A 72,089-nucleotide genomic window follows, 5' to 3' on the forward strand; every position below is an offset into this window, starting at 1 on the left:
GGCTGTTATATGAATAATGCTGCTTTAAACATTCTTGTAAGTTTTTTTGGTGGACATATGCTTTTCTCTTCTGTTCTGCTTAGGAATGGAATTGCTGGGTCTCTGGATACGTGTTCATTTTTAGTAGATATTGCTGAACAGTTTTCCAAAGTGGCTATACCAATACCAACTGACCTTTCTACCAGCAATGTATGAAAATCCAATTGGTCCACACTTTTGCCAATATTTGGTATTGCCTGTTCTTTTTTTTTAATTTTAGTTATTTCTGGTAGGTGTGCAATGTTATCTCATTAAGGCTTTAATTTATATCTCCCCAGTGACTAATGAAGTTAAGCAACTTTTCGTATGTTTATTGCCCATTTGCAAAGCATCCTGTGAAGTACCTATTCATGTCTTTCTGTCCATTTTTCTATTGGGTTGTTTGTTTTTTTCATGTTGATTTGTACCAGTTCTTTATATATCCTGGAGATGATTCCTTTGTTAGATATTTCAACCACTCTGTGGTTTGCTTTCCATTCTCTTAATGGTGTTTTTTGGATGAAAAGAACTGTTAATTTTAATGTAATCCAAATATTCATTTTCCCCCTTTCTTGTTAGCACTCCTTTTATCCTGTTCAAATGTCCTTTTATTCTTGACTTCTGTATTTCTAATAATCGTCTTTCCATTTTTCCAGTCAAGCAAGTTTGCCACTTTGGAGTCCCTTTGATTTGTTTCTCTCCTCTGGTCCAATTCAATTAGTCACTATATCAATTTGATGCTACCTTAAAATAAATTCTTACATACCTGTCATTCTTTCAGCCACCATCTCTGTTCAGGCCCCACTTAGCTCATCACAAAAGCTTCTAAGTCACTCTTCCCACCTCTCAGCTCTCCTTTGGCTATATTGCTGCCATAGTAATCCTGCTTACACACAACACGATATCACTCCTTGGCTCAAGACACACCAAAGTACCCTAATGTATTCAGAATGAAGTCCAAACTCCTTGCCTGCTATCCAAGACCTTCCAGGATCTGACCTTCCTTGCTCACACATGCTTTCACACAGCCTGTGCTCCACTAATGATGCACTATTTGCTGTTGTTCTCAATGCTCTTTCTTGCTTTCTCTGTGCTATTATGTCCAGAGTTTCTTTATCCGCAGCAGCTTTTCCTGGTGAGATGCCACCATCCTTCTAGGCTCAGCTTAAGCACTATTTTCTCTATGAGATTTTTCCACGACCCTCTCTTATAATACATATTTGCTTCTAGTTATTGCTATCTTGTGCTATAGTTATCTGTGTATATGTTTTGTTTCCAATTCTAGATTATAAGAATCTGGAGGATAGGGCCTCTGTCTTATTCATCTTTTTATCTCTCTACAGGGCATTCCACTGGGTCTTTCACATAATGAACGAAAAAAGGCAGTCACAAAATACATAAATATGATTCCATTTACGCTCAAAAACAGAAAAAACTGATCTATTGTGTTAAACATATATCAACATATATTGATTCATTTATTTATTATTAATAAGAAATTAGTAAGAAAGTAATAATAATGACTACAATTTATTGCATATAATGGTAAGTACTAAACGTGCATTATCTCAAATATGATGGAGTTTAGAGGATTAAATGAGATATTGAAAGTAAAGACCTTGAAACATAGTAAGAGCTCAGTAAGTGGTAGCAATTATTATTATTCTTATTCCTATTTAATGGGTGAGAAAACTAAAGCAGGTAGATATTAAGTCACTTGCTCAATGTTGCATAGCCAAGTGGAGTTGGGACTTGAGCCCAGGTGTCTATTTTTGCCTAGTTTGTTTTATTCAGCATAGTGATTTTGAGATTCAGCCATGTTGTTGTATGTATTGATAATTCATCCCTTTAATTGATGAGTAGTACTCCACTGTATGGATAGACTATAATTTACTAACCCGTTCACCTGTTGATAGATATTTGGAATGTTTCCAACTTTTCGCTTTTACAAATAAACCTGCTAAGAACATTCATGCATAATCTTTGTGTAAATATATGTTTTATTTCTTTTGGTTAAATACCTAGGAGTGAAATGGCTTTGTCACATGATAGGTGTATATTAAACTTTTAAGAAACTGCCAAATTGTTTTGGCAGTGCTTGTATCATTTTATATTCCTATCATCAGGGTATAAGAGTTTCAATTCCTCAACATATTCACTCATTTCATATTCATTCATTTGGTGATACATTCAGTCTTTTTAATCTTAGTCAAACTAATGGGTGTGTAGTGGTATCACACTGTGGTTTTAATTTGCATTGTTATACATATGTCACAACTGATGACTAACGATGTTGAACATCTTTTCATGTACTTATTGGCTATTTACATCTATTCTTTGGTGAGGAGTCAGTTCATATCATTTAAAAAAAAATAAATTTATTTATTTATTTATTTTTGGCTGCATTGGGTCTTCGTTGCTGCGCGCAGGCTTTCTCTAGTTGTGGCGAGCGGGGGCTACTCTTCGTTGCGGTGCATGGGCTTCTCATTGCGGTGGCTTCTCTTGTTGCAGAGCGTGGGTTCTAGGCGCGCAGGCTCAGTAGTTGCGGCGCATGGGCTCAATATTTGTGGCTCGTGGGGTTGTCAATTTTGGCAAAAATTTCTATAGGAATTTTGATGGGGATTATGTTGAATCTTGGGGAGAATTTGGGCAGCATTGTCATTCTAATACTATAGAGTTTTCTAATCCATGAACATGCTATGTTTCTCCATTTATTTAAGTCAGAGAAGTTGGGGTAGGAGACAAAATATTTTGCCATTAACGTTAAACCATCATGAATCTCACAGTTATTGTTTAACTGTTGGTGTGAAAAGTTGGAAAAAATTCTCTTCTTTCTCTTTCTCCTCCTCCTCCTTCTTCCTTTTCTTCTTCTACATCTTTTTCACTGAAAGCAAATTTATCACATGCTCAGGTTTTAATTCATATCCTATCTTTGTCCTCCTCAATTGTTCAATTTTTTACGTTGTTGTAGTTTCTAAATATCCATTATATTTAGAAACATGTTGACAAATGAAGCATGATAACACATTGTCCAATACAGGAACATAAAACTGGAACTAGCATAGTGGACAATAGCCATTTTTGGGGTCTGATATAACACCTTTTTCATTGGATTGCCATGAGAACCACATGAGCTAAAGTATGTGAGAAGCCATTCTATGACTGCAAAGTGCTGTTACTAATATTTTTATTTAAAAGAGGTGCCCAAGGGGAGTTCCCTGGCGGTCCAGTGTTTAGGACTTGGTACTTTCACTGCTGTGACCCCAGGTTCAATCCCTGGTCAGGGAAATAAGATCTCACAAGCCGCGCAACGTGGCCAAGAAAATTTAAAAAATAAATTTAAAAAAAGCAGCCCTCAAATAACCTTTTTGTTTTATTTAATTAATGCAAATCATTCTTTGATGTGAAAAGCAAACAAAAAATCAAACAAACTGTGGCAGAGACAGCTAGCTGATAATAATTCATGCTTCCTTTCCGCAGGGCAGAATACTGTTGGGAGGCGGCTGCCCAGCTAGAAATGACATTTACTCATCTCCGTTCATCCAGGTGGGGCTGTGCAACTCTTCCGGTCAGTAGAAAGTGAGCGTCCAGGCTGAGGTGGCTGAGTATGCATGTGCAGTCCCCATGCTTTATTACCTTTTATGGTGACCTTGAAAGTCTCATGTCGAAAGGTGACAACCCAAGAATGAAAGGAGCTTGGATCTCCAAGTCACCACTTGGAGAATAGGAGAGCTACTCCACCAGGGGTGTTCACATTGAACTTTGTGTGAGCAGAATTAAATTTTAATATGTAAATCACTGAGATTTTGGAGCTCTTTGTTATAGCAGGTAGTGTATTTTCATAAATAACCATTTTTTGTTTTTTATGATAAGGCCTTAGAGCCAAAGAAACAGTAATAGCTTAGGCTTGTTTACCTCATAAGCAAAGAGAAATAGCCTAAAATTTAAATGCTTGGCCTATGACCTTGAAACTGACTCATTCCAGTGAGCTATACAAACTTTCTTGGATTTTATTCCAAAGAGTGAAAAAATATACACTTTTGTATTTAATAGATCTGGGCTTGGATTCTGGCTCTTCAAAATTCTTGCTGGATTTACCAGTGACTTTTATTCTAGTCTTTCTACTATCCTCCCTCCCAGCATAGGATTATTTCCATTCTCAGCCCATCAGCTGAGCTAGTCCGGGTCCATATTGATACCTTCTTGTTGGACCTCTTTACATTTTCATGTACAAGTACCTCAAACCTAAATGACCAATACTAACCTTATTACCTTACCTAAATGTGCCTTTTTCTTGACTTCATGATTTCCATTAATTGTGCTGAGAACATTCTATTACTATTACAACTACATCACTAATTAGATAATCTTTACTTCAAATATTTCAATGAAAGGAGAGACTAATATGTGTTGATGGTTGTTTGGACCTAAGTTTTAGCTCTGTATAATATATGTGGATCTATTAAATGAACAATGTTAATAGTGTTTAAATTGTTACTTATAAATAAATAGCTCTTTTATTACTTTAAAAGATATACAGTAGACTCTTGGTATGTGTGAATTTAACATTTGTGACTCTGATTCTTCACATGTGATCCTGAAGACACACAACATAGAGTAGTTTTCCAGGAATTTGAGTCTTGAAGTTGTGGGTGAGGCCAGCTAACTACCTAGAATTCACCTATTAAATCTGTCCTAGGGTTCTCTACTCATTAATGTGCATTTAATAACTCCTATGAGGTAATGAAAATTCTATTTTTTTCCTTCTTTTTAAAAAAATTTATTTTATTGAAGTATAGTTGATTTACAGTGTTGTGTTAGTTTCTGGTATACAGCAAAGTGATTCAGTTATACATATATATGTATATTCTTTTCCATGTTCTTTTCCATTATTGTTGATTACAGGATATTGTATATAGTTCCCTGGGCTATACAGTAGGACCTTGTATATTCATTCTATATATCAACATAATAGTTTGCATTTGCTAATCCCAAACTCCCAATCCATCCCTCCCCCACCTCCCCTCACCTTTGGCAACCACAAGACTGTTCTCTACGTCTGTGAGTCTGTTTCTGTTTCATAGGCAAGTTCATTTGTGTTATAGAAAATTCTAATTTTTTGATGAAAAATCACCTAGAAAAGAAAACCAACTTCTAGTGTTGATGCTGGAAGTGAAATGAAACAAAAGCAGTCTAAGAAAATTCTGATTCTTATTCAGAAAATGGAATTAAATATAAATGAAAGGATGGAACATCTAATTTTGTGATAATACCAAACCAGATGAACAAGTCTACCACATATTTTTTTTTTTAGAGAGAGATAAGAAAAGTTGATTCTTTTAAACTGGTTCGTCAAGTGTTTGAATAAGAATTTATTTTATGAAATAAAATATTGATAAATTTTATAAATCAGTTTAGTTCTAATAAATATAGAACATATATAAACCTTGGCCACATTCGTACTCACAGGGACTCACTTTTCCTAAAAAGGTTTATCAAGTCTGTTTTCCTAAAGAGGTGGGTTTCTCCCTAAAATGGATTCTAGAATTAGCCACTTTAGATTTTCTCCATCTTGTTACTCTTGAATTCTCCATACCTGGCGCATTGGTGAATGATTGTAGACTATTCCATAGATATCTACTGAAAAAGGGAAACTCTGAAATTTTCTAGATGCTTTAGGTCAAAAATCCTGCTCTTGAGTCAAAAGATAGTAAGTTGTTTTACAAAAAAACCTTGTTTTTTAAGAATCTACCAAGATCAGCCTCTCTTGAATAATCTCTTAATTCATCTCTTCATTTTGGCCTTACAGGCATAATATATAAAAATATATTAGTTAGTATAAGAAAAAAAAGTTTTTGGTCAAATGGAGTATATTTTCCTCAGAAAATTTACCGTGGGGTTCTTTGCTTTTGTCTCTTTTGTGGAATTCCAATTGATTAGATCAACAACCATATTCTTCGTATCTTTTAATCAGGCTGGTAAACTTTTATTTTTTATTTTATGAATTTATTTATTTATTTTTGGCTGTGTTGGGTCTTCGTTGCTGTGAGTAGGCTTTCTCTAGTTGTGGCGAGTGGGGGCTACTCTTCGTTGTGGTGCGCGGGCTTCTCATTGCGGTGGCTTCTCTTGTTGCAGAGCATGGGCTCTAGGTGCGCAGGCTCAGTAGTTGTGGCTCATGGGCTCTAGAGCTCAGGCTCAGTAGTTGTGGTGCACGGGCTTAGTTGCTCCGTGGTATGTGGGATCTTCCCAGACCAGGGCTCGAACCCTTGTTCCCTGCATTGGCAGACAGATTCTCAACCACTGTGCCACCAGGGAAGCCCCAGGCTGGTATACTTTTAATATTTTAAATATCGAGGCAAGATGGTACCCAAAGATTCTTGCCTCCTGAGAGTCATACCCATAGGTAGTCACCTCCCACATCGAATTGGGCTGACCTGTGTAATCACTAAGATATTGTGGATATGATGGTACCTGACTTCTGAGGCTACGACATGAAAGTTCCATCTTTCTCTCTCTTGGATTATTGCCCTGGGGGAAGCTAGCTGCCATGTCCTGAAGACACTCACTCAGCTCTACGGAGAGGCTGAGCGGCAAGGAAATGTGGCCTCTGTAATACAGCAGGCACTAATTTCCCAGACACGTGAGTGAGCCAGCTTGAAAGTGAATCCTCCAGCCCCAGACAAGCCTTCACATGATATCACAGCCCTGGTCGTCATCTTGACTGCAACCTTATGAGGTTGCCCACAGAGACTATGTGGGATAATAAAAGTTAATTGTTGTTTGAGCCACTGTGCTTTGTGATAATTTGTTATGAGGCAATTGATAACTAGTACAACTAGTTAGGAAAGCTTGAGAAATTTTTTCCTAAATGTTATTATAAAAACCCTTGTATAATCTTATTTAACCCAGTGATAAGTTCTTTTTATGAGGCGATGTGACTATTTTTGCAAGACATGAGTGATTCTTGTCATTTTAAATGAGGTGGCAAATGAGCAGGTATTACTTCTGGTTTTGCTGGAGAAACAGTTGAGATGAACAGTCTGAGATGCGTCCTCATCCTCATCTCTAGTAGGAGATAGGGGCAGGGCATCCATAAAAGTGGTCTCTTTTCAAAGTCCCAGGCATTAAATGAAGACCCAGAGAACTTCAGGGTTTCTTCTGTGAAATGTCTCTGTGAATGTTTCTTCTGTGAAATGCTTTGTTGGACAAAGCAAACAAAAATCTGATTCCATTTCTCCATTGTTCCATGGAGGCGTTCTGATGTGGCAAAAAATCCTTCCTTTGTGCCACATATAAGCATTGAGAATGATTAAGGTGTAGACCCTTGTGAGACTTTCATTTAATTACACATGAAGCTCCATAGAATTTCACCCACAGAACAGTGGGGTTGTTTTGTCGAGTGTTCAAGACCTAAATTTGCCGTTGGCTCACCCCCAGCGCAGTCATGCGATTAGTCACGCAAGGAGTCACAAAACCCCTTGGCCATAAAGAAATCCTAGCTGACGGCCCCACCAGCGCTCTTTTCCCAAAACATGTCTCTGGAAACTAAACTCAAACATGCGTGTCAATTTGGACTTATTTTTCGTGTTTGTTTTGCCCAAAGCATGGACCATGTCGGAGAAGATGGAGACACCTTCACGGCCTGTTAGTCACATCTCACCAAAGCTTCTCAATGGGCTGTCAGACAAGAAAGGAGCCTCATGTAGCCACCTTAATCAGCATCCCCCATCTGTGAGGTCATTGGGATATTTCAAACAATTTTCAGCTCTCATTAGTTGAGCGTGTTCCACAGGCAAGTCCTTATCTTTTGTAACTTTTGCTGTCACATCCTGAGAAAGCCTCTCTGCTGAATGACACTTTCCCCATGGGTCAAACCCCAGTAATGAGTCACCAATTGATGTGCCCTTTGCACTCACTAGCAGTATATGTTGATATTAACCTTTTGTGTTGTGAGATGTCGCTTTTACCCTTGGCTTCTGCCATGTAAGTCTCATTATTTCTAATAGGCTGTGGCAATTAGGGTCTTGGGGCTGTTGATCGCAGCCATTCGGAGCAGGGAATGGGCACTCGGGGAGAACAGTTGCTTTTTCTTTACGTGAACAATGTGATGCATAGCTCAGCCCAAATCTGCACACAGCGAGGCAGTGGTGGACCTCCGGCCATGGATGGGAAACTCCTCATCGAGTCCCTTCACATGTTCTCTCCTCGAACTAGCTTCTGGCTATTTTCAAACCCCTTTTGTGCAGAATGACATGCTTGGCAGAAATTTCAGCGCGTTAGATTTGGTCTAATAGGGAATTCATTAAACAGAATTATTTGGGAAAGAAATGGGTGTGTTCAAAGAGGTCTGTTTTTTTTTCCCCTTTCTTTCAAAGACAGTTGGCTGGAAAAGGAAAAGGGTGTCACTGACAACCAGCCATCTTGGGTGGTTCTTGGGGCCTCTGGGGAGGCAGCATGGAGCCCAAGTCACCCAGGAAGGCCCCTCGGACTTGTGATTGGAAAATCTTGACTCCTGATAGAATTCCATGGTAGTGAGAATCTGGTGGGCCTCTCATGGCTGTAGGTAGGTTAAGAAGCTGTTCCTTCAAGGTCAGAACGATACGCAGGGGGTAAGGGGATGAATGGGGAAAAAGTCCACAGTAAAGTAAGGACAGAAGGAAACCAAAAATAACTAAAAACATAATATAGAGTCAGCATTCACATTCTCTCCAGTTCTTTGACCTGAAGTGCTTTCTACATTTTAAGGAAAACAAAACAAAATTAAGCCTGCATTTTATGCTTCAGACAAGATGAGACTGAAGTCTCAGGGGCAACAACTCAGAAGAAAGATTTTAGCTTCTTTGTAGGCAGTGGAGCTTGAATGTTCTACATCAGGATAAGATTTTTCCAGATGAATGCAAGAAAAAGCCCCTATATTAATCTGACTGTTTACGAAAATAACACTTGGGAAAGCCCCTCCAATAAATTAAGGCCATGCAATGTCAGAGACCCTAGGGCCTGCTGCTGAAATAATCACTCTTGGTGATGCAGCAGTATGGTCTGTTTCTGAGAGCCCCTTGCTGATTTATTCTTTGCTCTGAAAAATGACACATTTAAAATGTAAGTTTGTTTCAGTTGGATTGGTCCACAGTATAAACGTATGGCAGTTGTGAGGTGAAGAGTTCAAAATGTATGACCAATAATAACTGAAACTTAATTCTTCCTTGAATAAGTATAATAAGAAGTCTCCAGAAGAAAGCCAGAAGAAGCTCTCTTCCTCTTTTTTTCCTTTCTTCCTTCTTTCCTTCCACAAACATGTAACCTGCTTGTTCTATGAGTAGGTGTTGGGCTGGGAGCTGTTGACAATCACTAGTGAATGAAGCATAGCCTTATTCCCAGAGGGCTTCAAATGGGAAAGATGGACAGAGGGTGCCAACCTAAGGCAACACAGAAAGGATGATACAAAGAATGGACAGGACAATAAGATACCAGAAGAGAGGTAAGAGTACGAGTTATTGCCAGGCTCTGAGGTCCTGGGACATACCTTATTATCACACTCTTTACCAGAGCTAGAATGTAACTCCAACAGAAGGAGCGCCTAGAATAGTGCCTGGCACAGAGAAGCTCGCAATATTTGTTAATGAAAAACCATTGACATCTTGGTACTGAAGCCTATGACTTCTTTTATTGCCCATTTTTAAAGTCTTTATTGAATTTGTTACAATAGTGTTTCTTTTTTATGCTTTGGTTCCTTGGCTGCGAGGCATGTGGGATCCTAGCTCCCAGACCAGGGATTAAATCCGCACCCCCTGCGCTGGAAGGTGAAGTCCTGACCACTGGACCGCCAGGGAAGTCCCTGAAGCCTATGCCTTCTTATTTGCATTCATAAAGTGCTTTTTCCAGACTACTTTCTCTGTTCCCCATCCCCCCATCACAACTCCATTGTTGGGAAATTGGCGTGTGACCCACATCCAGGGACAGGATACAATTGGGGAGATTTTAGGGGAGTTTAAAGGCGCTTATATATTTATGTTGTTGACTCTTTGGTTTTTCTTTCTTGCATCGTTTCCCTCCCACTTGGAATCCTACTCCCCAGGCCTCTGGAGCAGTACAAAGGGCATGGAGCTGCCTCACATGGGGGAGCGTCTTGTTCTGGGAAGGCCAGGCAGGAATAGGTTAGGGCACAGGGAATGATGATTTGGAGCAGCTACTGTCAGCCTCAGGGAGAAGAGCTCTCGTTCCTCTCGTTTCCTGGGTTCATCCTTCCTTCCTTTTCCAAGTTGTTAAGACCATAGCGCACTGCCCCACCCCTGCCAAGGTGAGAGTGTGGGCCATAGGGAAGAGGCCAAGTTGGCTACTATGCTGCTGTTGGTCTGGGCTGTTCAAGCCTTCTGGGCAACAGAAGTCCTCCCTGTTTACATGTCTGGCCCACATCAGCACAGCTAGGGCTCAGGCCCTAGGTCCAGTTGGCAACAAGAAATTTACATCACTTTGGAGCCACCTGTTTTCATAATACCCCCATGAGCCTTTGGAAGCAGTTGATGGATTGAAAAAACTGGGGATTTGGAGTTCTCCTCTGACTCTCTAGCTCTTTACATTTTGAAAATGCAACCCAAGTCTTTGTAATTTATCGCACATCCACACAGAGACTGTTGACTCTCTCAGAACAGCATTACAAAAAGGGATGCTCCTTACTTGGGTTTGCTCACTTTGAACACCAGAATCTTAATTACGATCGTTCTATCTGGTCCAGATTATCTATCTATCTATCTATCTATCTATCTATCTATCTATCTATCTATCTACCTACTTACCTATCTATCATCTATCATCATCATCATCAATCTATCCATCATCTATCCTAGTTTGCTAGGGCTGCCATAGCAAATTACCATAGACCAAGTGGCCTAAACAACAGAAACTTACTTTCTCACAGTTCTGGAGGCCAGAAGTCTGAGATCAAGGTTGATTTCTTCTCAGGACTCTCTCCTTGGCTTGTAAGTGGCCGCTTTCTCTCTGTGTGTATCTGTGTCTCAACCTCTTATTCTTATAAGGACACTAGTCATTTTAGATTAGGGCTTGCCCAAAGGACCTCATTGTAAGCTAATTACCTCTTTAAAGACCCTATCTCCAAATGCAGTCATATTCTAAGGTACTGGGGTTAAGACTCCAACATATGAATATTGAGGGGACACAGTTCAGCTCATAATGCTTTCTATCCCTCCATCTACCTTCCCATCTCTTCCACCCATTATCTATCTATCTATCTATCTATCTATCTATCTATCTATCTATCTATTATCTATCTATCATCTATACAGTCATCTCTCTATCACAATAGCTAAAGGGGACTTGAGAAGATAATAAAAATGACTGCAAATGACTGAACTTATTGAACCATTAACAGATGAGAAAACTGAAGCTCAAAGAAGGCAAGTGACTTTCCCAGGGTAACACACCCAGTATCTGGTGGAAGCTGCACTCAATCCTATATTTTTAGTTTTAAATCCAGCATTTGTTCCCTACAATGTTGTAAGTCTTGGAATAGCTATTGAAAATTTCCCCTCTTATATCTCCCATTAGGATCCCATAAGTGACACTTATTAAGAAAAGTTTTCTAAGTTCAAGAAGAGAGGACATGTGGGAGTGGGTGAATTATGGAGCTGGAGCTGGGAGGAATTCAGTGGCGTGACTGTGCTACTCATACTGCTGTCAGCTATAATTCAACAAGAGCTCTTATAGAGAAATTTCTTAATTTATGACATAGAGAATTTAAAGTTTCCCCCCAGGTACTATGCCCATAAATGGCCAGATTATATGGGACCTTTTTCTTTGGTATGTTTATAGTTAGCTTGGGTCAATATACAAGGTTGAAATATTTTTTCAGAAAATAAAATTATGTATGTTATGGTAAACTACTATTTGGAAATAAACTCAGTGGTGAATGAGCTCTTCCAAGCCACACGGGGACCATGGATGGCAGCAAAGAGGTGATCAGCCCTCTGATCTTGGAAGAACTCTAAGGAAGAATGCTGGCACCTTACAGGAGGACATCATTTTCTCTGTAGCTCTTCCCACAATTAACATCTGTTCCTTAGAGACCATAAGACGTTTTTCAGTTTAATTTTAAACTACTACTGACAACTGAGAGAATTTCACAGTTTTAAAACCTGTTCAGCAGCCTAGGCTTTCAATTATTTGATGACTTGAGTATTTCATGAAGAAGTATTTTATTTTATTTTACTTTTTATTTTTTTTAAACCTACCCACTTAAAAAATTTTATTTATTTATTTGGCTGCATTGGGTCTTTGTTGCTGTGCGTGGCTTTTCTCTAGTTGCGGTGCGTGGGCTTCTCATTGCGGTGGCTTCTCTTGTTACAGAGCATGGGCTCTAGGTGCCCGGGCTTCAGTAGTTGTGGCACGCGGGCACTAGAGCGCAGGCTCACTAGTTGTGGCGCACGGGCTTAGTTGCTCCGCGGCATGTGAGATCTTCCCGGACGAGGGCTTGAACCCCTGTTGCCTGCATTGGCAGGCGGATTCTTAACCACTGCGCCACCAGGGAAGCCCTGAAGAAGTATTTTAGATAGAACGTTCACATTCACTTGTATTTCAACCAGATGGTTGCATGGGCAAACTTCAGTGGTGCAGCATCTCACAGTGAACAGATTCAACCTGACAGTGGGTAAACATTTGATCCCTGGGTTTCAAGTTTTAAAGTTTCAAAGTGAAAAATAAGCCTTGTATTGAAATGACTGATTGTGGAATCTAAAGGGCCTGTGAGCATGCAAAGGTGAGAGAAAGGAGGGTGTTTGGGGCAAGGAGGGAGGTTGTTTGGGGGTAAAGAAGATAACTTCTAAGGGACGGGCAGAGGAATGCAGGACACTAAGGCGTCTGGGCTAGATTTCTTTCTGAGTCAGCACTTGTTGGCTTCGTCTGAGTCCTGGGGCAGAGGTGCAGCTCACAGAACTGAATTCGTGGTTCTGCAAAATCTCTGAGACTTTGGGAGGACAGCGCAGCCCTGCTTAGGATTATTGGTTCAGAGAATGATCTAGGTGTTTGTGTGTGTGTAGAAGGTGTATGCTCTCTGTCTGCAGAGGTAGGTCAGTGACATGTGGTTTGGGTTCCCTGTGACTCCAGGCAGCCAACAGCAGGAAGCAAGTCCTGGAGTGACGGTGGCAGTAGTGGGGACCCCAACGTAAGGCAGCATATTCTTCTGACTCTCCTCACTTGATTGTGTGGGACAATCCAAATGTTTCCCCAGTTGTTTCTGGGAGTCCCAAAGAGGTATTTCCTGAGTCTTCTCAAATGATCTCAGTCCTACCTGGACCCACCTTCTGCCCTTTTCTCTACCTCTGAATCCATTTGGTAATGTTGTCCAAGAAGCCACATGAAGACTGCATTCCAATGGGTGGTGGCTGAGAGGACTTGTGTAAGAACACACCTAAGTTCCAGGGGAGACTCCTAGGGAGACTTGGGGAGGCTTTAGGGTCAGAGCCAGCAGAGAATCATGCTGTGTATCTGTTTGTGTAACACAGGCAATCTGTCACTTATTTCACATATTGTCACTTATTCTATACATCATTCAAGGCCCTGGAAGGATAAATCGGAAAACGACACTAACAACAAAACTAAAACAAAGAGACAAACAAAACAACAACTTTGATTTTGTAATAACCTATAAGGGAAAAGAATCTGAAAAAGAATATATATATATATATATATATATATATATATATATATATATATATATACACACGCATATATGACTGAATCACTATGCTGTACACCTGAAACTAACATGACATTGTAAATCAACTATATGTCAATAAAATAAAAAAAACAAACAAACCAGGGAGACCATCACTCCAGTCTCTGCCTCCATCTTTACATGGCCTTCTCTCTGTGTCTCTGTGTGTACTTTTCTGTCTCCTACAAGGATACGCTCATTGGATTTAAGGCTCATCCTAGTCAGTATGATCTTATCTCAATAGTTACCGTAATTACATCTGTTCCAAACAAGGTCACATTCTGAGATTCTGGTTAGACATGAATTCTGTGGGGACACTTCCAACCTACTACAGATGATGCGTGACTGGGGCTGAGCATAGAACTGCTTTTTTTTTTTTAATTAATTAATTAATTTATTTACTTTTGGCTGTGTTGGGTCTTTGTTTCTGTGCGAGGGCTTACTCTAGTTGCGGCAAGCGGGGGCCACTCTTCATCGCGGTGCGCAGGCCTCTCACTGTCGTGGCCTCTCTTGTTGAGGAGCACAGGCTCCAGACGCGCAGGCTCAGTAGTTGTGGCTCACGGGCCCAGTTGCTCCGTGGCATGTAGGATCTTCCCAGACCAGGGCTCGAACCCGTGTCCCCTGCATTGGCAGGCAGATTCTCAACCACTGCGCCACCAGGGAAGCCCTAGAACTGCTTTAATTGAGGCAACAAGAGAAGGCTTATTGGAGAAAGAGTATTTGAGTTGAGACCCAAAGATGAGGAGGAAGCCATCTGAAGCTCTGGGATAAACAAGCAGAAGGGACAGCAAGAGCAAAGATCCTAAGATGAGAATACGTGCAGTGTGTAGAAAGAATGGCAGCTTTTGTTTCTCTGTGATGTGAATTTCCTCACTAGGAATGGTGGTAAAGCAATTTCCTTTCATTTACGCCTAAAGAGCCCAAAGAGGAGATAATCGTGTAACTGAATCCACTCAATTTGCCTGATGTGTTTGCTAAGGTCAAGGCTGTACTGTTGATTAGCAAGAATACAGATGAAATTATTTGAATCTTATTGAAGCCCCATGTAATAGACCAAATGATTTCACAATTCTCTTCCTTTGGTAAAATGTGTTCTTCGGAGATTAGAAGTCCAGAAGAGTAGCTCTCTCTCAGTATTCAAACTCTCTTTGGTTCCTTTATCAGAATTATCTGACAGACGAGACACACATTTGGAGCAGCAGGAAGGCAGTGGGATTTATTTAGTGGAAAGAGTCAGGAAATTTGGATTCTAAATTCCAGCTTTAACAGTGGCCAACTATGTCTTTTGGGTAAGTCTCTTTACCTCTCTAGGCTTCAGTTTACTCATCTGTAAGGGGAGGTTGGACCAGGTTATCCCAGGGGTGGGAGAGGGTGGGGCTCTTCCAACTCAAGCTACCTGTGCTTCATACAAGGCCCCAGGAGCTGTCCTCTGGCCCTCTTAGGAGTTGCTCAGAGTTAATTAACACACTCAGCTCTTGGACAGGCCAAGGCTCTGAGTGCAGAGTTGTTTGTAAGACCAATATTCATGAGAGTACAGTGGAATATACCTTCACTTAAACTCTTGACCACTGATATGGGGTCCAATTTCAGAGTATGGACTTACAAAGGCTTTACTCTCTACACCTTTCCCCCCTTGAGAATCTGCTCTGTCCCACTGGTTTTTCACGCCTACCTTCTATAGGGCCCTCTGAGATAGGGAAGGAAAACCAGGCTCTGCAGCCCGAAGACTGGGGCTTTTTGAATAAGAAGATTGTTCACAGCTGTGTGTTTACTAGCTTAACCAGCTCAGCTTCTTCCAGTTTTTCATGTAATTATTTTGGCTGTATGTGCTGAAGAATACTGCAGCCTGACTCTTAAATTCGCATGAATATTGCCTTACATGTAAATCCTAAGCATGTTTTTATTCCATCCTTTAAGATTCTACTGAGCAGAGTTTGAAGCATCTTTTTCTCACTCTGTACAGAAGTAATGAGGTCCTTTGCCCACGGGCGATGGGAAGACCAACTCATCCTGGTTGGCCCCGGACTATCCTGGTTTGAAAACGGAAAGTCCTGCCTCCTGGAAACCCTCTCAGTCTTGAGCAAACCGGGCAGTTGGCACCGTATAGTGGTGCAGTGGGGCTGCTTGGAGTCAAAGAAAGAACTTGGAGGAGTAAAGAAGCAAATTGGAGATGAAGCGTTAATCCTGATAGAAAGAAACGCAGCTCTGGGAAGGAACCAGGTGGCCAGGCGGTGCCATCAAGGAAGCTGTGAGCCCCACGGCTCTCCTCTCCTGAGGACAAAGCTGTGTAACCTTGTCCTGAGGAGCCAGTGTCTCTGGGGGGGCCTCCGTCTCACTGCCCGGCTGGGAAACGACCTACCTTTAGGCTTTCCAGGAATATTCACTCTATTTTTCTAGAACAAGGAATAGCAACATAACACATTGTATCAGGAAAATCAGTTTGAATTCCTACCCTAACAAACATCTTATTTGGCTCTGTCACAAAACAGGCCCCGAGCAGCAATGGCCAAGGGCCTAGTACTTCTCCCCTCCACAATGCACCAGCGAGAAGCTTGGATTGTCATTTCTAATACTATTCTTTTCTGACTGCTCAAAGCAATCAGAATTTCTTGGAAGTTAGTTGATTCCAGTTTTGGGACAGGAAAAACAGTCAGGCTTGAAACATCTCATTGCTGTGGTCTAAAATCAAGGATCTTTCAAGACTATCAGAGCAATGCTTGAGGAGTGTCTATTAGCCCAGATGTGCAGATGTGAACATCAACTAATAAAACCAGTTATGGCAAATTGGTACAGGGTGAGTCTGTGAAAGGCTATGAGTTCATAATAATACTCCAAAATAATACATGCATAAAAATATAGTTATAAAAGAAAGGTGAATAGAAGAGTATATTAGACTATGTAGGTATTCTTTTTAAAAATATTAAATACATGTCTGTTTTAAAGTATTGACTTGTATTTGTTCCTGTCTGCCCAAGCAGGAGAGAATAAACACAGGGACCTGGGAGTCAGCAAGGTGTCCCTGAAAAAGTAGAACCTGTTCCAAGAACAGAAAGGACTCATCAGCCTCTGTGATCATGTTTAATGATGAGGTGGGAAGGGGTTTGTGAACAGAAGGAGGGCTCCAGGATGTGTTCCACACTGATGAATTATCCAATATCCTAGAGAGGGGAGGTGATCTTTCATTTTTTCAGAGATGGAATCTCAAGATGGGCCCACCAATGAGAATAAACTACTAATAAAGAAGACATTCATTTTTAATAAAGCTAACAGACAAGGGCGATATATCAAAGTCATAGAGGGACCCACTAATATATCCAGTCTTGCAAATTTAATGACTACCTTACTCCTGAGAAACAAGTCACACAAAAATGGAAATCTATCTGAAAGTGAGGGTCATAACAGTGCCATGTTGTGATAAGAGGAGTATGATAGTTATCTACAGGCACACCTCGTTTTATTGCACTTTGCTCTGCACTTTGCAAATGTTGCATTTTTTAATGAATTGAAAGTTTCTGGCAACCGGCATTGAGCAAGTCTATGGGCGCTATTTTTCTAACAGCATTTGCTCACTTCGTGTCTCTGTGTCACATTTTGGTAATTCTTGTAATATTTCAAACCCTTCACCAGCAAAAGGATTATGACCTATTGAAGGCTCAGACAGTGGTCAGCAGTTTTTAGCAATAAATCAAGGCGTGCACAATGTTGTTTTAGACATAATGCTATCGCATACTTAATAGACTACAGTATAAAGTAAACGTAACTTTTCTATGCACTGGGAAACCAAAAACCCCGTGAGATTCATTTGATTGCGATTGTCTGGAACCGAACCCACAATATCTCCGAGGTATGCTTCTATTGCTGTGTAACAAACCTCCCCAAAGCTTAGTGGAAAGGGAAGAATGAGAGGAGCTGGAGGGAGAAAACCACATGTCTGGTGTGGCAGCAGAAATATTACCTAACAAGAAATAAGAAGGTCCAACGCTTCGGATTGTTAAAGGTGGGACAGGAGAGTGGCTCCCAGACACAAGTACTTTGAAAGCTCCCCAGGTGATTGCATTGTGCACCAGGGCTTGAGAAGCACTGTTGTAGAGTGTGACTTGCCAATCTGAATCTACCTTAGTCACAGTAAATGTGGTTAGTGGTGGCGGGGGAGTGTTATTAACATTTATTGAACCCCGGTTATGAATCAGTTTCCAAGTGAGGAATTTCACATGTAATTTCTCTTACTCCTCACAACAGCTCCAGGAAGCAGACAGTGAGTCAGTATTATCACTATTTCACAGAGGAGAAAATAGAAGAAGATTCGGTAAATCAGACTGTCATAAACAAGGCTGGTCTCCTACACCGTATCAAGCAGTATTAACAAAGGCCCCAAAGAGAAAAGGATCTTAACGATAAAGCAGATAAAAGATAAAAGAAGAGCTGGTTTGATAGATTTAAACCTAAGCTTGAAATGGATTGAAAAAGATGAAGCACTACTCTTGATATTTCTAAACTGTGTAGAGTCTGTGTCGTGAAATTTGGCCAAGAGGAGAAATGGCACATGCTGGACTACAGAGAGCCGGCCAGCAAGGGTTGGTGCGAGGCAGGGGAGGGGGGAAGGTCTGCTTCCCAAGGCTGGGGATGCAAATGTGGAGCCCTTTCCCCTTCTTTGCCGCGTAACGGCAGTGCAGAGGGACCCAGACGCACAAAGGGAACATGGTGGGAACAGCCACTATTGGGCGTTGAGTAACTTTGCATGACAGGAGCAGGGAGGCGGGGAAGGAAGGCTCAGGACACGCAGACTTCAGAGACTGGGGAGGCCAGGCCAGTGAAGACAGTGGTGAGCCTGTGCAACACCTCAGCCGCTGCTCCAGGAGGCAAACAGGCCGCTTCCGAGTGGGGAGAAACAGGGGGTCTGGTTTTTTGGGATTGCTGTTGTCAGCAGTTAACAGAAAATATTTTAATTTAATATTAATAATTTATTTTAATTTTAAAATAATTTAATATTAATCATTTAAATATTTAATATTTTAAAGCAAATAAACTTATGGTTAACAAAGGGGAAGGCAGGGGAGGGATAAATTAGGAGTTTGGAATTAGCAGTTACCAACTACTATATATAAAATAGATAAACAACAAGGTCCTACTGTACAGCACAGGGAGCTACATTAAATACCCTGTAATAAACCATAATGGAAAAGAATAATATATATTATTTTAGATATTCAATATATGTGTATATACATATATATCTGAATCACTTTGCTGTACACCGGAAACTAACACAGCATTGCAAATCAACTATACTTCAATTAAAAACAAAAATAAAGCAAATATGCATGTGCCCACACATCCATGCACACACGTTCATTCCTAAATACACACTGAACTTCTTTCCTGCAAAAGTGAACTTTATTCACTCAGAGAGTAACATGGTAGGAGTCCCTTCTTGCAAGAGCTGCGTGTTCGCCTTGGAATACAAAGCAGTTGATCACGCTAGACCCATGCTAGCTTTCCCTTTTCTGAACATATGGCCTCATTCACACTTCATTTACAGGGAATCATGTGGCTGTGCCTCTCCTCATGGGGCTTCAAGACCATGTCCCTTGGGGCCATTTCTTCATTCTGCTAATTCACAAGGCAGTTTGAGCCATACTGGGAAATGGCATGAGAAAGACTTCAGAAACCACTGGTGCCCGGAGAATTGGTTGGAGTCAGGAGCCAAGACAAACGTGGAATGATGGCCATGGTGCCAGGTACCAGATGAAAATAAATGAAAGCAAACCAACCATAAAATCAACCTCCCATTCTTGAATGGTGCCTCAGAGGCCATGGAATAGTGGCTCTGGCTTCCCGAAAAAGAAACCCTTCACCAAGTAAGAACTGCCCGTGTCAGAGGCTGCAAGATGCTCTTCCCCACGTGGGGTCATTATCAGGAGTCTAAGCCTAGGACCAGAGCACCTCCTACCTCTATGATACTGGGCTTGGGAACCAAACGTAATACATAACATACATATTAATGTGTTTTGAATCTAAGACACTTGTGGTCAAATGTTTCTCAGAAGCATGTACCAGTGGTTGCTAAAGACTTCCTTGGGCAATGGTGTAGGAAAAACAACAACAACTGGGTAGTTTAGAGTCATTTTTAAGTAATTATCAAACCTATACCAAGCCTTGCCATACCACTCATCATTGATGTCAGAGTGACAAGAGGCTTCATATTGTAGGGTCACCAATCAACAAGCCAGCCCACAACTGAAGTGAGGGGAAAAGGCCCCGGCACACAGCAGCCTCAGACTTTACTTGGCTTTAGAGAATGCTGCCTAAAATATATCTCAGGGGAAAGACTTGGTTGCATTTGCCTAGAGTTTGAGCCTAATCACTCTGATTACTTTTCTTTCCCTTTAACATATTTGTTAAACCCCTGCTCCCTTTTCTCAATACTATGGTGAGTATGGAGATTCTGATTTCTGTATAATATATTTTTGAAACTTTGAGCAAACCACTTAATCATTGTATCTAACACAAAAGCTATAAACTTGATATGGAGAAAAAGAGAGAGATTTAGACAATCAATGTGTAATAGACATTTTTGGTTGGTCCTATATCGTCTATCATTTTCTTCTTTATAGCCCTCATTTCAGTTTGGGGATCCATTTGGCTCTATGAAATCTGATTCCAGGGGTGAAGCATGTGACCCAGATCAGCATAGTTGACTCCCTGGTCATTGTGATTGGTTCTGGGTGGACATGTGAGTAAGCAGATCCAATCGGAGTAAGTCTCAAGACTTTTACTTGGAATTCCAGAACAAATATCTTCTCTCCTTCCGGCTGGGTATGAATGAGTAAGCCCACAGCCCAGGGACCTGTTCACACCCATCTTGGAACCACCTAGGATGTTGAGCAGAGACCAGACAAAAAGAATCTAGGTACTTAGTGACATTGTTGAGTTGCTGAACCAAGTGTCACATGAAGCTTTTGGACTTTAAAGCTATATGAGCCTATAGATTTCTTTATTTGTGCAAGTCAAATTGGGTTGGGTTTTCTATCACTTGCAACTGAAAGATTTCTAGCTTTTGCACAGGACAATTGAACGATCACAGGGCAGAAAGAACCAAGAGACCAAAGAGTGGGTATTAGTGTGTATTTCATGCCAACTGGCTGTGAAACCTTCAATGAGTCTTTATGCTCTCCACTCTGGGCCTCAGTTTTGTCTCTGAAATATTGGAACATAGAGGAAGTAGAAAGTTGGGCTTGGTGTCTTCTTTAGGATCTGTCCCAGCTTTAAGATTCTTTGAGTTCAACCCTCTTCTTAATTCATTGCCAACTGGCTCCTACTCCTGGTTTGCTGTTTCTGTCAATGATTGCATCACACTGCTAGCTCTCTGGATAGAAACCTTGACGTCATCCCTGTATCCCATCCACCTCTCTTCTTTTTTATTTTTTAAAAAATATTTATTTATTTATTTGGTTGCACTGGGTCTTAGTTGCGGCAGAAGTGTTCCTTAGTTGCAGCTCGCGGGCTCCTTGGTTGCGGCTTGAGGGCTCCTTAGTTGTGGCACATGGGCTCCTTAGTTGTGACATGCGAACTCTTAGTTGTGGCATGCATGTGGGATCTAGTTCCCTGGCCAGGGATCGAACCTGGGCCCCCTGCATTGGGAGCGCAAAGTCTTAACCACTGAGCCACCAGGGAAGTCCTTCCACCTCTCTTCTTTATCCTCTATATCTGCTCAGTTATCAGCGCTTCTCAATTCTTCTTCCTAAGCATCCCTTCTGCCTTGATCTGCTCCCTACATCTCCCCAGAGCGTGTACTCCCTTGAATCCATCTTCCTACTCTTGCTGGATTAATAGCTTCAAACAGACTTTTAGAAATTTACTGGATGCCCCATTAATGGAAATATGAAGTCTATATCGCTTAGCATGGCGTTCCATGTGGTCCATTCACTGCAGCCATTTTAGCTCTTTAACTTGGATTACCTACAGGTTCAATTGAAACACAAGAATAGAAAGTCTTTTTGAGGGTGAAAACTTTATGCATGAACTGTGTTGATAGTCCCTTCCAAGGACTTTTTCAAGAAGTGTTGGCATCTGAGAGTAAATCTGTGGCTGGACCCAAGCTGTGGGGCGTATATGCTGGTGACTACCAGACCTATCACCCTTAGAGCTAACAACTCCGGGCCTTTATAAACTCGCTCAGAACTGTGTGTCCTAGGAAAATGCGAATCCCTTTCAGCTGTTAAATGTATTTATTAAGGCAATATGTATCTTGCACGTGGTCCACTCTGAAATGGTGGCTTTTTAAAACATGTGTGACTTTAGCATAACCAAGACAGATATTAGTTAATGTCTAACTGCTCTACTCTTTAAAACATATATTAATATATTAATATACTAAGTATGTACTTTGTTGAGACACTCTGTAGTAGGAAGCCATGGGAAAAGTGACTGTTGACTTATTGTAACCTTGGAATTAGTGCCGGATTGAGAGAAGAGAGTCTCTATTTGACTTTTTTCTTTTTTTAATAACAGAAACCCTGGCCCATGAAGGCCTGGGAATGTGCTGAGGTGGCCTTGTTTTTCTCCTATTTCCCGTGACAGGGCACTCCTCCCCACGAGTCCTTGCCAAGCCCTTATGAATGTTGAGTCAAAACATTTTGAATATGAGCTCATCACATATGAAAAGGTTTTAAACAACAGCTCAACATGTAAATGTACTATGGGCTTTTTTAGTCCATGTTTCAGTTCAAATTTCCTGAAGCTTGGAAAACTGCATGTAGTTTGTACAATATCTCAGCATTCCCCCTCTGAACTGAAGTGAGGCAGTTGACTTTCTGCTATAGACTAAACAAATGAATAAAGGTTCATTTGAAGGAGTCGTGTAGATAGTGTATCTATAGCTCTAGGCATTGTCTATTTAGCTGACTGACTTTGGGTGGATTTATATATACAATGGCCTGTTGTGCTGATTTGGTGGTCAAAATAAGAATTACCATTTCCTTAAAACCACCTCATCTGGCCAGTTTTAATTTCAGCTGGAAATCAAGTCAGTTTGAACATCTTAAAGAAGAACTAGATACAGTTATTGTCTCGTCCTTTATTTTCATGGAGGGAAGCAGGATCTGGAAGTGAATTAGGCTTCTTTTAGGACTTAGGGTCAGGGGAAACCAGGTGAGGGTGTATGAAGAAGACAAGAATGGCTTGGGAAGGGAGGATGGGGAGCTGAATTGTGAGTGGGTGAAAATGGAACTTAACTGCTTTGTCATGTCATAGACTGGATATCAGCACCTACTTGGCATTCTCTGCTATTGTTTTCTCTGAGGGGTGTTTAGTCCAGAAACTAACGACCATCCCAGTCAGAAGGTCATCTTGTTGTCATGTACTTGGTACTCAAATAACTGAATTTGATTTTCTTTTGAGCTGTCCTAACTGCAATCCCTGAGATATTGATGGTGGGATTGTGAAGTATCCCTGGAGGTGACACTTACTTCCAAGAGTAGTGAAAAGGAAAGGAAGAGGATGGTTAAAGATCGGAGCAAGTGATTCAATGACCAAGGACGTATAAACCATATTAATTTTTTTCAACTAAATTCAATTTAATTTGGTGACTATTCTACATGTATTCTGTGAAAAAGCATGTAAATCACTTAGTACATCTACTGGCACATAGTACCTATGCAGGAAATATTTGTTATCATTAGTTTCCTAGCACAGAAAATTAAGAGAGAGACAGGAATGAGAGGTCAGGAGGAGAGAGAGATTTAGAGAGAGGGAAAAAAAATTCTGGCCTTAGGAACACTTAAAAAATAATTGGGGGGAAAAGGAGAGCCATATGTACTAAAACAAAACTTACTGTATGATCTAGTATTAAAGAAGGCGTTATAGTAATTAGTGATACTAAGAAAGAGAAAAAGGGGAGAGGCTTGTGGGCAAGAGTTTGTGGGAAGGATTCACGAAGGAATTGAACTTGTAGTGGGACCTTAAATGAGAAACAGGGTGGAAATTCCAGGCAAAGAAATCAGCATGAACAGAGGCGCAGGGATAGGAATGAACATAAGATAATCTAGTAGGTTCTCATAACCTCTCCACTCTCCAAGAGCCAAGAACAGGCTGACACACTCAACACAGCCTGCAGCCTGTTTATTAAGCCACATTACTTTTAATAGTAGAAAATACACAGAGGCCAATTTCCTCCTCTGAATCAGGCACGTGTATCAGTTTTATGTAGATATTAATTGCCTTTGCCGTATCTAAAATTTTATGCTTTTATGGGACTTCTCTTAAAAATGTCTCTCAGTCAAAGTTGAACAAGTTACTGAGTTGAATTTAGGATATAGAGTGATAAGCCTTTCAGAAGGCAGACGTGACCTCAGTGGAATGTAGAGTCACAGATGAAGAGGCTCTAAAAATGTGCGACCCCTGGAATATACTATATGTCTTTCTTTTTATCTTTGCCTTCTCTTTCAGCTGTCCAGTTTGCAAAGCAGAGAAAAAAAAAAAAGCATATCTTTCTTTTGATGATTCTGAAACAATGCTTACCACCAAGGGTAGAGACAAGAGGTCTATCTCTCCTTGATAACTTGGGGTTCTCCCCAAAACCCTAAAGTGTAGGGCTCTTTGGGAGCCTGATGAGGCTGGTGCCTTTCCAAATACATGTTGGTGGGTTGAGTTTCTCCCCAGGTCATGGGGAATGCTTGGCCTGGAAGGGACTTTAGCTTCCCTGATGATTATCCCCAGCTTGGTAGGATGAAATTGGAATCTGAGTTCTAATAGAAGACACTTTCTACACTGAGCTGGGCTTTCTGACTTCTTGGATCTCTTCTCTTTTTTCAAATCGCATTTGCAATCCTTACGGACCTCAGAGACACTTGTCTTTTTATCCAGCCCTAACTCATTTTGCTGGACAGATTTTTGCTTTTTCCCCCCTCCTTTCCAGATTAAACAAGGAGAAAGAAACACCCAATATTAGATAAACATACTTCTTCCTGCCTTGTTATACAGTTTTGTAAATGATAATAAAACCTCACTTATTCAGACTTAAAATGATTGAAGGGCAGACCAGGTTAGTGAGTGACCTGAAATATTGAAAATTACAAAAAGGATGCATTGTTATAACTAATATGTATATGTAATGACATGAATTAGTGGCTAAGAAAGTGTCCTCAGCATTCCCAGGTTAAGGTCTCTGCTGATTTGCTTGAATGCACTGAGAAATCCCATTTGCGTTTAGTATGTTTCTTGTTGGTATCAAATATTTACTGCTGAACTATTTGAAAATAGCTTATCCTCCTGAGTAGTTTAGAATTCCTCTTTTTTACATTGTTGCTGACATGAAAGAACATGTTATAAAATCTTTTGATGGTATAAACTTTAGACCACTTTTTATCCAACTAATGGTTAGCACAGTATCGAGCACTGGATTAATTAGCCTTTAGCATGGATATTGTTTGGGGAAGTTGCTAAGACTCTGCTGAGGAATGATTAAGAGAAGGAGCAAAGCAGAGTCAAGGCATTCAACAAATGGAGTGGAGTCTTTCTCTTTCCTGCCCCAACAGGACTTATGTGGTAAATTGGGCTAATATGGGTACAGTAGTTAAAAACAAAAATAAACAACACCCACACGTTCTACAAACCACAATTTAGCCACAAGCACCTCTTCACCCCTCATATCTCTTAGCCAAAAGGCCAATGGATAAAATATAGTGATTTGAATTTCACTTCCTCTCCCTTATTCAGCCCAAACTCTGGGAATCAGGAATACACAGTAGGAGGTAGTAAGAAGAGAAACAAAATCTGAATAACCACAAAAGCAAATGGCTTGTGGGTGAATTCTAAAGTAGATCACAGGAAAGGGAAATCATTAAAATATTTTGTTTTATCTGTGTGTCAGTGTGTGTGTACCTTTGAGTCCCACTTCTTTTTCAAATAACATCTAGTCTCTTTTTGCAGGTATTTCCCTGCTCATCACTCCTCCACATCTTGAATGGGCCCTATGTTCATCTTTGAACATTATTTTCATTTGAAGTTCAATGTTTTTTCCTCAACTTAGCTAAAATAGCAACTACTTGTGAATTTCTTTACATTCTCTACTCCAGCTTCAATTTTTTTGCCAGCTTTTGAGAAATTGGTCATAATAAAAATTCTGAACTCCATTTTCCCTATCTCCCCAATTTCTCTTTCTCATAGTTCAAATTTTGGTCTACTGCTCTGACCCATTCTGTATACACAGAGGCTTTATTTTTTATTTTTCCTCTTTAATAAGTCCTCTGACCCAAAGGCTACACTACGCTCACCTGAAACCAATGAAGAGAGCCAGCAGAGAGCAAAGCACCATTCAACATGGTGACATTTTGGGTGAGGACAAGAGATCCTGACTCATTCACAGAACATCAACACTATACCTGTGGACGAAAAATTGTCACACGCCCTCTTGCCTCTATAAGGATGAAGTCACTAGGCACTGAAGTCACTGATCTTCAACACACTCTGAAAGGACTTCAGGGCGGAGATCAGGAAAGAGGCACTCTGTGCTCTGGGAAAAACTGGAAGAATGGGGCTATAGATAGTTATTTTCAGAAGATTTTATGAGCCCAAATTCTTGCATCTTCTCATACCTAGAAAAGCACTAAAATCATTAACAGAGACATCTGCCCCTTATGACTAGCAGTAATCTTCTGCCAAAAATGTGTGCTTGACTGCACGTATCCGCCTTCACCCAAATCATATACATACTGACCTCCCCCCTTATCTCTTTGGAATAGTTCCTCAGAATTATGTGAGAAGCTGTCTCTTGGGCTATAGTCCTCATTTTGCCCCAAATAAAACTTAACTCGCTACTCTCACGTTGTGCATTTTTTTCAGTCGACATACCAAGCCCAAATTCAGAGAATCCAGCTGGCATAAATAGCTTTCAGCATAAAGGATTCATGGATAGGGAAAGTCAGGGAGGTAAGATCTTCCGGTCATGCCTTCCTAGACCTCCTCATTGCTCCCCCTCTCCCACTTTTCAGCGTCTCTGAGGATTCTGAGGGGCACACCTGTCATTTCTGTTGTTGAGAATGCAACACGAGCAGCAGATTCCCTTGTTAACTTTGGTATTAGGATCAATAATATTGCCCCAATGGCCCCTATCTTCCTAGGAACTACCTCTTTGAAGCTGGGAGGTTGTGCTGATACCAACGGATGATTTGGTGGGCAGATGGTAGGGTCCCAGTCTTTAACAGCTTTTAAAAAACCACTCACAGCAAGCATGTAGCAAAGCATGTGGTCCAAATCATCATATGAACAAACACATAAAATAATTGGCTAAGCATGTGACTAAGACGCGTCCCACTGTAATTTGTAGAAGGAAGACACTAAGAAAGTGCTGTACTTTGCTGTTGGAAACATTGATTGTTTAAAAGGGGGGAATATCCTAGATTTTGATCCTATCAAGTGCATTTAAGAAACCCTCTAGGTGGATTTGTAGCTGGTGGTGTTGGCTGGCAAGTGGGCCAGCTAGTGATCACATCCACCGGGTAAGTTCAGCTGTACCTTGATTCTCTCAGCAGTTGGCTACACCTCCCCCACGCCAGTCTCATTGCCTCCCCAAGTGTCCACCAAAAAAGTAATGCAGGAGGCTGCAAGTAAGAAAATAATTTATTTGGGGTCCTAAGAATTGCAATTTGGGAGACACAGATTCGGGTAATCCCGAAAGGGTGTTCCAGGGAAGAGAAAGAGTCAGGGGCTTATTAAGACAAAAAGCCACAGGTTTAAAAAAGTTGCCTGGTAAGAATTGTGAACAACTCTGACGCAAGTCAGAAAATATTTGTCCTTAAGGAATCATGAGTTTTTTTTAGGATAAGGTCCAATTAGTAGATAAACTGTCATGAGTTATTTTAGGGTAAGAGTCCGATAAATAGATAGGCTGTCATGAGTTTCTGGCAGATGTTCTGGATAACTTCATCAGGTCCAAAGGTCAGATTCCATCCAGGCTGAGATGTGCATAAGTCACATTTCCTTAATGGCCCCCTGGCTCCATTTTAGAGTGCTCTTAGCAATACCGACTCCATTTTGCTTTTCCTGTCACACAAGCTTCAACAATGCTAGAGCTTCCACTGGCTGTGGGTGAGGAGCACAGGTGTGTGGACCAGGACTGTGGGACACTTAGGGCAGAGAAGGACTCTGTGTTGAGCAGAGTCTGAGAACTTAGGAGTCAGCTTTCATTTCTACTCCTGCTGCTGCTACTGACTGACATTTGTTCGATATCTCCTGTGCGCCAGGAACTTCATATACTTCATCTGTAGTCCTTACAACAACCTTGAATGGGAGGGTTTTTTTTCCTCTCCATTTTCTTGAGCTAAACCCATGGAACAGACAAGTTAAAACACATTGAACGTTGCACAGCTAGTAAGAGACAAAGATCCCACAAAGATGTCTGACTGTAAACCTGACCCTTTTACCTTGTACCCATGTCTCTCCAAGGATCATGGATCGACCTGCAGTATATAGAAACCCCTGCAATTGTGAGATGGCTTATGAAAAAATTTAGCCTGATTTTATGTACAATTCCATCTGATTATTCAGAGATAAACTCTCATTTCCCTTTGCAGGCACAATAGGCCCTCTGTGCAGCCCAAAACAACATTGTAAGCTCCTATCCAATTTCCTGTCCATATATCTTTTTGGAGTAATTACGGCTCATTTCTCTAGGTTTTCCATTGATATCTATGTTTTGTTGATTCTTCTCCAGATGCATTGGAGGCACATGTCCAAATTAAATATCATTTATTTCCTGCCTCTTATTTTTAAGTTTCCTTTATCCTTTACTCTCTATGGGTTTTATGTTATATTCCAATTAGTATCTTACAAATCTGGGCTGCAGGTTATTAATTATACATTCATATTACTAGACAATAAACTGAAAGGATTCAATTCTACCTGTTATTTAATCTTGGACTCCTCACGATTAGACCCTGACCGTAGGTAATGCTTGGAAAACCACATCTGACCTTTAACTTGAACACCCAGTTCACAGCTCTCATCCTCCTCAGCCCTCCAGGCCACTAGGCAGGGCATGATTATCTATAGCTCATAAATAAAAGTCAAGGCCAGCAAAATTTTAAGGCTTGCCCAGGCTCATGCAATGATACAACCAGGAGCAGGACTAAAAACTCTTGTGTCATGACTATAAAAGATCAAAACCATTCATGCTTCCCATGCGTTTTATATAAGAGTGGTTGACAATTATTTATTAAATTGCATTTTGTTGGCATAAAAAACAGCGTTCAGGTTTTGATTTTAAGTGAATTATGCTCACCTTGGAGTGACCCTAGGCAAAGTTCTGACATCAATGAAGCATGTTTTCAACCTCTGCAGCTTCCACTTTTAGTTCCTATCTCATGTTCAGTTCCTACTACCTCACTTCTCTGGTGGGTTATCCTCCGCCTGCCAACTCCACCTTCTAGGTCCCCACTTTGAAGCTCTGGCCTCTTGATGCTCTTCAAATCTCAATCTGATCATGAGGGTCCTTTGCCTCTCAAGTCAGAGGTCCAGCTTTTGGTGGATTCTCCGTCTGCGATATTTAAGCTCAAAGTTCCTTTAACAGAGAACAAAGCTTTTCATTCCTAAAGCCTAGCTGAGATGCAGGCATGGGAGAGAGGTGATACTTTGATTTACAGCCACATGAAGAATTGACTGACTCATGTCATATCTGCTCTTATGCCGGTTTTAATGAGCACAGAGAAAGGAGGGCAAGGTCATGAATATCTGAGGGGGCTGGTGCCAAAGGGATGGCCCTGTGAGAATGGATGAGGGACATAGCAGGGAGCCTGGGAATGTTCACTTCAGAACGAGTGGCAATGGGTGGGTTTAAAAATGTTGCTGACTTCACCTTGGCACTGAGGGTGGGCCACCACTTCTCACACTGATCATTCTTCCCAAGAATTCTTGGTTGTGACCAAAAAAAAAAAAAAAAAAATCAAGTTTATTATTCATCACTGGAGAGGGTGTGGCAAAATAGATGGTAGAAATTAGTGCATCCTTTAGAAAAAAATTGTACTTTTGGCCAAGAGTCATAAAAATGTTCATTCCCTTTAATTAGTAATTCCTTTTCTGGGAATATAGCCTAAGGAAAGGGTCCCATATGTAACCTGCAAGTCTGCTCCACACTGTGGGGTACAACTACACATTTCCTAGTTGTTGCTTGAACTTCTGATGCTCTATTAGCAGGAAGTTAAGTGTTGATTTTTTGAGACTCCTCCTACCCCTCATCTTTATTGGTCAAGAATACTGGGAGCTTATTCAGTCCCAAGAGGAACAGAGAAGAAGAAAATTGGACTGGTCCACAGCAGATCCTCCAGTGTCAGTTACTGTTGGTTCTGTCACTACCATCTGCTTCACTATTGGAAACAGACTAGGGCATCCATGTTCAGTGTTGTACTGGAGTCCCTGTTAGCTCCGGCACAGACCACAGGAGTTCTTTGAAGCATGATAATCTCATGCCTCAGGGCTGAGCTTATTAATCGTCTCCACAGTTTGGCTCCCAAGGTTCCAGCTCGGAGGCCTTCATTGCCAAGTTCAGTCATCCTTCCCAGAACAAGACACTGCAACAGGGCAGCTGGGTCCAGAGGAGTTTCTAGCCTCAGCTGAACGCTGAGTCCAAGCATCCACCATGTTACATCTTCAGTGATCAGCTTTGTGCTCTGATAGCTCTCAGAGAGTAACTGTGTTAAAAGAGTTCTATGATACCTGAACACCAGAATAATGGGTATGTGTTTCCCCATTATTGCACAACTAAGGCAACCACTCAGTGATCTTTTATTGAACAAAAAATGTCAGCTTTTCTATTTTAAAAATAAAAATAAAATACCTCTATGTGCGTGCAGATATTCATTGCACATTTGTTTATAGAAGTCAAATATGAAAAGAATCTGAAGATGCAACATCAGGTAGCTTGTAAAGTAAATTAGGATGTTTCTACTCCATAAGACAAGGTACAGCTATAAATGGTAATTAAGAAGATTATGAGAAAATATAGGTGTTTTCCCTCCGATTTTCCAAACTTTCTTTTAATTCGTCAAGTTAAAAAGAATAAAAGACTCTTCTAATTAACTACTGACATGCAGCTGTTGCCAACAGGACTCGACAATGATTCATTTGGTAAAGAGAGGGACACAGGACTTAAAGATGAGTTCTAAATGTTTGCCTTCAACAATAGGGTGAATATTGGGGCTGTTTATTGAGATGGGGGAGGCAAAGTGGGGGACTGGGAAACCAAGAGCTTTGTTTGTCTATACTAAATTAGAGATGCCTCTTAGATGTCCATGTGGTGATACAGTGGCCTGTAGGGACTTGAGCTCAGGGGAGAGGTCAGCAATATCAAGACTAGAAATTTTAAATTCGAGAGTCATCAGGATGTAGATGGTATTTAAAACATGAGATTAGGTATAGGGTATAGATGGATGATAGTATAAGAAGATCTAAGACAGAGCCTCCAGTCATTGCAACATTTAGAAACAAGACAGAGAAGGGGAAACCAGCAAAAAAAGCCCTGAGGCAATGCAGCCAGTTAGGCAGGAGGAAAAGGGAAGAATGTAGCATCCTGGAGGCTGGGATAGAAGAGGATTTTAAGAAGGAAGGAGTGGTCAACTGTGTCAAGTTCTATTGGGAAGTTGAGTAAGATGAAGACACTGAAGGGACCTTTGGATTGGCAAAGGAGGTTGTCCATGACCTTGAAATGAGCAGATTCACTAGCATAGAGAGGAGGAAGGCCTGGCTGGAGTCTGCTGAGCTAAGACTAGGAGATGAGGAAGTGGGCTGACTACAGACAACTTTTCAGGAAGTTGTGCTATAAAAGAGCTAAGAAATGGGATTGTGCCTGGAGGGCGATATGAGATCAAGGGATTTTTATTTTTTAAAGGAAGCACTAGAACATGTCTGACTGCTCGAGGAAATGATTCAGGAGGGAGAGAGAAATTAATCGTGAAGGGGAGAGAGGTTAATGCAGGAGGAAAGTCCTTGGGAAGGAGAAGGATATGGAATCCTGAGCAGAAGTGGAGAGATTGGCCTTTAATGAAGTGGGCACACACTCAGAGTCCTTGGCACAGTACCTGGCACATGTAGCAAGAGCTCAGTAAGTACTTGCCACTGTTATTACAAGTGTCTGTCTCCTTGAATAATGAAGGGAAACAACAGTTGGCTGGTCCAACTTATAGCTCAAAATTTAGGCAGCGAATAATTGTTTCAGCAGTCTGTATAGTCTGGCCAAAGAGGAAAAGGATGAAAAGATGGAGTGGCCCGTTCTTCTCTTCTACAGCCCTGCTCAGACAGGGTGGACTCCCACAAGAGGGGTGTTCATGTATGCTTGCAAAATGGAAAGATCCTAGTAACTGATGAGTTGAATAACTGATATGACTGTCTTTTAATTTAGTCTGTCATTTTCTTTTTCACTGGATGGTGTTTGCCGAGTAACGATATTCTTGAGTTCCTGAGAGCGATAACCAGGGCAATGGGAAATGTGGGAAAAACCACAGCCTCAAAACCTCTGTTCTTGTGCAATCAAGATGTAAACCATCCTAATTGCTGAGACACATACCCAGAAGCGTTCATTTCATTGGCTCCTGCAGAGAAAACCTAACCAACTTTTGTAGCAACCCAAGAGACCCCAAGTTATAGCTGTTATTCCAGAAAGTGCTGTATTTAAGCCAGGAATTCAGAGCTTTATCTACACGGAATGTTGTTTTTGATCATGTGGGCTCACTGTTGAAACAGAGTGAGTTGATGTTCCTTGCCAAATAGCTGATGAAGAAAACGTCCGTATCTTCCAAAGCATTGTTAAAAAGGAAGAATTTCTACAAAAGAACACAACTCTCTGTTTACTTTCTCACTCAATAAAAATTTAGAATTAAAACAAAAGGGTATTAGGCAGCATTCATCGGAAACTAGCTAACAAATTTAAGCAGAAAAATAACTTATTAAAAGAGTAGTGGAAATTACCCTGATGTCCATTTAAATAGAATGGATAAATGAATAGTGATATAGTCGTACAATGAAATATACAATGAAAAAAGAACAGACCATCAATACACAGAACAGTATGACTGTATCTCACATACATAATATTGAGAAAAAGAAGCCAGATATTATGTACTGAGTATGTACCATATATTTTCATTTATATAAAGTCCAGAAACAGGCAAAATAAATCTATGGTGTTAGTGTCATGACAGTGGTTAATCTTTTGTTGTGGTGTAACTGAACAGGACCCTATGGGACCTTCCTGGAACAGACTCCCCCCATGTCCTCTGTGTGCCTCTTATTTGTAGAAAATCTTTAGCCTCCTAGACCTTTCCTGGGTTCCAAAGAGCAAATTTAATTAGAAAAGTGAGAATGCAGAAACAAAGGAAAACAGTAAAGCAAGACAAATATAATAGTTTAAGCATTAAACAAAAGTCAAGAACCTTTAGTTCCTCCTCAGGGGCTATAGATAATATTCTGAGCCATATCCTTGAGCTGTTTTGCAGATACTGAAACCCCCACCAGGAGAAGAAGTCAACTGCTTGTTGACCACAAGCACATAGACCCTACCTAGACCAATTAGTAGAACCAGAAAGTTGATGATGTTGACTTCGGATTACCTCACCACCAACCAATCAGAAGAATGTCCACAAGCTGATAACGCATCCTGCAATCCTTTCCCTCACCCTGTCTTCAAAAACCTTTCCCTGAAAGCCACCAGGAAGTTCGGGTCTTTTAAGCATTAGCCACCTGTACTCCTTGCTTGGCGCCCTGAAATAAATGCTGCACTTTCCTTCACAACAGCTGCATGTCAGTAGACTGGCTTTACTGCGTGCTGGTGGAGCTGGGGGGAGCAGAGCCAAGTTTGGTTCAGTAACAGTAGAGAGGCTGAACAGGGACATGAGGAGGGATTCAGGGTGCTCGTTACACAGGTGTGCACAGTTTGGAAAATTCATTGAGCTGTATACTTTTGATGTGTACTCTTTTCTCTATGTATGTTTTCATGAAAGTTGCACAGGAGAAAATCAAAAGAAGGGCTATTAGCAGGTTAAAATGTCACTAGTAAATGTTGGAGACACAGGTCTGGGCCTGTAGGTCCAAGCATACTTCCTAAATCTGGCACAGAACTTGAAGGAGCACATCTCTGCTGCTGAGGCTGAACACTAGACGCTGTTGTTTGCTATGAGGACCCTCTCTGTAGGACATGTATGTACCGCTGCCTGACATTTGATTATACATGCATTTATTTTCTGTCTCCCCAACTAGAATGTGAGCTGATTGCTGCCACATAGTAGGTACTCAGCAAATATTTATTGAATGCAGTTCTCTTGTTGATAACTGAGCAGAGCTCCCCTTCTCATGGATGCATGTTTTTTCTTTAGATACATTAATCTCATCAATCAAGGTCCAGTCAAGTCTTGCTGTTCAAGGGACACATTTGCTCTTTAAAGTGGTTTCTCATATTTCTTCTCTGATTCATCAGCATTGAGTTGAAAGAGTTAGTCTCATCAGGCGATCTTATTTCCCGTAGTTCCAAGTTCGTAACAGGGGAGTCATGTCACTGTGACCCCTACTTACCCCCAGCAGAAACATGCAATATCCTTCTAAACATGCAGTTTGACCCAAAAATTGCTGAGGCAAGTTGTGAGGAAGATGGTAAACTAAGAGATGAGAAGCTGTCCATCAGCAGGAGAGTGATGAGGTGACTTCCTTCACTTATGTGGGACTGCACAAACTCCTATGTTTACTGTTTCACTTTCACCCCATTGACACCAAGTCATTCATTTTTTGGGCCTTCTGGGGAATTCACCAGTGGAATCTTGCCCTTCCTCTGCACTTTCTATTGTTTAGGGTGTTTTCGGAAAGAACTGACTCTTTAGATGAAGAATCTCAGGGGATGCAGGGCATATACTACCAGCTTTAAGCCTCATCTTGCTTCCCAAAACAAGGCACATGTGCTGCCTGACCTGTGTTAACCCCTCCAAGCCTGCCCTGTGCAGCAATGCACAGTGGCTCCCTGGGACACTGACCAGGACTTCAGGTCTGAAGATGGATGCCCTTGTCTTATCCTGCTGGAAGACAAATTAAAGAGAGAATGGATTGCCCCTTATACTCTTATTTAGAATCCTCACACTTCTACTAAGATGCCTCTATTCTTCCCCAAAATGGAAGGCCAGCGAATTATTCCATATTTTGTCCTACATTTCTCCATTTCATTCCTGAGTGGGGTGGGTGTGGATGGGTAGATAGTTTGGGAGGGAATGGCTGACAAAATTCAAAAGGCATCTCTATTCTCAGCTGAGAGAGTAGAAAAAAACAAACTAAGAGCAAAACCCTGGGATGATTTCCTTCCACCACCCTCCTTTACCTGTTGACCTCTCCACTGCTTCCTCATGGCGTCTCAATTTCTCTTTCTAGCTCCATCTTCTTCCTTTAGCTACCAAACTATGTTTTCAACAGCCCCATAGGCATTTTCACTGGCATTTACTAATGGCATCTCAGATTCAACATAGCTAAAAGCAAATTAATCATCTTTTATCCCATGGCAGATTTTTCTTCTGGTTTCTTTATTTAGGTCAGTGACGGTATTGCCCTTCCCTTCACCCAGACTCAGTATCAAGCACTTCTGAAGGCTATTGTTTACTAAGTCTTGCCAATCCTGCTTCTCAAGAGTTTGATCCCTCCTTTTGGTTACTATCACCACCTTCTTAATTCAGGTCCTCCTTACCTCCCATCCATTCTAGCCTCCGTAAGAAACAGTCACACATAGTGATTAAGAGTAGGTAAGAATACTGCCTCTACTGCTTAGTAACTGCAAGGCTCAGGCAGGTTGCTTAAATACCCTAAGCCTCAATTTCTGCATCTATAAAATGGGATAATAATACCTCTTGCTATGAGTACTCAATTGGAGTATATATGTATATAAAGTGGTACCAGCAAAGTACTCAGTAACAGTAGTGATTATTGCTATCTGTTCTCTCAGTACTCCAATTCATTTTACTCACCACTGTTAGATTTACCCTCAACAAGGCAGCACTGATCATTTTTAAAAAACTCTCAATGCCCACATTCATTATCTACCTAATACCTAACATTCCCATCCTGACATTCCAGAATTTTCCATAAAGTACTTGTTCCATCTTCTGACCTCTTAGTCCCTTCTGTTTTCCCTGTATTCCAGTCAAATGGACCTCCTTGCCCTTCCCCACACCATCTCTATACTACAGCCTGTGTGTATTTGCTTGTGCTATATCTTCTATTTTATTCCTTCCTTATCCTTCAAGGTCTAACACAAAATAGCTTCTTTCTTATGTTTGAATGTCTTTTCCTCTCCTTTTAAAGTCTCAGCATATAATCACACTTTTCTACAGGATGGTTCACTTTCTTCCTGGTCCTGTAGTTGCCTGTGTGTTCATCTTAACCTCTCCAGCTGGAGGAACCTCCATTCCCCCGACCTCAAGTCTCTACATGTCAGGGTGAAAACTGGAACATTCAAGCATTAATTTCCCCCTTCTGCCAACAAGATGCAAAATAACCAATTTGAACAAATTCTCCACCACATCAGTTGGCTAGATAAATGTTTGATGAACAAGGTCTTGCTCAAATAAGAGCCAAGGCTGGGAAAATAATTGAGACTATGAGAAAGGGAAATGATCCGATTGTTCTAGCTTAAGCAAAGTTCTGTTCACCCCATCTCATTCCCTGTTATTCCCCTGCTTCTAAGCTCTCTGCTTTAGTGATTAGGAATGCAAGATTCCATGCAGGATGGGGTAGGTCAATTCCTATTTCTTGAATGTTTTTCAAATGAAACTCATGCTTTTAGCAACAATGGATATAAATGTCAGTTCTCTTTAAACTCTTTTAGGACTCTCAGAAAATATTTGTTTTTCCAGTGGCTGCTTCTTTCAGAATCCATGCTAGTTTCTTTAAAACTCTTAAATTTAAAATAAGAGCCTTAAAATTATGAGTAGCAGTACTTTCTTCCAGACACTGGCCACAGACGGGAGGGTGTGGGAGGAAAAGTATGAATCCTGCCAGAAAGCAATGCTTTAAAAATATGAGGTTAAATTTCATTTTGACAAGTTTTAACACAAATTCCCTTGCCCCCAGAGCCCTACCTCACTTCATACTATTTTTTGCTCAATTCAAGAGTGTTTTTTAAAAATCTGTTTAAAAAATTTAAACAAAGAAATCAAGAAGATATTGTCAGTTTTAAGAGGAATATAAATTTAGGAAATATTTTATGAATGAGGCTAGACCATTCAGGCTTAAAAGAATTATAAAAGCTTAAAATGTTTGTGTGTATGATCCTGCTTTTATAATTTTAATTTTTTGCATTGAAATATACCACACTGCACTGTTGACCCACGGTTCCACGAATGGCACTCAGACATGTCAGGTTTGCTTGATGGACTTATCTGTCTACAAAATACTTTTTTAAAATAATTAATTAATTAATTAATTTATTTATTTATTTTTGGCTGCGTTGGGTCTTCGTTGCTGCGCGCGGGCTTTCTCTAGTTGCGGCAAGCAGGGGTTAATCTTTGTTGTGGTGCACGGGCGTCTCGTTGCGGTGGCTTTTCTTGTGGAGCACGGGCTCTAGGCACGCGGGCTTCAGTAATTGTGGTATGTGGGCTCAGTAGTTGTGGCTCGTGGGCTCTAGAGTGCAGGCTCAGTAGCTGTGACGCATGGGCTTAGTTGTTCCATGACATGTGGGATCTTCCCGGACACGGGATCGAATCTGTGTCCCCTGCATCGGCAGGTGGATTCTTAACCACTGTGCCACCAGGAAAGTCCCAATACTTCCTTTATTATTGTTTTGAAATTCATTTCTCTGATTTATTTTTGCCTTTGCTTATGACGTTCTGAGTATATTTGTATTTGCTTTCCTCTATCTCTTTTTTAAAAATAATTTTCTTAGGAAAAATTTCAAGCATACATAAAAGTAGAGAAAACAGAATAATAAACTTCAAATATCAATCACTCATATTCTAGAATTATCAGTATTTCCCCACTTTTCCTTCATCTATACCTTTATATTTCTTCTCCCTTTCTTTTGGCTGAAGTATGTTAAAGCAAATCCCCAAATCATGTCATTTCACCCCTATGTATTTATATGTGTGTTGCAAAAATATCGGTGGTTTCTTACATACCACCATACTATTATCACACCTATCAAAACCAACAAGAGTTTATTGGTATCGTCTAGCACACAGTCTGAAATCAAATTTCCCTTATTGTCTTTAATGTGTTGCATTACACTTGGTTTGCTCACATCAGGATCTAAGCAAGGTCCATGCATTTTATTGAGTTGTTCGGGACTGGAGAAGAGTTTTAGGGTTTGGTAAGGGAGGGCAGGTGAAGGGTAGGAGAGAACTGTGAACTGGGGTAAAGACTTTTGAATCATGATCTTCAAGAGGCACAAGTAAAGGTTGAAACTATTCAGCTGCTAGATAGTAGTTACATTACTTTAAATGTAACTCCCTGCAGAGACTGAAATTTGAGGGAATCCAGGATTTGTTCTGTTCATGGACATGACTTCCAGAAGAACTAGTCTACCTCCTCCATCCCATCTTATTCCAGTTAATATCATAGAATTCCCTTCCCAGACAGAAAAAATATTTAGAGTCTTCCAGAGTAGGCATTGCTAGCCATCCATTACAAAATTAGTTATTTCTGTTTCTGAGACATATTATGTGTAATCTCAATCTCTTTACCTACTACTCCATTCTCGGTAAAATAGACGTTGTGTTTGATAAGTCTGAACATGCTCTGTGTTGATTTTAATGGCTTCTGAGTCTGCTAACCATAGCAGTATATATGTCAGCACCTCTAGTGTTAATAGTTTAGCCTATAAAAATCAATTCTAATGCAATCTGGGAGTATTGTGCAACCCACCTGTTCGTTAATATTTCACCAGCTGTGGATCCTAGTGAAAAATAGGTCTAATTCAAAGGGTTCACTTCAAATATATTTTCTTTGGCTCTGAAGACAAAAGTAATTGGCAATAAACAGTGGTAGGGGCAGCTTCTGTCAATGCAGAGTGGCAGTCAGGGAAGAACTCTCAACTCCTACAGCTCTTCCCAGCAGACTTCAAACACATATTTTTCATCCAACAGGGAGCCCTCCAGCCTCCTAATCACCAACCCAGTGGGATCCCAAGTTGCTGGGAATTTCATAAAGCAAAATTCCCCAGGGAGTTTCAACAGAGGTGCTCAGGAAGCCAAAACCCCATTAGCTCTTTGGCCCAAATCAAAAGCCCAGCTGCAGAATAGCCTCCCACACTCTAGGCCCCAGTCACTCTCGTTCAGCAGCTGTATTGTTCTCCTCAGTGTCAACTGCTGTCCATAGCAGGATAACTCTTGAAAGTGAGAGTGGTCTAGATGGGGCAGGGTTGGGGAGAAAACACCATCATACCCACTGTCATTATCATGCCATATGTTTCTATAGTACTCTATGGTTGCAAATTATGTTCATGAACATGGTACTCTTGATCCTCATAGTGACTGTGTAAGGTAGAGAATGTAAGAGCATCTTTAACTTTGTTTTATGCATAAGCCAACTGAGGCACACTGAGGTTAAGGGCAGTGTCCAAGTCCTACACGTGGCAGAGCTAGAACCAAAGTATTGGTCTTTGGCCTTCATTCCAGTGCCTTGTCCTCCTCCCCATGTGGGCTCAGTCTAGGCTTGGCCCAGTCTTTGACTGAGTTTCCTAACTGGTGCACCCAGCTCACTTGTGCCAAAGAGAGGTCTTTCTCAGTCTTTGGGAACTTGAGTGGACCTGGGGTGACACAGGTCAGTACCTCTGCCTCAAATGACCTAATCTTTTTACCTTAGTACCATAAAATTGTTGTCATTGTCTGTGTGCACAATGACATGGAAAATGTTGTAAACCATTATCTTAAAGGAAAATTTAAATGTTCCCTCTTTCCACTGAATTTTATATCTGACAGCCAATTTGTATGCCTAGCCCAAAAGAGTCAGGTCCATCAATCAGAACTAGAAAATAAAATTTAATTTACTTATCAGTGAATTTTTAAAATCTACAATATTTTCCCCAGTGAGCCTCTTGGAACATACATTGTGGGTTGAAGTGCTATTTGAATGTTTCTTTTTGAACACTTTATGGTCAGTTGCCATGGAAAAACTTTTTGTTTCTTTTCTTTCTCTCCTCCAATGGAGTAATTAGTCTCCATCTCCCCCACCTCTGTATATTTAGGCCAGGTTCCCTATCTACCGCCTACTTCCTGGTATTTAGTTCTGACACAAAATGAGTCAGTCCCATTGCATGGAGTAATTTCTGTGTTTATACTTCAAATTGGATTAGCTCATGTCATTACTTTCACTTGGGCTATTGTGAACATTTTTCTTTTCTCCGTGGGTTTTGTTTTTATTAGGTTTTTCAGTTCTGCTCTTGATTTGGGTCGAAAGGCCAATTAATGGAAACATGGCCTCAGGCAAAATTAAGCTGTTCATTTTATTAATTAAAATTTTTTCTTAATTTTTAAATTTATTTTTGTCCAATTTTGAAAGGTTACTTTCCATTTACAGTTATTACAAAATATTGGCTATATTCCCCATCCTTGAGCCTATCTTACCCCCCATAGTTTGTACCTTCCACTCCCCTGTCCTTATACTGTGCCCCCCTGCCCCGTAACCACTAGTTTGTTCTCTATATCTGTGAGTCTGCCTCTTTTTTGTTATATTCACTAGTTTGTTGTAATTTTTAGATTCCACGTATAAGTGATATCATACAGTATATTTGTCTTTCTCTGTCTGACTTATTGCACTTAGCATAATGCTCTCCAGGTCCATCCACGTTGCTGCAGATGGCAAAATTTCATTCTTTTTTATGGATGAGCAGTATTCCATCTTCTTTATCCATTCATCTGTAGATGGACACTTAGGTTGCTTCCATGTCTTGGCAATTGTAAATAATGCTGCTAGGAACATTGGGGTGCATGTATCTTTTTGAATTAGTGTTTTTGGTTTTTTTGATATATACCCAGAAGTGGAATTGCTGGGTTATATGGTAGTTCTATTTTTATTTTTTTGAGAAACTTCCATACTGTTTTCCACAGTGGCTGCACCAATTTACATTCCCATCAACAGTGTACGAGGGTTCCCTTTTCTCCACATCCTTGCCAACATTTGTTAGTTGTGTCCTTTTTGATCATAGCCCTTCTGACAGGTGTGAGGTGATATCTCGTTGTGATTTTGATTTGCATTTCCCTGATGATTAGTGATGTTCAGCATCTTTTCATGTGCCTGTTGGCCAAGATGTTCATTTTCAATACATATCAATTCCTCTATCTTCTCCTATTCTGGCCTCTTCCCTTAATCATTCTAGTATACCTCAGGACCCTGTATCCAGAGCCTTACATATTTTCTATCCTCTCACCATTAACTCTCAGAGTTAATTGAGAAAGTCAATTCACACTGAGGTATATGAATATTACCTCTTAATGGTGCTCATTTTACTATTTACAAAACTGTTTCTCACAGGCTTCTGGGTGTAGGGGTAATTTCTAGTGAAGAAGTGTTTTTGTGTTGATCTGTCCCAGAAGAGCATCCGGGCTATCTTTTGCATGAGGAACTAACCAATGATCCATGGGAAGACTGCTGTACTCGTTGTGAACCTTTTCATCCAAGTGACAGAAATTCAACTCAACTAGCTTAAACAAAAAGATAATGTATTTTCTCATGTAACTGAAAAGTCCATGGGTATGTTTCAGTTATGCCTGGATCCACAGTCTCAGACAATATCATAAGGGCCCAGTCTCTTTCCAACTCTTGGTTCTACTTTATCCTCTGTGGACTCTCTTTTCACATAGACTCTCCCTTCCTGATGGACCAGTGGCCGTCAGCAACTTCACAATTACATCCTTGTGGCTACAAGTCCAGAAGTAAAGAGTTGGAATCTTATCCAGTTCTTTAAAGACAAGTCTAGAATTAATTCTGATTGGCTCTATTTGGTTCCTGTCTACATCTTTGAGCCAGTCCTTTGGCCCAGGAGAGGGAATGTTCTGAGTGGTAAAGTCTGGGTAACATATCCACCCCTGGAGTCATAGATTGATTGAGTATGGACTAAAAGTGGAGTAAGAATGGTCCCCTAAAGCAGGGTGACAGGAAGGCACAAAACAATTGTCCACTTCAATTGGTAATGAAAACATTTAGATGGCCAGTCTAAGAACAGTGTGGACAGACAAGTAACTCACCTTGAGGTGGGAGAGAATCCAGGTGTGTGGCAGACCTATCATTTTTTAATGTTCTTGGTACCAAAAAAAAAAAAAATTCTTCTGACCCAACCTCTAGAGAATTTGTTCTAAGTTTGTGGTTGGAGAAACAAGTTCAGAGAAGCAGAGACGCGGAGCAAAAGGGGCACCTGTAAGAGATCTGGAAGCTTAGCTTCTACATGTACAGAATACCAGGGCGCCATAAAAAGACTAGAGCACAAAGACACCATGTTAGGAACCTAGTTAGAGAACCATGAAATTGGTTGGCAAAGACCTCTCTTATCTCAGAGAGAGCTGAACCAAGGCTATAAGAGTGATAAGGTCAACAGATATGAGGATAGAATTAATGAAAGCACAGAAAAATGGTAAGACCAGGTTCCAGTGTTACAGCAAGGTCAGCCAGTACAGCAGCAGCAGCCAATGCATAAAGCACAGCAGTTAATGGCAAGTAGTTCTGGACCCAGACACACCTTGACTCATATCCTCACACTTCCTGACTATGTAAACCTGGGCACATTTCCTCCTCTAAGTGGGAATAATGATATCGTGCCTCCCTCTTTGAGTTGTGTGAGGACTGAATAATATCTCAGATGTAAAAGTGCACAACATTCAGTAAATAGTAGCTGGTGGGAACTAGATGTTAAAATTTTTGAAGTTGTCATTCTAAGTTCTCAGAGGCCATTTTGGGTGAATAATGTCTGGAATTCTGGGAAGAATTATTTGAGTGGTCCCTTTGGGGTTTGCAGTTTTAAGGCAATTATCTACCTCCTAGAGGAATTTTTGATTTGGGGTTTAGATGCTGTCGTCATACATCGTCAGGCTGTGCTGTTTCCTCTCTACCCCCATATCTATTTGCTGACATAAGTTTAAAGAAGAAGGGATCCTTTGGAGGAAGAAGGATTTGCGGTTCAAATTTATTAAACTATCTGATGATCAGAGCTGGACCTAAGGGAGGGCACACAGCAGGGAAGGACTACTGATCAAGAGGGGAGGGTACTGTGGACTAATGACTCCCAACTAACACCAGGGTCCACCAGCCCAATGCAAATGATGTGTCTTAGACAAGTGTGTGTGTGTGTGTGTGTGTGTGTGTGTGTGTGTGCGCGCGCGCACGTGCGCGTGCACATGCATATACTGAAGGAATCTAACACTTGGAGTCAGAGCACTCCAGACGTCCACAGTTTTACTCTGAACACCTGGGACCTAGCCTGGCACAGAAAGAACAACCTTCCCTTCCAGCAAGATTGGGCTGGAGCTGTTGGAATTGGGGGTACAGGCAGCCCCCGCTTTGACGTGACTGTAAAACACGTCAAAGAAGCAGCAGCTCTGTCTGGAATTTCATCTTCCCCTTCTTCCTTCAGCAGCTGAGGTTAGATTTAACATTTCTTCAAAAGGGGGGGCGCATCTGACCTTCTAACCCACCCAAAGGCAAATTTGAGGGTCATTACCCAATGACACTGAATAGGACAAAAGTCTTTTATGAGCCTTTAACTGCAGTGATGACATATTAACAATCCTTATCAGTTATGAAATCGGACTTGAGGACCAATGACAGTCATTAACATTCCTGGAGCTGTGCTGGGCTGTTACTGGTAAATAATTTCAACCACTGATATGTCTGCTAATTAGAAGAGAATGGCTGCCAACTTTCCATTGCTTCTTTGACCCCACATGCCACATAAATGAAATGTCGGAAAAGAATAAAAGTTGAAATCCCTAACCTGGAATAATATTTAGAAACCTCAGGGAAGGTCAAGATTCAAAGAAAAAAAAAGAGCTTGATGCTGGTCCAAGAATCTTCCTCTTGGAAATATATAACAATAGGTCAAGAGGTTTCTCCATTGCCCTTTAACTACTCCCAGAGTGCTGGTTAAGTGATGGCCAGGAATTAAGTGGCAAAGAGAACCAGGTTGAATCTTGCCCTTTATCCCTTAATTAGTCTCACCCTAAACCCCACCCCACAAGCTCTTTTGAACTAGGAGGTTAGAGGAGAAATAAAAATCAAGAGCAGAGAATTATGGGAGAAGACAGGCAAATATTCTGAATCAGTGATTCTTAAAGCTGGCTGCACATTGGAGTCACCTGGGGAGGCTTAAAGATACTGATGCCTGAATCCTGTCCCCAAAGATTCTGATTTCAATGGTATAGGGTATGACCTAGGCATCAGGATTTTATAAAGCTCCCCAAGGTTGAAAACCATTGTTTTAATGTAACTCAGAAGAGAGAATCAGGAAATGAATTTGTGATCACCTCATAACTGGCAAGACTCCTTAATGGTAGTGTTTCTTAACCCTGGCTGAATATCAGAATCATCTAGGCAGCTTTAAAACATCCAATGCCAGGATCCCACTGCAGTCAAATTAATTCAGGGTCTCTAGCAGTTGGATATGAGCAGTAGCGTTATAAAATATTGATTCTCCTTTGAGCCACGATCAAGAACTACTAAGGCATGGTTCTCAAACTTTTAGCATACCTAGAAATCATCCAGTGAGACTATTAAAAATATATATTGTTGCATTCTATCCCCAGAGGGTGGGCCTATAACAGACCCCGCAGGTGATTTTGAGGAAGGTGATCATTAAGACCACTCTTGTCCATTGTTCTTATTGCTTTCTCATGCTGACCAAGATGTGCTTTGCTCAACAAAAATGTAACTCTGCCATCTGGTCTTTGGTGGTTCTTGATTGAAGGGGTTGGGAGGGGAAGCAGTACCACCTTCCTGGGGGCATTTGGAAGTATCTAGGCTTACCTTCTAACGATCATGGTTGAAGCTGCAGCAGATATTTAGTGAATGAAGGCCATGGATGCCAAACAGCCTCTCCTACAAAAAGAATTGTCCTGGCCAAATATCAATAGTGCTTCCAGTGAGAGACACTAGAAGGTGAAATGGTTTGGATTGTGTGTGACCTGAAGTATCAAGGTAGAGATTTTAGCACCAGGTAGGCATCAAGGTCAGTGGTCATTAGATTTGAGGAAAGGTCTCGAAGTTGAGGAAGCCAAAATATGTGAAAAAGCATCTTTCCCAGATATTTACATTTCTCTCTTCTCCTTGTCTCTCCAAGGAGGCAATTCTAACTCCTTCACCCTAATCCTGGCCCCAGCCTCTATTAGGGACTCTATTAGGGACTCACATATGGACCCACAGTCCTCTGCTCATTTTTGGTGAAGTCACAACACAGGCGGTACTTCCACTCGCCCCCAGACTGTCTTCCTAGCCAGGTGACCTTGGGCGATTCACATAATCAAGCAGGGCTTGTGTTCTCCATCTGCAAAATCAGTAGGTTGAGCTGTGTGGTTTCTACAGCCCCATTTATTTCCAGCATTTAATGGTTCTATTCCAGGTTAGGAAGTCTTGGTCTCAGTAGAGAACTGTCTCAAAATATCATTCCTATCTGTTCAGTTGATACCTGAAATACCGTTACTGGAGCCAAATTTTGAATCCACAATGAGAGATAAGGCTTAAACTAAATTGTCCTGAAAGAAGGATTACATTAACTTGAATTGCATCTCAGGACCTAGTAACTATCACATGGACCTTATCTGAGAGCAGAGTTTGATTCAGTGACGTGTATTCACTTTTATTTTTCCATTAAGCATTAATTATGTACTCTTTGTCCTAGGTCCAGGTTTCTATTGACATTTCGGGGTCTGGTAACGTTTTGTTGTGGGAGGGCTATCCCGTGCATTGGAGGATGTTTATCGGTATCTCTGGCCTCTAGTCACTGGGAGTTAGTAGCACTGCCTTCCAGTCATGTCAGCCAAAAATGTCTACAGACATTGCCAAATATCCCCTGGGGGAAAAAGCCACTCCCAGTTGGGAAGCACTGTCCTAGATGTTGGGGATGCGATGACTAAGATCCATTCCCTGCTCTCAAGTATCTCATGGTCCAGAAGTGAGGAGAGACCCACTGAACAGGTATGATTCCTCAAGGGGGTGTTGTGATGAAGTATGCAGGGTATTTAGGGAGCAGAAAGGGCGCTAGGCCAAGGAACAATCTCCTGGGCTGAGTCTTCATGGATTAGTAGGAGTTGGCCAATTAAAGGCCAAGGTGAGGTGGTGTAGCACCGGTGACAGCAGAAATACAGACAGAGAAATAGCTTGGGGTGGGTGAGGGATGGCTTGCTCAACTGGAAGGCAGAGGGCAGGTAGAGGTGACATTGAAGAGGCAGGCAAGGCTTCGTAAGCCTTCTCAGATGCTTTTTTCTAGGAAACAGGAGGCAGGGGACAAACATGCTCAGCTTTACATTGTAAATAGGTCCACTACGCCTCTGAAAAGTCTGGATTGTAGCAGACACGTTCCAAGGGTGTTGAAACAGGAAATCCATGCAAGAGAAGGCGAAGTTCTGAGCCCAGGCAAGGGGTGAGGGGCTGGAGAGGAGACAGGAGTAGGGTGCTGAGGAGGCACTATCCCAGGAGCAGCAAGGGAGGCCCCTTTGCACCCAGGGCCAGGGCCCACATTCCAGGGAAGGTATACAAAGCATCAGTATCGAGCAAAACCATCATCTACCTATCTATCTATCTATCTATCTACCTATCTATCTATCTATCTATCTTTGTAACTAACCCATTGGCCAGCCAAGCTTTTGACTAGTTTTAAATATGTCAGGAAAGACAAGCCTTCCTTTGTTTGCAGCTCTGCAGCCAGTGGGTGGTGTTTTGCTGACAGCCAACTGTGCTCTGTAAGAGAGCTTGCCTTTACATTTCCACATGCTCCTCAGCAGATCCAAACCACAGTGGGCCACCCTAGGGAATTTCTGGAGTCAGGAGGGCTTCAACCATTACCAGCTGCTAATGCTGCTGCCATAATTTCGGCCAAATGGACGTTGAGAGCTAGGTTGACGAAGATTGCAGGGAAGAAGCAAGGGGCACATACTGGGCTGACAGGCAGTTTGGCACAGGTGTGATGGCTAGTTGGGGAGTTGTGTGTTTTCCCAGAGCCCCTGAAATCTTTCCTTGGTGGTAACTAAATTGTGTCACGAGTTACATTCGAGTTTATTTAAGTCAGAGATCAAGCTGGACAAACAGCAGGGATGTAATAAGTACGTATGAAATCGAATCAACAAGAGAGCAAAAACTTTTCCTCAGTTTGAATAAAGCTCCCAAGAGGGAAGCAGGAGTGACAACTGAAATCTTGGAGTCCAGGTGGAGACAGGACAAGTGTTTGTAACCTGGAGGACAGGGGGTATTTTGACATGCAGAGCTGACATGAGGCAAACCCAAGAATTAGACAAACTCTATTTTTCTACCTTTGTTTTCATGCCATCCCCTGGCTTCCCAGGGCTCCTCACTTAGGCTGTTAGGTAGGACCGTGCCAGATGGCACTCTGGTTCTAGATTTTTCCTTCAGTCCTCCACCCCATGCAAACTCATCACCTCTATGACCTATGCTGACATGCTCTGCTCTCTGATCTTGGGGGATGTCGTTCAAGAATGTTAAATAACAGCAGAGGTCCTCCATTTTCCGTAAGTGAAAGGTTTTTTTCTGCTTGGCTCTGTAAGGGTATAGATTTCCAGTTGCAAAATTTGGGTAGGTGAGGAGAGCCTTGATGGGCTTTGAACTGATGACACAATGATGGGCAAGAAGAGACAGGAAGTCTCTTCCTCAAAAATATCTACCTTCTTGGTAGACCATTTAGAGATTTATTGGCATTGAGCTCTGTGTTTAAAATGAATTGCTTTACATTGGAACATAATATCCTCCACTGATTGAGATAAAATTCTGGGAATAGAAATTTTGCCTGGGCTTGAGAGCAGAAAGGAGGAATGTTGTGTTTTGCAGTAGATTTAAGGGACTAAATCCCTTAGTGAGGCAGGGAGTCTTCTGAAAGCAAGGCAGGGGAGAGTTGAGAAGGGGTTCCAAGACGGAGGTAGCAGTCAACAAGGGAAAGTTTGCCTTACATTGTGATGCCAATTAGTTTGTCTAGAGCTTTGTGGTTGAATTCCAAATGTCACACAAACTCTTTTGTTCCGGAATGCTGAATCAAGGAGAGGCTGTCTCTATAGATCAGCACTTTTGCCATCCTCACCCCTGATCTAGGGCAAGATGGAGAAAGCGGAAAGGAAACTAACAATAAGCAGAGAAAAAATATTTCCTGAAATTCCTTCATGATGTACTTAGAATTCTAAGAAGTTAAAGCTGTGAGGGACCCGAGTGATCCCCTCATTTAATGCTTCTTTTTTATAGCTGAGGCTCAGAAAGAGTAAGCGTCAACTCTAGAACCCAGGCATGGTACTTCAAAGACTAGGGTCTGCCTAGCATCCAGTGGGATGGTGCTTAACATGGGAGAAAAATGGTTTTCCTTATGAAACAAGAATACCCGAGTTGGGACTTCCCTGGTGGTTCAGTGGTTGAGAATCCGCCTGCCAATGCAGGGGACACGGGTTCGATCCCTAGTCCAGGAAGATCCCACATGCCGCGGAGCAACTAAGCCCGTGCACCACAACTACTGAGCCTGAGCGCCAGAGCCCACGAGCCACGACTACTGAGCCCGAGTGCCACAGCTACTGAAGCCTGCATGCCTAGAGCCCAAGCTCTGCAACAAGAGAAGCCACCACAAAAAGAAGCCCGCGCACTGCAATGAAGAGTAGCCCCCGCTCGCCGCAACTAGAGAAAGCCTGCGTGCAGCAACAAAGACCCAATGCAGCCATAAATAAATAAATAAATAAATTTATTAAAAAAAAAAAAAAAACAAGAATACCTGAGCAGAAAGGATATTCCACAGTGGCTGCATGGCTTTGGTTAAACCTCTTGCAATTACCCACCCCACAGCTGAGATCTGGAATTTCTGCTTCTTGATGCTGCTTGCCATTAGGCTTATTAAAGGGTCTGTCTCATGTCAAGCTGACGGTGACCTCACGGTCGAGGGAGACAGAAGCGGCTCAAGCTGCCTGAAGAAGACAGCCTCAGAAGAGCAGCTTTGCCAAACACGAGGCCATCGCCAGGTGAAGCTGTGTGTTCACAGCATATCTGCATTGGCTTCCCTATAGAAATGTGCACTGGGTTTATCCCGTAGCTTTGCGTCCCCGCTGGCTGCAAGACTCCCAGGGTGGCTGTATCTCAGTTTAAGCTGTGAGGCCTTAGACTAAGTACAAGCATGTTCCTCTCCAAGTATCAACCCAGATCCTCAGAGAAACTAAGTAGACGGAATTGTTTTATGAACTACCCCACCTTCCCTTCAGAACTGAAGACGGGCTGCAGGGTTCTTTTTTTTTTTTTTTATAAATTTATTTATTTATTTAATTTATTTTTGGCTGCGTTGGGTCTTCGTTGCTGCGCGCATGGGCTTTCTCTAGTTGCGGCGAGTGGGGCTACTCTTCGTTGCGGTGCGCAGGCTTCTCATTGCAGTGGCTTCTCTTGTTGCGGAGCACGGGCTCCAGGCGCGTGGGCTTCAGTGGTTGCGGCATGCAGGCTCAATAGTTGTGGCTCACGGGATCTAGAGCGCAGGCTCAGTCGTTGTGGCACACGGGCTTAGTTGCTCTGCGGCATGTGGGATCTTCCCGGACCAGGGCTTGAACCCGTGTCCCCTGCGTTGGCAGGTGGATTCTTAACCACTGCGCCACCAGGGAAGTCCTGCAATGTTCTTGCCTAGAATTTTTAAAGAATAGACTTCAGTGGATTGTGAGGTATGGTATACCAAACCATAAAGATTATAACCAAATACCTCACGCATGAAAGACTTGTGACCTACAAGTACAAGGACAGGAAGTGTGAAAAATATACTCCATTTTCTGTATCCTGAATGCCATGAGTGAAAACTAAAATGACTTAAATCCTGTTTCGAAGCAAAAGTTTTAGGAGGATAGCTCAGAGGTGTGTCTCCTAGAATCACTGAGAAGAGACAGAGTCTCAAGCTTGGGCAGGGCAGAGAGAGCAACAGAAACATGCCCAGGAACGAGCATTACACAATGCTGTGCTTTACCAACAAGTCCTCTAACCCCTACTCCCAAATGCAAGGGGTCTTTCTCTACAGCATCTTCCTAATATGAGAAGCCTCCGGGCATTTCCAGTTTACATAGCTGTGTGTATAATTCAGTGGCTCATGGGGAAGTTGAATATAGGCAATTCATATTAAATCGTCATATGAAACTTTCAACAGAAATCCACCCAGTTGCATTTCTCTTATTGGGCACAGATGAGAAATTATCCCCCAATGTAAGAGTCATTCTCCACCTTGGTTTTTCAATTTATCAACTTTATCAATGGAAGGACATTTCAGCCCACATCCGTAACTTCCATGCCCCTCCTCTAAGTATCACTCAAGACCACCTCAACTGTCCCAGGATGAGCCCCCGGAAGCCCTGTTGGCTATCTCATCAAATGTGGGTTCAGATAGTTTGTTCTGGCACGTGTGGCCTACTTTAAAAATCTGTGCTTGGATTTAAAACAAAGGGAAAGTATTCAATGAACGCTTCAACTCCATCATACCCCCTTTGTGTCCACAAGAGAATACTTTGGGTTCAAAACCAGGGACCAATGGGGGATCCAATTTACCTTACACCTTATCCCCAAGGCCAATTCAGTTTTAGTATAAATAGCTTAGAGGTGACGGCCTAGTCCAGGTCAGGTTTAGGGAGTGAGATCTCTTCTGCCCAGAGATCATCTCCCCAAAAAGCTGTGCATTAAATTCCACACTTTCTCCTCTAGTCTGTTTCATTTTCTGCTTCACTCTGAATGCTTAGGACTCAGCCCCATCATGAGTTCTGAGACCACCTGCCTTGGCCAAAGTCACAGCTAGAGTTTCTATTTTACAATGTTCTTCAGAGACAGACCACTTAGCAAAACACAGGATGTTTTTTCAACAAGGGTCACGTCTAAGAAAGGGCTAGTCTTCACAGCCGGTATTTGACTTGCTTCACTGCCAATAAAATGGGGTTGGAGTGAGCAGCATTTGGCAGTCTCATCTTGGCCCTATTAGCTTATTTAAAAAGGCCTTCATTTTCAGCCTTACTGAATCTTTATTTGTTTGGCTTCCCCCCGACCCCAGTGATCTTTCTGGTCTGCCCACCATCCTCTGAGAAGAGTGACCAAAAGCAAAGTTGGAGTGACACCCTGCCCCCCAATCCCAGTTCCTGTTCTCAGCCTCTGTTCCACACACTAGGCCCCCCTGGGGTTTGATCTGCCCTTCAAACAATGAACCTCCAATATCGTGATAGGCATGTTTGTGTTGGGGTTTCTAACCCCTCACTGGAGTTAATACAATATAAAGCATCTCTGGATTTATAGCTTGCATTTGGCTTGGTCAGTGCAATCATTATCTGCCAAGGGAAATATCAGCAGGGGACAGAGGCTAGTGAGAGAATCAAACAAACATAATTTACTCCTTACTAAACCAGAAAGCAAACCTGCCATCTGTGTCCACATATCCTTTTGCAGGAGGCTCGGAAGCGAATTCTCTTGACTTCAAAGTGGCAATTCCATACACTCGGCAGAGGTTCCTGTAGCTTCCTTTGAGTAAGAAGCTCTCTGAAACCTTTCAGAATTAGAAGTTACCCTCTGAATAACCTATGCATTCTCTCCAACTCTCAGTGTTTTAGGAGGAATTCATTATAATTAATTCCCCATTCCCTCTTTTATTTTCCTGCAAAAGTTCACTGTGTGGCTGGCTCAGCTTCACTCACTAACATCCTCTTCATCTCAGGTTCTTTTGCCCGAAGTTCTCGTTATCAGGCGCTGGTTCCTGGGCCAGCTGCAGTCGCTGAAGCTATTATGTCAACTTTTCTCCCCCTCCTGAACTTTGCTTCACTTGGCTTCATTTTCTGAATACATTTTTGTCTGAGATGGAATGAGAGGACTGGGAGGGGAAAAGCTGTTCTCTCAAAGCTGTGCCCACTCCTGAAAAATTGACCAGTTAGCTGAGTTCCTTAGGCCTAAAAGCAGTTTTATCCCCAAATAATGAAAAACTGAGCAAAATATATGACTCCAAGGGGTCTGTCTCCAGTTGCCCTTTTCTTCAAAGAAAGTTTCCTCCAATGGGTTCTCCATCCAAATGAACTCTTTTACACACAACTTTTGTTCAGAATGTGAGGGGAGGCCAAGGGGAGGCCGTAGGCATCCCCGCAGTGAAACCCAAGAGGTTTCATGAAGACACTGTGTGATTTTCTGCCTGATAAAGATCCTATAACATCTTGCCACATAAACCAAAAGATTCCACCAATCCTCTGTCCATCAAGCGTCTGTCATTTCTCTAAAAAAGAGAAGCTTCCTTCCCCAGGAAATGGCAAAAGCCTATGTAGGTGGGTCATGGTCTATGTAAAGGTGACACAGTTTTCCCCTTTTGGCAAATCCCTGACCTATGTTTGGATCTCTGAGCAGCCAGATTCCTGTGAATCTTCTTTAGTCTGTTATTGGTGTCCATGGCTTCCTTCTGGTAGAACTTCTTGGAGGTCTCCATGTTAAAAACTCTGCTGCACTCTTCGGAGTGTCACCAACCAGAAGCTGAGGGACACGGTCTCATTTATCTTCCCTTTACTGTCACTCACAACAATGTACGCTCCCTTCCAGCATTGAGAGTCAGCCTTCTTCTTTGATGGACAGATGGATCCATTCATGCTTGTAGCTTTGGTACACAGCTCATAGGTCCTTAGTAGGTCCTCAGTAAGTGGCTCTACGGAATTTAGTAAATGGTCCCTTTTTGTCCCTGAAGGGCCAACACAAAAAGAAATAGACATAGCATGATTTATTCTCATTCCTCATCAACTCCATTATAGTTCTCTCCTCAATTCTTTGCAAGGACCCAGCATTCCCATATAGTTTCCTTAGACTCTAGAATTTTCTCTCCTTTCTCACTCCACAATTCATCACCAGAGAGGTGCTTCCCTCAGAGCTGATATGTTAATAGCTGGTGATGGTTTAATTCTACTAAAGCAGTTGCATTTTATCTGATGCCTGCATATAAAGACAAAACTAACAGGGAAAGTTTAGGTACCACTAGGAGCCACTGAGGAAGTTCCTTTTGACCAACAGTAGTCATCACCAAAAATATCAGTATTATGTCTTGGAAGCTTATCTCCTCAGCTTGTATACAACTGGATGACTCAATACTCTCTGATATTTGAGGACATGTATTCCAGGAACTCTGTCTACATAGATCAAACCTGCCCAAACAGTTGCTCCCATCAACAAAAACCTGTCAAACCAGGAAGCTGAGGAAACTGAACAGAAGTTAGCAGCTCTGAGGGAAACTTCGGAGTCAATAATGAGCCAGTCAGGATTGGACCAAGATCAGAAGTCCAGGGCTTGCCAGAAGCAGCAGAGAGAGCACTATCCCCTTTTCCTGGGAATGCCGTCTTCAGTCAGCTTCAGGGACCATACTTATCAATCTTCTTTTTCTTTCTTTCTTCCCTCATGTGTCTGTGAAAAATGCTCTTATCTAAAGAGTCTATACTAGCCTCCTAGGGCTGCCATAACAAATTACCACAACCCAGTGGCTTAAGTCAGCAAAAATTTATTTTCTCACAGTTCTGGAGGCCAGAAGTTCACAATCCAGGTGCCAGCAGGGTTGGCTCCTTTCAGAGGCTCTGAGGAAGAATCCGTTTCATACCTCTCTCCTAGCTTCTGGAGGCTGTTGGCAGTTCTTGGTGTTCCTTAGCTTAGAGCTGCATTAATTCCAATCTGCACTTTTTGTGGTTATAAGGTATGTGCCTTTTGCCTTTTCATTGTCGGAATGTGTTCTCTTTAAAAGTTAGCATGAGTCTGGGCTGCAGAGACCATGACATCCTCCTCGGGTCCCAGCTGCTTCCAGCAAGGTGCTTGGGCTGCCCCCAATAAAGAATGTTGGTCGAGGGCTTCCCTGGTGGTGCAGTGGTTAGGAATCCGCCTGCCAACGCAGAGGACACGGGTTCGAGCCCTGGTCCAGGAAGATCCTACATGCCGTGGAGCAACAAAGCCTGTGTGCCACAACTACTGAGCCTGCATGCCACAACTACTGAAGCCCGCACGCCTAGAGCCCACGAGCCACAACTACTGAGCCTGCGTGCCACAAGTACTGAAGCCTGCGTGCCTAGAGCCCGTGCCCTGCAACAAGAGAAGCCACTGCAATGAGAAGCCCGCGCACCGAAACGAAGAGTAGCCCCCACTCGCCCCAACTAGAGAAAGCCCGCATGCAGCAACAAACATCCAATGCAGCCAAAAATAAATAAATTAAATACAAAATTCTGCGTTCAGTGGCATCACATTAATAGCTTGAAATCAGTTATGTCATGAGTATTTTCAATATGGAACTTGGCAAACTCTACAAAGCAGGGCTCCCCCCGTCCCCCCAACGCCTCCAGAGAGCCAGCACATCACTGTTATGTTGCTAAATTCAACGGTCAGTTCTCAGTCCTTATCCTACCTGACATCTGGGCGTGACAACACAGTTGCTCACGCTCTCTTTTTGAGAGCACTCTCTTCACTCAGCTTCCAGGAGACCCTACTTCTCAATCTGCCTCGCTCGTTCCTTCTCTTTTCTCTGATCTCTTAACAGTGAGTGACCCAGGGATTTCAGTCCTGAACCTCTTCTCTTCCCTTCCCTACCTTCACTCATTCTTTGGTAGTCTTGTTCAGTTTCATGTCTCTAAACTCCATCTGTGTGCTGAGGACTTCAAAATGTATATTATTACCAGTTTGGACTTCTCTGAATTACAGTCCTGCATACCAAGTTGCCTATACTGTATCTCTACTTGGATATTTAATAGACATCTCAATTTGAAATGGACATCTCCGTTCAATTGAAGCCCTGAGATTCCATCCAAAACCTGCCTCATCTACAGCTTTTTTCCATCTCAGTTAATGGCAGCTTCATCCTTGTAGCTGCTCAGGCCAAAACCCTTGAAGTCATGTTTGACTGCATTATGTCTTTCACAACCTCACATCTAATACACCAGCAAATCCTAATGGCTCTGCTTTCAGAATCTGTATAACCGGAATCTGACCACTTCTCATAACTGACCGTAACCACCCTCCAGGTCTAGATTTCTGCAATATTCTTCTAATTGCTCTCCTGTCTCCACCTTGCCTGCTTACAGTCTCTCAGGGAGAGTGAAAGTTCCATTCATTACAACGGGCTACTGGGCCTTACTGAGCTGACCCTTCCAGCCTCTCTGACCTCATCTCCTACTGACTGACTGCAGGTGCATGGGCCCCTCCTGGTTTCTACCACACGTCAGGGATGCATCCACTGTAGGCCTGTGCACTGCTATTCTTTCTGCCCTCCCCGTGAAGTTGCTAAGCTTGCTCCCTCACCTCCTTCATGAACATTCTCAAGTATCATTTGATTCTTAGTTAGGACTATATTGATCATTGCATTTTGGGAAAAAAACCCCAGAAAAACAACAGTAACAACAACAAAAAGCTGGGTCTACCCAGGATACTCTCCATCTCCCATTCCCTGCTTTATTTTTTCCATTGTGCTTATCATCTTCTAACATTACTGTATCAGTGACTTTTTAATGTCGCTTATGTTTTCTTCTCACTTCTAGAATGTAAACTCCATGAGGGCAGGAATTTTTGTCCATTTTGTTCACTATTGCATCTCCAGGGCTTACAATAGTCCCAGTACAGTGGATACTCATTATTCATGATAGCTATGCTCTATAAAGCTGCCACAAATACTGAATTAGCAAATCCTAAATGATTGCTTCTAAAAGAAATACAAGCTTAGGTTCCTGTGAACCTCTGGTCACAACATTTTTGCCAACTGATCAAAATATAACCTTGTCTTATGTGTGTGTCTGTTAAAAGACACCTTATTTAACATATATCATTCATTCATTAGCATTGTACTCACACCAACAGCACTATAACTCATGCCCAAACAAAGCTTAAGTAACACAGGTATTTTCTCTGTAAAAGACATCATAGACTTATTTTTCTTAGGAACACCAAGTGCTTCAGCGCTACACTTGGGGGCCATTTTAAAGAGTGAAATCATCAACAAAAAGTACAACAATGTGAAAACATGCTCTAAATGGGCCCTGAAAGGACACTTGTTTACAGTATTAGAGGATGCAAAAAATGAGGAAGGCAAAGCATTGCCTTGTTCGACCTCTGCTGTCAATGTGCAAATCAAGTGACTGAAATTTTTTGCTGCTCTGTGCATGTCTATAAATGACTGTGAAAGCAATGTGAATATTGATTTGGGGGTTACAAATAAATTTTAGTGAGTAGGCAAATTTGCAAATATAGAATTCATGAATTATGAGGTTCGGCTGTATATGCTTAGCATGTATTTTTTTGAGAGTATAAACTTGACCTTCTGACATCATCGGACATGTGGCCTCTAGAAATCTTGGTTAAAGATCTATAGGGCCTCTACCTGGTGTATTTTGGGTAGTTCCTTAGAGCTGCATGTCTTAAAGTCTTTTCCTATTTCTCTTTAGCCTGGTTTGAAAAGTCCACCAGAGGATTCACTCCCTGGGGATTCAAAACATCTTTGTTATATTGAATATATGTTGTAAATGATTAGGACCAGGAACACAGGAAGGCCAGGAGAGCTAAGGAGGAGAGAAGAGCAAACAGCACTTCCTCATTTGAACAATAGCATGTGATGGGTAGCAGACTGCATTTCCCAAAGATGGCCAATGTCTCCCATCCCACATACCCTTCCACAGTGTGACCTTGCCCCTTTCTCATCAAGACAGGGAATCTATTTTCTTCTCCCTTGAATCCAAGTGGGTTTGTGATTAGTTAAACAGTAAAGTGGGCGAAAATGACACTGTTTGACTTCTGGATGATAAAAAGTGACGCACTTTCCTCTTTATTTATTAGAATATTAGCTCTTGGAGCCCTGAGTCTGAATACCCTGAGGTCACCATACTGTGAGCAAGCCACCCCATGTGGAGAGGCCATGGAAAAGGGCTTGGTTATCAGTCCTAGTCTTTGAGTTATTTTAGCTTAGGAACCAGACATGTGAGGGAGGGAGCCAAGAGATGATTTTAACTCTCAGCCATTGAGTAATTCCCAGTCTTTAAATCTTTCCAGTTGAAGTTCAAGACATTGTAGAGCAGAGACAGACATTGCTACTGTGTCCTGGTTGAATATACCTAACCCACAGGATCCCTGAGCATGATAAAATGGTTGTTTTAAGCCACTATATGTTTTGGGGGTAATTTGTTTTACAGTAAGTGACCAGAGTAGATGGTTATTAAATTCACTGGTATTGCTAAGCCAGACTTTGAGAGAAGGGAACACAGGACATGCATATTTTGATTGAGGGCATAGTCTGGCATACTATAATCAACTACAGTTTTGCATACTACAATTAACTACTAGAACTATTCAGGTTGCTGCAAGGTTGCTGCTTCTCTCTAGCTTGTAGCATTCATCAACACTTGCTTAATAAATTTTTATTGAGCACCTACTATAGGACAATTTTAAGAACAGGACTTACAGTAATAACAAGAAAGTCTGGTGGGCAAGAAAGATGATAAATCCTATAAAAAACAAACAAACAAACAAACAAATCTTGTCATGTTTAAGGCCACAGAATCTGGTGGAAGGGAATGTGGGCATGAGATGAGGCTGAAGAGATGAGCAGAAGCAAGATTGTGAAGGGGCTTTAGGCCATGGGAAGAAGATTGAACTCTCCTGAATTCATGGGAAGCCATTGAAAGGACGCTGTGATCATCCACGTTTTGATAAAGTACTCTGGATGAACTGGATGAAGCAAGAAAAGCTATAAGGAGACTCATCCAGGCAAAAGATGATAGTGACTTGGAACAGGAAAGTGTCAGAGAGGACAGAAAGAAATGGTCAGTTTTGAGACTATTTTGGAAGTAGAATTGACCAAACTTGGGTCGAATGTCTGGGTTGAGAAATAGGTAAGTGGGCATGCCATTTATTGAGGTGGAGAAGATAAGGAGGGGACAAATATATTTTAGAGGGTAGCACGAGAGAGATTTGTGCATTTCATGTTTACAATGCCTGTCAGACATTCAAGTGGAGATAGACAGTGGTCACTGGGACGAATGATTCTGGAGCTCAGACCTCAAGCCTGAGATTTGAGATGCTATTAAAACCATAGGAATGATCTAGGAGGAAGGACAGAAAGAGAAGAGAAAGAAGAGCAGCGGAGAAGGAGAAGGAGAAAGAGGAGGAGGAGGAGGAGGTAGAAGAGGAGGAAGAGGAAGGTGAAGGAGAGGAGAAGGAGAAGGAGAGGAGAAGGAGAAGGAGAGGAGAAGGAGAAGGAGGAGAAGAAGAGCTCCAAAATTTAGGAGGAGGAGTCTGCCAAGGGCCCTGTTCAGGACAGCCCTGCCAAGACTCGTCTACCCAGCAGAGTATATAGAGGCACCATAGAGGGAGCCACCCTCCATCCTTGGACCAGAGTCCACTGTACCGCTTGTTCAGACCCGCCAATACATGCAAGGATGTCATTCATGCCTCTGGTATGACAGCCACTGCCCACCTGTTCTTTCCTTGTTTATTTGGTTCTTCTGACACCAACCCCAATCTATTTGTTTAGAATTTCCTGATGGTCTGTCGCCTCCAGTTTTGCTTGATTCTTTGGACCCCAACTGTTAAGAAGGCATCCTTCCTGCCAGGCCATACATTTGTCCCCAGAGTAGTATTTTTTAACCCCATCCTTTTGTCTGTACTATGCCTTGAGAACTGCTGAACCCCCTGACCAGTTCAACTCCTGGGCCTCTGCTAATCGGGCTATAGAAAAGGAAAGTGAGAAATTGAGGGAAACCATTTGCTCACCATAAGGCTTTCTTGGAAGTGGGATTAGTTATCCAATCTGTAACAAAGTAGACAATGTTCTATCATGTTTAATAATGACTCAGGAAACTACTAAAATATGGCCACTCCTCCTCAGTCTGCTTGCCCAGTTTTTAATGATCCAGATAGCTTTTTTCCACTTGCTCTGCATACTGAATGTCAGAAAAGCCCAGATCAAGAGCAAGAATGGGAGATGAAACTGAAATTCACTCAACCACTGTTTCTCGCTCAATTTGTCTACTTTGCACCTTAAAAGTGAATTTTTGTTGTTGCTGTTGTTCTTGAACAAGAAGACCTGATTCAGGGACTTTTGGATGACTAGACCTTTTAGTCATCCATTAGTAACAAGGATGACAAACTGTCTCTTTTCCACTTTCTGTCCTGAATTTCAGTCTGCGTGATTATAGTACCGAGTGATTAGCCTTCAAGAGAAACAGCCTGATTGTAGCTTGTGACATCATCGATCAACTTTTCCTCATAAACAGACTCACTGGACTGGGGGAGGGCTGGGGAAGGACAAAGAGTTTCTCAGGCAAAGACTTTCGGAAATTCCCAGAGCAGTCAGTCTAGCTGAGAAAAACTCCAGGCCAAAGCCACCTGGTGCTGGTTCTAGGTCAATGTTGGGAGTTTGTGTCTGGGACAGGGGCCTGCACAGACCAGGGAGGACTTGCTGGTCTTGCTGGGCCTCTAAGAGGCTGAGGCGGGCCACGGCTTACCCAGAGGTGTGAGTCCAGGGGAGCTCTGGTCCTTTCCTGGCATCTCAGAGGGAAACACCTATTGTTGGCTCAGCTTAGACCCACACATGAGTCCATTGGGTCAGCTCTGGATCTGACACGCTCAAGGTGGGGGGGGGGGTGGGCATCTTTGGGAGTAGGAAGTGATCAGGACCCTGACCAGGCCAGCTGAGTCCACTTTAGGAAGGTAAGTGGAAAAAAATTTATTTTTGTGGTCATTTTTGCCTTGATATGACACATAACTTGGTCAGGCCTTCTGAGATATATACGGGCCAGGTCATTTAAAAATTCTCTTTTCTATAATTTTTAATCATGACTTGGGTACAAGGCAAGATGGTCCATTCTTCAGTAGCAAAGGTGGGCAAGAGAAGAGGTTGGAATCCAGCATGAGGTTGAATCACTCCAGAGGGGCAGCTGGGTTGGCTCTGAAGGGAAAGGCCATTCTGTTTGAGCAGCAGACAGGAGTTGGTGGGGTTCCCATCAGCTGATATTGGGAAAGGGTTTTGGAGCAGCATGGGCTGCTGCTGGGCTGGGTTAGGGGACAAGGGAGGAAGTCCCGAACAGCAAGGCAGAAGGGTCTCTAGACATCAGACTGAGGGTCAGGGCAGGGCTGCCATCCTGAAGGTGCTAGGGGATAGTTCGGGTCCATGGGCCAGAACAAAAGAATAGGCACCCAGGCAGAGGATAACATGGGTTTGGGGAATGGGAGAGAATAACATCAATAGTTCATTTAACATGCATTTAATGCAAAATCATAATATTTGTTTACCATCCAGAGTAAATTATCCCAGGCACAGGGAACAGTGAAGCAGGAATGTTTCTTTTGGTGCCTCCCATGTCTACTTTCATAGACTACATTTAGCTCCCCATTCATCTGTCTTACCCCCTCTTCTTTCTCCCTCTCTTCCAACCCTTTCCCTCTCCCTTCCTCCTTTCCCTCCCTCCTTCCTTCCTTCCTTCCTTCCTTCCTTCCTTCCTTCCTTCCTTCCTTCCTTTCTCAAATGTCTATTGAACCCCTACTATGTGCCGAGGGTATAGCAGAAAGGTCTCTTGTGGATCTTTTACTCTATTCAGGTGAGCCGTACTACAAACAAATATATAACCATTAAACATATCAAGTGGTAAAAAAGTGCTATGAAAAAAAATAAAGTAGGATAAGGATATGAGCACGGTGGCCAGGAAAGACCTTTCTGCCAAGATGACATTTGAGCAAAGCCCCAGATGAAGCAAGGGAGCAAGCCATAGAGATATGTGGACAAGACCAGGATGGGCAAAGGCCGTGAGGTAAGACAGCATTTGGCTGATTGATCATCAGTCAGGAGGCTTGTGTGGCCGCAGCCAAGTCAGGCAGGGAGGGGAGTGTAAGAGGTGAAGTCAGAGGTGACTCAAAGTCAGTTCTTGTGGTAATAGCTAGCTGTATGCATTCAAGAATTTGTCTTTCCAGGGTAAAGTCTCTTAGCGGCTTCTTAAATACTGAAGAAATAGCAAAGCGAAAATGAATGAATCTAGAGTGTCCTTGCAAGGTCTGAGGGAAAGTGCTTTAAACCCCACCATGGATATCTGCCTTTCACAGCCTTACTTCCCTTCTCCTCTCTAAGCGTTGTTTGCAGGCTGAGGATGTGGCGGGTGGCAGGGGAAGGGGGACTTCCTGCAGCAGGAACAGAAAACATCAGGCTGTGTTCTCTGGCAATGGGCCTCCTCCCACCCAGAGGATGTCTCCGGGGAGCGGGGGACGGCCGCGAGGCAGGCGGGAGACCGGCCAAATGTGGCTTGGGCCCAGCTGCCCCTGCTCTCCTCATGGTGGGCCTCGTCTTCTAGGGGCTCAAAACCTCGCAGGTGTCAACTGGTTATTCTTCCTCAAAAAGGCTAAGCCTTGGGATCCTGCAAGTTTTGAAGAAAGTCACAGACTTCTGGTAAACTCATGGCTTCCACTTGCTCTCTGGAGCCCTTTCGCCTTACATCTGTGGGCTTGAATCACCAAGAGCTTTTCAGCTAAATTTGAATGTTGAAATGAATTACTGACCATTTTGTTTTTCTACTGAGAACAGGGGAACCAAGGGGCCAAATGGCATTTTAAAAAAATATGCATTTAGCATGTGGAAAGAGAGGAAGTTTCTAGTTCCAAACAGCATCAGTTGGCAGTATTTAGTCAAAAAAGGGATAGAGTTCATGCTTTCTTTTCTGTTTTTTTTTTAAAGGACCAAATCCTTGACTGAAAGTTCCATTTTTGTGAGGAATGAGGTCTTTGTGAAAGGAAAGATCAATTTCTTCCAGTTCTTTGCTTCTTTACTAATAAGCTGTCTAAGAACTTACTTCTATTTGTCTTTCTACTTAAATGTGTCTAAGATGACAAAAATCACATAAGAATCAGGGAAAGAACATCACATGAGGAGAAAGCATTGATTAAAATACCTCAAATCTATCTAGTTTAATGGTCAACAAAACCAACTTACCAACATCTTGTGTTCCAGACTAGCACATCTTGGCCTTACTTGCCCCATGATACCTCTCTGCTCTTTAACATCCACCAGGTCGACTCCATCTAATTCTGCATCATCCCTTGCATCTTCCCTTACCCTTAGTTTTTGTTTTTTTTTTTAAATTTATTTATTTTATTCATTTATTTTTGGCTGCGTTGGGTCTTCATTGCTGCGCACGGGCTTTCTCTATTTGCGGTGAGCAGGGGCTACTCTTCGTTGCGGTGCGTGGGTTCTCATTGCGGTGGCTTCTCTTGTTGCGGAGCACGGGCCCTAGGCACATGGGCTTCAGTAGTTGTGGCTTGTGGGCTCAGTAGTTGTGGCTCACAGGCTCTAGAGCGCAGGCTCAGTAGTTGTGGCGCATGGGCTTAGGTGCTCCGCGGCATGTGGAATCTTCCCGGACCAGGGCTGGAACCCGTGTCCCCTGCATTGGCAGGTGGATTCTTAACCACTGCGCCACCAGGGAAGCCCCTCACCTTTAGTTTTTATACCTGGACCATGTACTGGATTCCCAACTTTAGAAGCTACCACCATCTCTGTAGTAATCATTGACATCAACTCATTCCTGGCCATCAGTCATGGTTCCATACTTGGCTTAACAATCACCTTTACTTCCCCAGGATTACCCTCTTCAGTATAATCCCAAACCATATCCTGCTCTTAGAAACACTGATCCTGTTCCACCAAGACAACTACAGCCCAGCCCAGCCAGAGGCTTGACAATATAGGGAGCAATGCCTTGAAACGGAAACTTCTCATGCTTTAAGTAAGACAGTAAAGAGCAGGTGAAGACCCGGGGCTTGTGATTCCCTGGATGATAGAGCCGTTTTGATGGCTCCTCGTGGCTTAGAGGTAGGAAGGTCAAAGTGAGTCACCAGGCTCAACAATAGACATTTTTCTTTTGGCCCTGCCACAGGGCTTGTGGGATCTTAGTTCCCTGACCAGGGATTGAATCTGAGGCCACAGCAGTGAAAGTGCTGAGTCCTAACCACTGGACCACCAGGGAACTTCCAACAATAGACATTTTCGATGATGGTTTATAGTTTATCTTTCTGGGACCAAAATATCAATTTTAATATTCCAGTTTCATCTTCAAGGAAGAAGCAAAGAATTCTTCTTAGAAGCCTAATTGCAATGAACCAATTTACTTTGTTTCCGTGGGACTTGATTTTCTTGCTGCCTTACCATTCCCTTCAGCATCCTCCTCTGCTTAGATAATTTGTTAGACAGGTAGAGATAGACCTAAGCATGATTAGAAAAGAGAAGCATGGAAGAGTAATTTTTATTCATTTATTCACTTTAATAAATATTTATTAAACACCTACACTATGCTTGATGCTAGAGATGTAAGAGTGAGCAAAAACAGACACAATTTTTTATTTCATGGAGCTTAAGATTTGGCAGAGGTATCATACATGAATGAAATAATCATGGAAACTATTGTAAAATTACAACTGCTATAAGCACTACAAATGAGAGATACATAGTGCCAATGTGAACATAGCAGAGTGACACTTACTTGGTCAAGGGGTTCAGGGAAGGTTTCCTCCAGAAAAGGACAATTGATTTCAGATCTGGAGGAAGAGAAGGAGTTAACCAGGTGATGAGGAGAGAGAAGAGCATTTCATACAGATGGAAGAGCACAGGCAAAGACCAGAGGCAGGATGAAAGCTAAAGGGCTGAGACAGGACCAGGACGGCAGAAAAGCAGGGAGCAAGGAAAGCATGGTAAGATAAGTCAAGAGAGGGCCAGTCCATGTTGATAATTTTTGTTTACATCCTAAGCCTTCTTTTAAGCTGTGTGTGTGTGTGTGTGTGTGTGTGTGTGTGTGTGTGTGTGAGAGAGAGAGAGAGAGAGAATGAGAGGGAGAGAATTAAATTTGCATGATTAGATTTGCAGATTCACATTTCAAAAATATCATCCTGGCCATGGTGTGAATGGACTCTTGCAGGGACAGACTAGATGGGCACAGACGAGTTTTGAGCTATTTCAGTAATGCAGCTAAGAGGAGATGGGAGCTAAAAACTGGGTGTAGTGGAAGGAATGGCAATGGAGGGAAGTGGGAGGATAATATCAACAAAATTTGGAGATGAGGTGTATATACGAGGTGAGGAGCAAAGAGGTGTTGAGGTGCCTATATTTCAAATATGCATAATTGAATTGATGGTGGTATCAGTCATTAAAATTTATATGAGGTTCATTCTGGACATGTTGAGTTTGTCATTGAAAGAGGTAGTAATTACTGTGGAGCTCAGAGAGGAGGTCTCAACTAAATTTGCATGGTTTTAAATCAGCAGTGTTTAGATGCTGATTGAAGAGAGAGTGTAGATGAGATTGCCTAGGGAGAACATGAAATGTGATAAAAGACACGGAATAGGATTGAGCCATGAAGATTTCTAACATTTAAGGGTCAGGTAGAGGATAATGAGTGTTAAAGAAGATGGACAGGGTACCAGAGAAGTAGGAGAAAACCCCAGAAATGATTGAGTCACAGAGGCCAAGAGAAGAAAGCTTTTTTTCTTCCAGTTTTATTGAGATATAATTGACATGTAGCACTGTATAAGTTTGTGTACAGCATAATGATCTGACTTACATATGTCATGAAATGATTATCACAGAAAGTTTAGTGAACATCCAACATCTCATATAGATCCAAAATTAAAGAAATAGGAAAAATTTTTTTCCCTTGTGATGAGAATTCTTAGGTTTTACTCTTTTAACAACTTTCATATGTAACATACAGCAGCATTAATTATATTTACCATGTTGTACATTATATCCCTAGTACGCATTTATTTTATAACTGGAAGTTTGTACCTTTTGACTACCTTCATCCAATTATCCCCCCACACCCTGCCTCTGGTAAATACAAATCTGGTCTCTTTTTCTATGACTTTGTTTGTTTTTTAACATCTTTACTGGAGTATAATTGCTTTACAATGTTGTGTTAGTTTCTGCTGTATAACAAAGTGAATCAGCTATACGTATACATATATCCTCATATCCCCTCCCTCTTGCGTCTCCCTCCCACCCTCCCTATCCCACCCCTCTAGGTGGTCACAAAGCACCGAGCTGATCTCCCTGTGCTATGCAGCTGCTACTCTCTCACTTCATCCCAGCTTACCCTTCCCCCTCCCCGTGTCCTCAAGTCCATTCTCTACGTCTGTGTCTTTATTCCTGTCCTGCCTCTAGGTTCATCAGAAGCATTTTTTTTTTTTTTTAGATTCCATATATATGTGTTAGCATACGGTATTTGTTTTTCTCTTTCTGATTTACTTCACTCTGTATGACAGACTCTAGGTCCTTCCACCTCACTACAAATAGCTCAGTTTCATTTCTATTTATGGCTGAGTAATTGTTTGTTTGTTTTTGAAGTATATTGACCTACAACACTGTGTTAGTTCCTGGTGCACAACAGTGATTGGATATTTCTATACATTTCAAAATGATCACCACAATGAGTCTAGTTACCACCTGTCACCATACAAAGATATTACACAATTATTGACTATATTCCCCACGCTGTACGTTTCATACCTGTGACTCATTTATTTTGTAACTGCAAGTTTGTACCTCTTAATCTCCCTCACCTATTTCTCTCCTTCCCACACCTCCCTCCCCTCTGGCAACCACCTATGACTCTGTATCTATTTTTTTTTATGTTTGGGTATTTGTTTTAGTTTTTAGATTCCACATGTAAGTAAAATCATACAGTATTTGTCTTTCTCTGTCTGACTTATTTCACTTAGCATGATATCCTCTAGGTCCATCCATGTTGTCGAAAGTGGCAAGATTTCATTCTTTTTTATGGATGAGTAATATATATATTCTCTATCCACTTGTCTATTGATAGGCACTCAGGTTGCTTCCATATCTTGGCTATTGTAAATAATGCTGCAGTGAACATAGGGGTGCATATATCTTTTTGAATTAGTGTTTTCATTTTCTTTGGATAAATACCCAGGAGTGAAATTGTTGAATTGTATGGTAGTTTTATTTTTAATTTTTTGAGGAGCCTCCATACTGTTTTCTATAGTGGCTGCACCAATTTACATTCCCACACGCAGTGTACAAGTGTTCCCTTTTCTTCACATCTTCGCCAACACTTGTTATTTGTTGTCTTTGTGATAATAGCCATTCTGACAGGTTTTACACTGTAGTTATCTCATTGTGGTTTTGATTTGCATTTTCCTGATGATTAGTGATATTTAGCATTGTTTCATGTGCCTGTTAGCCATCTGTATGTCTTCTTTGGAAAAATGTGTACTCAGGCCCTCTGCCCATTTTCTTTTTTTTATGTTGAGTTGTATGAATTCTTTATATATTTTGGACATTAACCCCTTATTGGATATATCATTTGCAAATGTCTTTTCCGTTCACTAGGTGGCTTTCTTGTTTTGATGATAGTTTCCTTCACTATGCAAAAGCTTTTTAGTTTGATGTAGTCCCATTGGTTTATTTTTGCTTTTGACTCACTTGCAAGGAGACATATCCAAAAAAATATTGCTAAGAACAATGTCAAAGCACATTGCCTATATTTTCTTCTAGAAGTTTTATGGTTTCAGGTCTTACATTTAAGTCTTTAATCCATTTTGAGTTTATTTTTGTATACAGTGTGAAAAAATAGTCCACTTTGATTCTTTTGCATGTAGCTGTCTAGTTTTCCCAACACCATTATTAAAGAGGTATACTCTTGCCTCCTTTGTCATAGATTAGTTGACCATATAAATGTAGGTTCATTTCTTGGCTCTCTATTCTGTTCCATTGATCTGTGTGTCTGTTTTTGTGCAAATACCATACTGTTTTGATTACTGTCTTTGTAGTATAGTTTGAAATCCAGAAGTGCGATACCTCCAGCTCTGTTCTTTCTCAAGATTGTTTTGGCTATTCAGGGTCTCTCGTATTTCCATACAAATTTTAGAATTATTTGTTCTAGTTGTATGAAAAATGCCACTGGTATTTTGATAAGGATTGCGTTGAATGCGCAGATTGCCTTGGGTAGTATAGTCATTTTAACAATATTAATTCTGATAGCAGCTACTCCTCATCAGTCACTTACTATGTGTGGCTGCCCACTGGTTACTTTATAGTAAGTCCTCATGGCAACTCGGAAGGAGGCACGATTTTTATAGATGAGCAAATTGAGCCACAGTGCAGTTAACAATTAGCACAAGGTCACTTCAATATAAGCGGAGGAACCAAGCTTTAAGTGTGTTTGACACCAACACAGGGTATCTTTGCTACTCTGTGGTGATACACCATTTTCCTTCATCCTCTCTTTCCTTCATCAGCCTAAGGCCCAGAATAGTGGCCATTTTTGAGCTACTCAACTCCACAAATATTCACTACATTGAGTGAGATTGTGAATTTGCCTGTATCTAACTTTCTGGAAAAGTTTAGTCAATCTACGCTGAGGAAATCAAGATTCCCAAAAGAGGGCTTCCCTGGTGGTGCAGTGGTTAAGAGTCCACCTGCCAATGCAGGGGACACGGGTTCGATCCCTGGTCCGGGAAGATCTCACATGCCGCGGAGCAACTAAGCCCGTGCGCCACAACTACGGAGCCTGCGCTCTAGAGCCCGCAAGGCACAACTACTGAAGCCCGTATGCCACAACTACTGAAGCCCACGTGCCTAAAGCCCGTGCTCCGCAACAAGAGAAGCCACCACAATGAGAAGCCTGTGCACCACAACAAAGAGTAGCCCCCGCTCTCAGCAACTAGAGGAAAAACCCGCGTGCAGCAGCGAAGACCCAATGCAGCCAAAAATTAAATAAATGGATAAAATAAAATAAATTTTAAAAAAAACAACAAAACGATTCCCAAAAGAGCTAAAGCTCTCTTGCCTCCCACTTCCCCAAACACCCATCAAATGAGGGACCTCACTGGAGAATCAGGAAGGACAGAGGTAGAGCTCTCTGAAATCCCTGTCGGCAACTCCGGGCTTCAACATCTGGAGCCAATGAGAGACAGCAAAGGACATCCTGGGCCTCTGACTGCCCTCCTGCTGCAACATCGCACTGTGGTTAATCAGATCCAATTAATTTAGGGTGGGGGCAATTTGAAAGGGGTTCTTCTGCCACAACTTGGGGAGTGGAGGTGGGAAAGAGTGTTGGACCTCTGGTAGGAAGACAACGCAGCCTGAGTTATGGAATCCAGCTCCATTCTGCCTTCCAAATATTTCTGGGGTGTCAGATCTATGGCAGAGTTAAGGGCATATTCTTGGAACCATTTCCCCCTCTCTGTAATCTCTGAGTTCTTCTAGTTTCTTGCTGACATTATACTAAGAGACTATGAGCATCCCCTTGGAGCCAATGCTGCAGTTTTAAAAAAGTGCAGGTATAAACCCCTGTTCCCTTGAAAACCAAGAGAAGGGAGCAGGGGAAGGCATTAAAAGGCAGGTCTTCAAAAGAGGTTTGACAATTGCACCATTAAAAGGACCTCAGGGAAGTCTCATGCACGCTGGTCCTGGGACAAGGCATCTGACTCATGCTATAGTGAACTGCATTTCTTTGAGCCTCTCTGCCTGAAATCTTGAGAGCCTCGGCCTAGGACAACCTGTCAAATTTTGTAGGAAGAATGGTATCCTTGGCCGCTCTCTGCTGACATCACCCCGCTTCTTGGGGACTCCAGGCCCTTAGCTGGAGAGGACTCTTGGTGCAGACACGCACTGCTCTGCATGCAAAGTTCTGCTGAATGAACTCCAAAACCCCTGTGGAGTTTTGTCTTGTTCCCCTGAACCCAGGCCTCTGTGTCCTGCCCTGGCCTCCGCCTATCCCTGATGGAGGCCCCAACATGTGTGCCACAGACCAGACAGGTCCCCAGAGATTAGCAGAGCGTCCGCGCACACCACCTTCTGCGTCAGTGGCGCCTGCCCACGCCCAGCATCTGCAGTGTCTGGGAACTTACTAACGAACTAATGCATCTTACATATTCAGGATCCTGGCGCACTCATGGTCTCAAGCTTATTTTTTGTCTTTTCCAATTCGTGCTTCCACCAGGCGGTTTACCAGTACTCCGGGCGTTTACATTTACCATCAGCAGGAGGGCAGCCGGCCAGAGGAAGGATGGGTCAGTACGTTCCTGTCCTTGGGTTCTGCACAAACAGTACTTTAAAAGTAAATAATGAGCTTTAAAAAATGAACTTAGAGGGTAATTTCCACCCTCTCTCATCTCTGCTCTGATACTCTAGAGGTTTGCTGTTTTTCTTTTTTGCATCTCTGGGCATGTTCCCATACTACCTGCCTGGACTTTGTTTCTTCAACCTGTTTGGAGAAGGAAACACATTAAAGGAGACCTCTGTCTGAGTTCCTTTGTAACCCCAGCCTTAGTTTCAGGGCCTTCCCTGCAGCAATAGTTAAAACAATTCAATGAAAACTTGCTGAAAATGTTGTGAAACATGGAAGCTTCAAGGACATTCTTTAAATGGATATCTGCCAAGCTGGCCTATATACTGGCTTTTGTTCCTTTTCTGAACTGAGTGGGAATGTGAGCCCCTGGAAGAGAGGTCCCAAAGAGGGGGTGCTTCCTCAGTCCTCGGAGGAAGGATGGGGGCAGCCTGGGTGTGGGTCGTGGGCAGAGCCACGTGGACAGGCCGTAGGTCTCCTGGAGATAAGTGGTCAGGGGAGCACAGGTTATGTCAGGGCAGGGCCAGGGTCAGGAAGGTTGAAGGAGAGATACCAAAAGGACAGCTGCTAGTGTGCCATAATGCCAAGATCACGCGTCTGAAGATTTCTGTCTTCCTGTGTCAGGAAGAGGCTCATATTGTTTCTTTTTAAGAGAGGACGATAATACACATCTGGTGACACAGTGAAGAGACACAACATTTGAAAGTTGCTGATTGAGTGCCACCTAGCACTCCTTCCTTGTACTAGACCCAAGTTAGCATCCACAGAGCATACCCACCACTCACTGCTACTACAGCCCCACCCCAGAGCTGGGCCCAGCCTGGCTGGGTATCTGTGGTTCCCATGCTTCGAGCCAGAGGACTTAGGAGACTGTGATCTGTTGGGCCAGTCTGGAGGGTGAGGGCTCTGGAGCGCTAGGTACCCATCCTCTGACCGTCACTCCAAAGCCCTTTTATTCTTGGGCCAATATGTAGCTTGTGTCCAAGACCTTCCTGGGGACCAAGAGTGACACAAGTCATTTAGGAGGCATTCGATATCAGCTGTATGGAGCTAGCCTTCCCTTACTCTCTGGACCAATTTTCTAGCATAGAACTCTCTAGTTCATAAAGGACTTGACTCTTGCAGGGGCCAGCAAACTATGTCCTGTGGGTTGCAGGTGAACTCTGACCACGCCCATTCATATAAATATATTGTCTAATGACTGTTTGTAAATGGCACAGTTGAGTAACAAAGACAGAAAAGTCCACAGAGGCAAAAATATGTAGTATCTGGCCCTTTCCAGAAGCAGTTTGCTGGCCCTGAGTCAGAATAAGACCAATCTTTCTGGAGGCAAGGAGTTATCCTTGCTCTTGGTCAATGTCCCTAGTAAAGGTAGGAGAGGGAGTCCCTTTTATCCAGTTGATTCCGATGAGAATACCAGGGTGGTCCAAGTGGGGTGTCGTAGCCTTTAATGTTTGGGGCAAGTGTCTCCATCTTGCCCACCCAGTCAGTCATTCCATGGAGCTGGAATAGACAGTCCTCACAGTAGGGAATCTTAACTATTTGGGGACCACACACACAAAAAAGTAAAAAGAACAAGGGATTCACGTTTGTGTTTCATGTAAAATGAATCCGGTTACCAGTACTGCTAAGTGATTGATTACCAGTCCCTCTGAGGTAGATACAGCTATGATCACATTTGGGCAAGTGTGATTTAGAACTTCCCTGAAACAGGTCTGTGCCTTCAATCAGGGGTATAGCCCAAACGACAACACTGCAAATCCTTTCCATCTACAGTGGCTCAGGAGACGTCAAATAACCTTAAACGTTGTTAAGCTCCTGCATATTTACCATGCCCGAACCTTGAGGCAAAAATCTAAATCCAAATCGTTGCAAGTAATTGCAATTTGTTGTGTCATACTTTTCCAAAACAATCATGTGTTAGAAGAGGATGACTGATTTCTCAAAAGCCATCAGTGCTTATTCCTGTGTCAGCAACAGCAGTCTGGGACAATGCTTAAAACTTGCATGGGAAGATGTTTTCAAACCCAACTCTGTGCCTTTGTGGTGGTTCTATAACAGCCTCCATATGGAGAATCATTACAAACGGATGCATTTCTCTCATGCTGAGGCGGCATTTTATACTCTGGGGGACTATTCTGGAGGAAGGTGGTTGGTTAAAGACAGGCAAAGTGAAGAAGAGAGGTATTTTAACAACATTTTAATATTGATTTGGTCTCAACATGTAGCCGTCATGATTTTTTGTCCACAGAGCATTTTAGCAATGAATATTTTTTTGGTGTGCTAAAAAGTGGTATGCTGATTAAATTATTTGTACGTTATTAGTCACTCTAATATAATATAATGACATTATTTTGGAGTTTAGTGGGACCTCAAAAGATCCTCCATCACCAGGCAAATTGTTTCCTCGTTTACAGATAAGGAAATAGAGCATCACGGAGGCTGTGTAACCAGTCAAGGCCCCTCCATATCCTCTCTTTCTAGCTACCCCCAAATCTTTAGTCTGCTTGCAGAAATGAAAAAGATCTCTTTTCTCAGGAGTCAGCTTCTTTAGACTATATTGACTCTCTGAAGAGAATTCCAGAAGCAACTCCTGGATTCAACTTTTTCTGTGTATTGCCACCACCACACTCCACCAGCCACGTGACAAGAGTCATGTGCAGTAGGAAGAAAAACCAGACATGGACAACAGCCTTTCCATACCTTCCTCCGCTCACCCTCAGTGGTGGCCTGCACGGTGGGCAGTGGCCACACTAAACCGTTGCCCTGTGGCCAGGGCTGCTGGCATTACTTATCTCGCTCCATCTGCAACCCAGGTTTTTTTTTCCCCTTTCCCTAACATCCACAAGAATGCAATTGTAGATCAGAACTTCCCCTAATGGACAGGACCACAGCCCATCCCCAAAGGGTCCTGGATCTGGTATAAATCCTGCCATGGGCAAAACCCAAATCCACTTAGAGACAATTAAGGGCAAACGTGAAGGGGAACAGAAGTCCCATAGCAACATGGGGATGGTAACTGGATTAGTTGCACCAGTCATTTCCTCCCTGCCACGTTCCCTTCTTCAAGAGCCTAACCTTGCGCACTGTCTCTGAGGGGCAAC

The sequence above is a fragment of the Balaenoptera physalus genome (assembly GCF_965194825.1).
Source record: "Balaenoptera physalus genome assembly, chromosome: 15".
Lineage (NCBI taxonomy): Eukaryota > Metazoa > Chordata > Mammalia > Artiodactyla > Balaenopteridae > Balaenoptera > Balaenoptera physalus.